We start from the raw sequence: 72,089 nt of genomic DNA, 5'->3' as shown, positions 1-72,089 counted from the left end.
GTTTTGTCAATAAATCGTGACAAACATACAAAACCAAATACTCATTTTATGAAAATTTTGTATTAAATCATGTAGTTTAAAAAGGTAGCAACCAATGAACATGTCTCTATCACATGGATCTCACATTCATCACCACAACTCCCCACATGCTACCCATTGTGTTCTTGTTTTGTGCTTAACTTGCCCAATATTTACTTTTTACTTAAGCTCGACTTATTGGATGTTGCCACACGGCACCGTTTTGTTGTCTCAAAATGGTGCATCGCCATTATTAGCTAACATTATATCCAGTGGTGGTTAGGTTATATGATTGAATGTCATCTCCCACAATGTTATACTTTAAAAATGAATGCATGTGCAAGTTGTCTTTACCTTCAATATAAAATTTTGTGTACCTACATATAAATTTATTTTGTAAAAGGGCAATCAAACATTCAAACACAATCCGATTAGGAATATATACGTGTTATTCACCACTAAATTTGAAATCAAAACCTTATAATTAACGCGAACATCTCAATACCACTAAATCAATGACCATTTGATTACATATAGATCTTGTCAATGTTTTTAAAAGAATATCAATTGGCAACTGACTTATAAGAGCTTATAAGAGTTTAAACATATTAAAATTCTATTAGAGTTTATGAGAGCTTTGATTTTGTAATTTTAATAAGTTTAAAGTCAAATTAAACTTTGTTTGACGGTAGATAAAAGCAAAACATATGAAAATTTAACGTTTAAATAATAAGTTTTCGCAACCAACTTACTAAAAAAGTGGAGCTTATGAAATAAAACAATAGCCCTTCATTACTTCTACTTAGACTTTTAATAAGAATTGGCATTTAGATATCCTATTCGTTTCTATTAGAAAAAATTCTTTTGAAAATAAAAAGTCGAAATGAAAAGAAAAGAAAATGGTGATATAACGTTAATGTAACAATGTATTAACTTAAAGAATGACATCGTGATTAGAAATGCTCTTATAACGTGTAATGAAATAAATAAAGTAGTAAAGTGAAGACTCGACCCCTTCCACCCCTAAAAGCCACAATTTTAATAATAATACAATTTTCATAATAACTTAACAATATATATATATATATATATATATATATATATATATATATATATATATATATATATATATATATATATATATATATATATATATATATATATACACACACACATATATATATATATATATATATATATATATATATATATATATATATATATATATATACATATATATATTGAACGGCAAGCTTGTATCAACGTATCATTTATTTCAACGACACTCATCATTTGCACACACACGCGCGTTCGGGAGGAAACCCGAATCGCATTACAGGAACCCGATCCTTTAACCATCCCGAGGGGCAAGCGGACCGAGTTTGAATCCTGAATGGATCCGGGAGAAAACCCCCTGAGGTCAATCTGAATATCCATATTTCAGGCAGATTAATTAATAGGATGGGCAGAGCGAGGCTCGAACCCATGACCTAATCCCCAGCCCCAATATATGTATATATATATATATATATATATATATATATATATATATATATATATATATATATATATATATACATATTGAACGGATCCATGGATGAGCAACTTTACGGGTACAAACGGAACAAGCAAAATCATTTTTTTAGATTCATAAAAACTGAAACATTCAATACTCAAACATTTAATACTCTCGACAATGTGTTGTTCGATTTGGAACTGAAATTTGACAACTTTCAGTTTCAATTGCCCTCGAATTAACATCACGACACGACATATTAAATTACAAGTTAATAAATGATCAAGATAGATGAGCAAAGTATGTGAGAATATAGAGATCAGATGTGGTCTATTTATAATGTGTCAAGAACTAGAGTTACAAAAATTAGGGTTTATACAAACCGGCCTCAAGAAAGAAGGTGTTTATTGTGTCAGAAACTTAATTAAACCGGCGTTGTCAAGACCGGTTTAATACAATGTTAGATGTTCAGCTTTAACTCAGTACAAGTAGCATACATGTAGGATAAACCGATGCTGCGGACACCGGTTTGAAGTGACATGGTACAAACCGGTCAACACTGGTTATATCTGTTCTCTTTTACAATAAAGTTGATACCTTTTAATAGCATTCAATCAAAAAATTCTACAATGTACCTTTAGATTGATATAAAACTTGATGGTTCTTAAATTATTATTAGTAGTACTACTGAGTATAAAGATAGTTTGTCTAGAATGTAAAAGAAATTGGCACATGCATGTTGCCTACAAATTCAAACTCACAAATCTATAAAAAGATCCATTGATGCCATTGTTATTATTAAACATATTATTGTAATCTGCAAACTGGACACATGGAAACCGGACAAAAGGCTGTCATGCCCAATAAGGCTATTACCTACGGTGGTCCATAATCATGTTGCTCCTTTCTCGCATTTTTAACTTATAAATCAAGTAATCTATATCTACATATTATAAGATATATAAGAAATTGGATAAATTAATCTTTGTACATGACAAACAATATCCTTTTATTTTACACGATAAATGATAATGCACGATACAATAATAAAAATTATGAAAATACTCAACAATTGTCTAAGTGCACTAGCTCTAGTGTGAATATCTCTGCGGAGAAGACACTTCAATCAGCGTAGCATTTTTATTATTAGCAAGTGTTTACTACTACACAAAACAATGATGATTACATATTTGCATAGACTCAACTATACAGACCAAATTAAACAAAAGATCGACACAAACCCTATATTGTTTATATATGAACATTAAGTATACAAGAATTTGATTTGGAGAGAGAGATGAGAGAGAGAGAGAGTAGAGAGAGAAACGAGAGAAAAAGTGTGGAGAGAGAAGGCTGGCACCGGTAGACAACGGAAGGGGTACAATGGCGACTACGAGCATCGTAACTACAGGAGTTCAAACGGCAATCAACTTTCATCATTCATGTTCTTCAATTTCCCGATCGACTGGAATGTGGTAGATTTCTGGAGGTTATTCAAACCTTACGGGTCTGTAAGGGACGTGTACATCGCGACAAAAAGATTACAAAACGGACAACGCTTTGCTTTTGTTCGCTTTACTGATGTTAAGGATGACAACTAACTCTTAAAAGATCTAGAATCAGTCAAAATCAAGGGTGAGTTCATAAGGATCTTCAAGACGACCTCTCGTAACCCTAAGTCAGACCCTCGACCCAGGCCTGCTCCGGAGATCCGAAAGGGTGTTCCGGTGAACGAGTGTTTCCATGATGGACGAAGTTTTAATGACGTGGTTAACGGTAGGAAGGAGGGACCTGCTCACAATGGGTTTAGGGGTGATGTGGAATCTGAAAAGACGTATCTGAGGGACAAGCTGAAGAAGAAAAGGTCGATCAATGGTGATGACTTAAGAAACGTTATCAATAGGAAGAAACCTATTGTCGATCCAGGGCCTATTAAAGAGAAGATTGTCAAGATTAATGATGAAGATTGCAACAAGGAGATCCTCAACTCTGCTATTTTATGTGAGGCTAAAACAATTAAAATCCTCAAAAATCTACAAAACATCACGAAAGAAGAAGGGTTTGATAATCTTGAGTTCAAGTTATTGGGTAATCTTAGCCTAATTATCATCTTCAGTTCAATGGAAGAAGTCGAATTGATCATAAAGGAAGTCTCACATCCACTGAGGGAATGGGTCCATAAGATTCAAAATTGGATGAAGATGCTTGGCCCGAAGGGCGTATGGCTTGGTTAAGGATTAAAGGTGTGCCGGTGCACTGTTGGAAGGACACCACGTTTATGGCACTTGCCGAATGGTGGGGAGTAGTTTACGAGATGGAAAACTGCAATCTCATTGGTAATCAAAAGTTACAATGGGGAAGAGTTTATGTAAAGCTTTTCAAGCCGGATAACGTCAAGGACTCGATGGTTTTAATTCATAAATCACGAGAATATTTTGTTAGCATTGTTGAAGAGAAAAGGAAATGGACTAGTATTGGTGACGACTCATGTGCTTCCATGTCTGACAAAGATTCGAAAAAAGGAACCGATAGTGAAGAAGAAGAAAATGATGAGTCTGATGATTTCATGGGTAGTGATGATGACATCTCCTATTATCCAACTGAGGAAGAAGATCGTTTTGATCTAGAGGAGTTTTTTGATTTCTGTGATGATGAAGATCTCAAATCAGGTAATTTGTCAAATTCCTTTGCGGCTAATGGTGATGCGAGGAACAATGATGATGTGTGCAATCCTCCGGTCACCGGAAAAGTTGGTAAAGATCCGGTTGGGATGGCGGAAGACGAACAGTCCGGCTGTAATGGAGTTGATAATAGTTTTGCGGATACCAATGAGGTTGTCCAAGAAACCATGATTAACCACGCGCCTGTTTCTTCTCCCAAACCTAGGGTTTCGGCGTGTATGAGTTCCAAGGTAATTAATGAGTTTGTGAATGGGTCCCACAAGGATGTTAGGGTTAACGTGTGTGAAAAAATCAACATTGAAAAATCAACCGGCGATATGGGGTGTGGTGAGGAGAATATAGAATATGATGATGGATTTATTCCTGATGGATCCAATAATGATGGGCTTAGTAACGGGCCCATAAATAATCTGGGCTCTCATAATGAACCCGTTTGTGGGGATGAAGTAAATGGGAATTCAAGTCCATTTAATAACAGGCCTGGTAACAGCCCAAATCATGCTCACCTTGATAAGAACGACTCCTCAAAGCCTACTGATGACTTTAGATCAAATCATATTCCTTGTGAGGTCCCTACTGCTCATCCGAATCTGAGCAGATCTTCGAAATCTTCTTCTATATCATTCTGTGGCATATGCTACTAGAAAGCAATTAGCAATTGTAAAGCATCCTCCCGAATTAAACGAATGAAGGACATGGCGAGGAAGGGCATCACTCTCGATGTAACGCACAAGTGTAGGGCATGTGGTGAAATGTCCCGTTCATATTGATTATAAATGTTCCATATTAATTGATTTCGTTGCGAGGTTTTGACCTCTATATGAGACATTTTTCAAAGACTGCATTCATTTTTAAAACAACCATAACCTTTATTTTATCTATAAAGGTTTAAAAAGCATTACGTAGATTATCAAATAATGATAATCTAAAATATACCGTTTACACACGACCATTACATAATGGTTTACAATAAGAATATATTACATCAAAAATAAGTTTCTTGAATGCAGTTTTTACATAATATCATACAAGCATGGACTCCAAATCTTGTCCTTATTTTAGTATGCAACAGCGGAAGCTCTTAATAATCACCTGAGAATAAACATGCTTAAAACGTCAAGAAAAAATGTTGGTGGGTTATAGGTTTAACCTATATATTATCAAATCATAATAATAGACCACAAGATTTCATATTTCAATATACATCACATACATAGAGATAAAAATCATTTATATGGTGAACACCTGGTAACCGACATTAACAAGATGCATATAAGAATATCCCCTATCATTCCGGGAAATCCTTCGGACATGATAAAAACGAATTCGAAGTACTAAAGCATCCGGTACTTTGGATGGGGTTCGTTAGGCCCAATAGATCTATCTTTAGGATTCGCGTCAATTAGTAGATCGGTTTACTAATTCTTAGGCTACCAAGCAAAAGGGGCATATTCGGCTACGATCATTCACCCATATAATGTAGTTTCATTTACTTGTGTCTATTTCGTAAAACATTTATAAAACTGCATGTATTCTCATCCCAAAATATTAGATTTTAAAAGTGGGACTATAACTCACTTTCACAGATTTTTACTTCGTCGGGAGTAAGACTTGGCCACTGGTCGATTCACGAACCTATAACAAATATATACATATATATCAAAGTATGTTCAAAATATATTTACAACATTTTTAATACATTTTGATGTTTTAAGTTTATTAAGTCAGTTGTCCTTGTTAGTAACCTACAACTAGTTGTCCATAGTTAGATGTACCGAAATAAATTGATATATATTATCTTGAATCAATCCACGACCCAGTGTATACACGTCTCAGGCTAGATCACAACTCAAAGTATATATATTTTTGGAATCAACCTCAACCCTGTATAGCTAACTCAAACATTACTGCAGACACGGTCGAAGTCCAGACTCACTAATGCATCCTAACGACTATCAGTTAGACACACTAATGCAGACCTGGTTCGCTAAGACCACTGCTCTGATACCAACTGAAAGGACCCGTTCATATACATTATAAACGATTCACAATAGTTGATTACATCGCAAGGTATTTGACCTCTATATGATACATTTTACAAACATTGCATTCGTTTTTAAAAGACAAACTTTCTTTACAACGAAAGTTGACGGCATGCACACCATTTCATAATACATCCAACTATAATTGGCTTAATAATAATCTTGATGAACTCAATGACTCGAATGCAACGTCTTTCAAAATATGCCATGAATGACTCCAAGTAATATCCTTAAAATGAGCTAATGCACAGCGGAAGATTTCTTTAATACCTGAGAATAAACATGCTTTAAAGTGTCAACCAAAAGGTTGGTGAGTTCATAGGTTTATCATAACAATCATTTCAATATATTAATAGACCACAAGATTTCCGTTTATAAATATATGTACACTCGCAAGTGTATAAAAGTATTCTATAAGTTGTAGGCACCCGGTAACAAGCCTTAACGTTCATGTTTTACCCTCTGAAGTACACCAGATCAGGTGTGTTTAAAATAACCTCGAAGTACTAAAGCATCTCATAGTCAGGATGGGGTTTGTCAGGCCCAATAGATCTATCTTTAGGATTCGCGCCTACCGTACATAGACAAGTAGTTTAATGTTACCAAGCTAAGGGTATATTTCTGGTTTAAACCCACATAGAATTAGTTTTAGTACTTGTGCATATTTCGTAAAACATTTATAAAACAGCGCATGTATTCTCAGCCCAAAAATATATATAAAAAGGGAGTAATGAAACTCACAATACTGTATTTCGTAGTAAAAATACATATAACGTCATTTAACAAGTGCAAGGTTGGACTCGGATTCACGAACGTATCAATATTGAGATTCAATATTGCAGGAAAGTACGTAGACGCAACAGAGATGATAAACACTAGATTGACCTCACGAGCATACCCATGAACCATACCCATCACCTCCATAGCTATAACCCATAATTTCCTTAGCTTCGACTCATTCAAAAAAACTATTTTGAAATCACTCGGACAGCACTCCGTCGTAATATTTTATGTATACTAATAATATCTTGAAATAATACAAAGAAAATATATATATGTAATTCGATTGAGAGAGTTTAGAGAAATATATTTTCAAGTTTCTATGAAATAATGAAACCTATTGAATTCTATTTATAACAGATTTTTGAATTATTAAAGTGAATTATTAAAGTATAAATTATTAAAGTATGAATTATTAAAGTGAATTATTAAAGTAAATTATTAAAGTGAATTATTAAAGTATGAATTATTAAAGTGAATTATTAAAGTATGAATTATTAAAGTGAATTATTAAAGTGAATTATTAAAGTATGAATTATTAAAGTGAATTATTAAAGTATGAATTATTAAATTGAATTATTAAAGTATGAATTATTAAAGTTAAAGTAAAATAAAAGTAAAGTAAAGGTAAAGTTAAAGTATAGTAAAAGTATAAAACTGTATACGTATAATACGCGTATAAGTATATATAATATTAATTTAAATCGTTATATATATTTAATAAAATAAAATATAAATATCGTTATCTTTATCATACTGGTTAAGTAATGAGTTGTCAAAAGTGGTTCTAGATATTTATAAAAGATATATACGTTTTAATAATAAAGTTCTTTTTAAACTGAAAACGTTTTTTGTACTTTTGAAACTAAATTAATAGAATATTATGGAAACCAATTCTCCACTAACTTTTGTCTAACTTTCGTAAATGACACTTTTTGTTTTTATTTATAAATAGCTTTACAAATTATTCTGAATATCGTTAAGAGGAAAAGATTTTCTCAAATCATAGTGGACCTCTCAACAGAGACTTGTAATCATAATTCAATGTTTCTGATAATTCAATCATTTAATATATTTTTTTAATTTCATCGAAAATCATATTGAAACAAATACGTTCGTGTAAGGTATTATACGTTTAATACTTTATTAATATTCTCAAGTTATAATATATATATATATATATATACATATACATATCTATTTATATATAACGGTTCGTGAATCGTCGGAATTTGGTCGAGGTTATAATGAATGTATGAACACAGTTTAAAATTCTTGAGATTTAACTTAACAAACTTTGCTTATCGTGTCGGAATAATATAAAGATTAAAGTTTAAATTTGGCCGGAAATTTCTGGGTCGTCACAGTACCTACCCGTTAAAGAAATTTCGTCCCCGAAATTTGATAGAGGTCGTCATGACTAACAATGAGAATGTTATTATAACGATTATAGAGTTTTATCATGTTCAAGAAGAATGGATAAAATAATTCGATTACTCGAAGCGTGTGAGTGAAGTTATCGTAAATGAATGAAATAAGATAATAGTGATTCGTCGTATCTTTTGACGTCATCACGATTGATCTCCGAAAAGAAAATCTTTGTAATCTATATTGGATTTGATTATTCGGCGATTAAGGAAATTATGATCCTCTTCGAATTAATGCGATAATCCATTTTGATTTATCTGTCGGATATTTCACTATAAATCCACCTCATTTGTTTTCTTACAACTCACACCTTCTCAACTCATATTTTAAAGTATTTGTCAATATGCTTCATCCAGTGCTGATTCTTGATATACTCCTCACTTTCATATCTGTCGCTCTTCTTTTTCATCTGCCTCCGGAAGAATCTATTTACTTCTACTATACTCTTGGTTTTACAGTGTTTTTAGTTCTCCCGTGTCTTTATATTGCTATATGCATTGATATATACGGTTTGTGATTTTTGGGTTGTTGTTGGGTTTTATATCTTCCCTTATATTTCAAAGTCCTTGCTTCTTCTATAATCATTGTCATCCCCAATTAATGCTCTCTTTTATTTGCAGCGATTTATGTAGTGACCCGAACTTTTCCATGTTTATATATATTAATTGAGATTGATATTTACATGATTAAATGTTTCCAACATGTTAAGCAATCAAACTTGTTAAGACTTGATTAATTGAAATATGTTTCATATAGACAATTGACCACCCAAGTTGACCGGTGATTCACGAACGTTAAAACTTGTAAAAACTATATGATGACATATATATGGATATATATATATATATATATATATATAGTTAACATGATACTATGATAAGTAAACATATCATTAAGTATATTAACAATGAACTACATATGTAAAAACAAGACTACTAACTTAATGATTTTTAAACGAGACATATATGTAACGATTATCGTTGTAAAGACATTTAATGTATATATATCATATTAAGAGATATTCATACATGATAATATCATGATAATATAATAATTTAAAATCTCATTTGATATTATAAACATTGGGTTAACAACATTTAACAAGATCGTTAACCTAAAGGTTTCAAAACAACACTTACATGTAACGACTAACGATGACTTAACGACTCAGTTAAAATGTATATACATGTAGTGTTTTAATATGTATTTATACACTTTTGAAAGACTTAAATACACTTATCAAAATACTTCTACTTAACAAAAATGCTTACAATTACATCCTCGTTCAGTTTCATCAACAATTCTACTCGTATGCACCCGTATTCGTACTCGTACAATACACAGCTTTTAGATGTATGTACTATTGGTATATACACTCCAATGATCAGCTCTTAGCAGCCCATGTGAGTCACCTAACACATGTGGGAACCATCATTTGGCAACTAGCATGAAATATCTCATAAAATTACAAAAATATGAGTAATCATTCATGACTTATTTACATGAAAACAAAATTACATATCCTTTATATCTAATCCATACACCAACGACCAAAAACACCTACAAACACTTTCATTCTTCAATTTTTTTCATCTAATTGATCTCTCTCAAGTTTTATCTTCAAGTTCTAAGTGTTCTTCATATATTCTACAAGTTCTAGTTACATAAAATCAAGAATACTTTCAAGTTTGCTAGCTCACTTCCAATCTTGTAAGGTGATCATCCAACCTCAAGAAATCTTTGTTTCTTAGAGTAGGTTATCATTCTAATACAAGGTAATAATCATATTCAAACTTTGGTTCAATTTCTATAACTATAACAATCTTATTTCAAGTGATGATCTTACTTGAACTTGTTTTCGTGTCATGATTCTGCTTCAAGAACTTCGAGCCATCCAAGGATCCGTTGAAGCTAGATCCATTTTTTTCTTTTCCAGTAGGTTTATCCAAGGAACTTAAGGTAGTAATGATGTTCATAACATCATTCGATTCATACATATAAAGCTATCTTATTCGAAGGTTTAAACTTGTAATCACTAGAACATAGTTTAGTTAATTCTAAACTTGTTCGCAAACAAAAGTTAATCCTTCTAACTTGACTTTTAAAATCAACTAAACACATGTTCTATATCTATATGATATGCTAACTTAATGATTTAAAACCTGGAAACACGAAAAACACCGTAAAACCGGATTTACGCCGTCGTTGTAACACCGCGGGCTGTTTTGGGTTAGTTAATTAAAAACTATGATAAACTTTGATTTAAAAGTTATTATTCTGAGAAAATGATTTTTATTATGAACATGAAACTATATCCAAAAATTATGGTTAAACTCAAAGTGGAAGTATGTTTTCTAAAATGGTCATCTAGACGTCGTTCTTTCGACTGAAATGACTACCTTTACAAAAACGACTTGTAACTTATTTTTTTCGACAATAAACCTATACTTTTTCTGTTTAGATTCATAAAATAGAGTTCAATATGAAACCATAGCAATTTGATTCACTCAAAACGGATTTAAAATGAAGAAGTTATGGGTAAAACAAGATTGGATAATTTTTCTCATTTTAGCTACGTGAAAATTGGTAACAAATCTATTCTAACCATAACTTAATCAACTTGTATTGTATATTATGTAATCTTGAGATACCATAGACACGTATACAATGTTTCGACCTATCATGTCGACATATCTATATATATTTCGGAACAACCATAGACACTCTATATGTGAATGTTGGAGTTAGCTATACAGGGTTGAGGTTGATTCCAAAATATATATAGTTTGAGTTGTGATCAATACTGAGATACGTATACACTGGGTCGTGGATTGATTCAAGATAATATTTATCGATTTATTTCTGTACATCTAACTGTGGACAACTAGTTGTAGGTTACTAACGAGGACAGCTGACTTAATAAACTTAAAACATCAAAATATATTAAAAGTGTTGTAAATATATTTTGAACATACTTTGATATATATGTATATATTGTTATAGGTTCGTGAATCAACCAGTGGCCAAGTCTTACTTCCCGACGAAGTAAAAATCTGTGAAAGTGAGTTATAGTCCCACTTTTAAAATCTAATATTTTTGGGATGAGAATACATGCAGGTTTTATAAATGATTTACAAAATAGACACAAGTACGTGAAACTACATTCTATGGTTGAATTATCGAAATCGAATATGCCCCTTTTTATTAAGTCTGGTAATCTAAGAGTTAGGGAACAGACACCCTAATTGACGCGAATCCTAAAGATAGATCTATCGGGCCCAACAAGCCCCATCCAAAGTACCGGATGCTTTAGTACTTCGAAATTTATATCATATCCGAAGGGTGTCCCGGAATGATGGGGATATTCTTATATATGCATCTTGTTAATGTCGGTTACCAGGTGTTCACCATATGAATGATTTTTATCTCTATGTATGGGATGTGTATTGAAATATGAAATCTTGTGGTCTATTATTATGATTTGATATATATAGGTTAAACCTATAACTCACCAACATTTTTGTTGACGTTTTAAGCATGTTTATTCTCAGGTGATTATTAAGAGCTTCCGATGTCGCATACTTAAATAAGGACTAGATTTGGAGTCCATGCTTGTATGATAGTGTGTAAAAACTGCATTCAAGAAACTTATTTTGTTGTAACATATTTGTATTGTAAACCATTATGTAATGGTCATGTGTAAACATGATATTTTAGATTATCATTATTTGATAATCTACGTAAAGCTTTTTAAACCTTTATTGATGAAATAAAGGTTATGGTTTGTTTTAAAATGAATGCAGTCTTTGAAAAACGTCTCATATAGAGGTCAAAACCTCGCAACGAAATCAATTAATATGGAACGTTTTTAATCAATAAGAACGGGACATTTCAGTTGGTATCCGAGCGTTGGTCTTAGAGAACCAGAATTTTGCATTAGTGTGTCTTATCGAGTTTGTTAGGATACATTAGTGAGTCTGGACTTCGACCGTGTTTACTTGAAAAATGATTGCTTAACAAATTTTGTTGGAAACTATATATTTTTAACATGTGAATATTATGTGATATATTAATCTCTTAACGCGTTTGATATTATGTGATAGATGTCTACCTCTAGAACAAGTCCCATTGACTCACCTAATAATAATGAAGAGTCAAATGTAAATTGGAATGATTCGTGGACTGATTCACAAGTTCCCGAAGAGGAACCGGAAGAAGAGTCGGAACCGGAAGAAGAATCGGAACCGGAAGAAGAATCGGAACCGGATGAAGAAATAGAACCGGTGGGGGAAATAATAAAACGGTTAAGTAAAAGAAAATCCTTAACCAACCGACCAAGGTTAATTATGGTCAATGGTGTTTCCGCCAAGGAAGCAAAATATTGGGAGGATTACCAATTCTCCGATGAATCGGATTCCGACGAGAATTCCGATGATGTTATAGAAATTACCCCAACTGAATTTAAAAAAGGCAAAAGAAAATAATAAGGGAAAGGGCATAAAAATAGAGAAATCTAATTCCAACCCCGATGAACTTTATATGTATCGTCAACCCCCGAAGTCCTTAGGTTGTAACAATGACCCGGGAACCTCTAAACCACCAGGTTTTTCTAAACCAATGTGGAAAACGACGGCTCGTATTAGGGGAACATCATATATCCCTAGAAACTTGGAAAAACGAACCAAAACCGAAGAAGAAGAAACAAGCGAGTCGGAATAAGATAGTTGTATTCGTGTGGTGTAATATATGTAATATAGTATGCTTATGCTTTATGATATATGTAAAAATTGCTTGTATTAATAAGTATTTTTTTTTATGAATCTAACTCTTGTCTATTTTACAGTATAAAAACACAAAATGGATAGACAACCCAATATTTTAAGAGACCTACCCGGAGACATGATTGATGAAATCTTGTCTAGAGTCGGTCAGAATTCTTCGGCACAACTATTTAAGGCGAGATCAGTTTGTAAGACATTCGAAGAACGTTCCAAGAATGTCTTGGTTTATAAGAGACTTTCGTTTGAAAGATGGGGGATATCACATTGGGAAACCAATAAGTTACGATGTGTTTACTTTGACGCATATATTGCGGGGAACCCAAATGCTATTTTACGCAATGGGTTAAGAAATTATTTTGACTCAATATATCCGAATATTGGACTTCGTGATTTAGAAAAAGCGGCTAACATGCAACATAAAGAAGCATGTTATGCTTACGGATTAGTAATGTTCGCTTCTCACCAAAGTGAGAACAAGAACATCGGGCTACAACTATTAAACAAAACGTTCCCACAAGTGACGGAGTCGGTAATTGGGGTAAGAAATGAGGTTTTTAGATTGTTACGGGATTGTTGGACATTACGTAACCCTCGTCCCTTTGACGATGTTACAACACGCTGTCTTATCAACGGCCATAACGGTTATGTTCCACAAGACCAAGGATGGGAAGTAATCCTAGTAAAACCAGAATGCATGACTTGTTTCTGGACGTATGAATTACGTGTCTTTATTGCCTTTGCTGAACGACTTGTGTACTAGCTAGAATTATCTTCACAACCATCTTGTATCAAATTTATTATGTGCTATATTTCATGCTATATGTAAAATAAGCGGTATTGTAAGTTTGTAAAATATTGTGTAAAAGTTTGAAGGCGAAATATTATTATAATCAGTTTTTCATATAGAATTGTAGTAGTTGAATTGTATATTAGCTACTAAGTATGAACTTAACGGGTAGGTACTACCCGAATTTAAACTTATAAAACGCTAATATGAAGAAAAAGCTTTTATAAATGAGTTCATATTATGCTACGAAATACTATTAACTACTCTTAATATTCTGTATGATTAACTTGTTCCATTTGACTATTTTAAAGGAAATGGCACCGACTACTCGACACACCGTGAATATGAATGAAGAGGAATTCCGTACTTTTCTAGCTTCAAACATAGCCGCAGTACAGGCTGCGCTACATACCAATAATAACCTTGGATCTAGCAGTACAGGAAATCGTGTAGGATGCACCTACAAAGAATTCACTGCCTGCAAACCTTTGGAATTTGATGGAACCGAAGGACCGATCGGATTGAAACGGTGGACCGAGAAGGTCGAATCGGTGTTTGCCATAAGTAAGTGTACTGAAGAGGACAAAGTGAAGTATGCTACGCATACCTTCATAGGTTCTGCGTTAACATGGTGGAATACCTATCTAGAGCAAGTGGGACAAGATGATGCTTACGCACTACCGTGGTCAGCATTCAAGCACTTGATGAACGAGAAGTACCGTCCCAGAACCGAGGTCAATAAGCTCAAGACAGAACTTAGAGGGTTACGAACCCAAGGATTTGATATTACCACGTACGAAAGACGATTCACAGAATTGTGCCTATTGTGTCCGGGAGCATTCGAAGATGAGGAAGAGAAGATCGACGCATTTGTGAAAGGATTACCGGAAAGAATCCAAGAAGATATAAGTTCACACGAGCCCGCCTCCATACAACAGGCATGTAGAATGGCTCACAAACTAGTGAACCAGATTGAAGAAAGAATTAAAGAACAGACTGCTGAAGAGGCCAATGTGAAGCAAGTCAAAAGAAAGTGGGAAGAAAACGGTGATAAGAATCACCAATACAACAACAACAGCAATTACAACAATAATCGCAACAATTATCCCAACAATCGCAACATCAATCGCAACTACAACAAATGGCCCAACAACAACAACAACAACAACAATAACAGCAACTACAACAATCATCCTAACAACAATAATAACCGCAACAACAACAACAATCAGAAGCAGCTATGCCAAAGGTGTGAAAAGTATCACTCGGGGTTCTGCACCAAATTTTGCAACAAGTGTAAAAGAAATGGTCATAGCGCGGCGAAGTGTGAGGTCTACGGACCAGGGTTTAATAGAACGAAAGGAACAAATGGTGTCGGAACGAGTAATGGCGGAGGAAGTAGTGTCGGAGCAAGTTATGCCAATGTAGTTTGTTATAAATGTGGAAAACCGGGCCACATTATTAGAAATTGCCCGAACCAGGAGAACACGAATGGACAAGGCCGCGGAAGAGTTTTCAATATTAATACGGCAGAGGCACAGGAAGACCCGGAGCTTGTTACGGGTACGTTTCTTATTGACAATAAATCTGCTTACATTTTATTTGATTCGGGTGCGGATAGAAGCTATATGAGTAGAGATTTTTGTGCTAAATTAAGTTGTCCATTGACGCCTTTGGATAGTAAATTTTTACTCGAATTAGCAAATGGTAAATTAATTTCAGCAGATAATATATGTCGAAATCGATAAATTAAACTGGTTAGCGAAACATTTAAGATTGATTTGATACCAGTAGAGTTAGGGAGTTTTGATGTGATAATCGGTATGGACTGGTTGAAAGAAGTGAAAGCAGAGATCGTTTGTTACAAAAATGCAATTCGCATTATACGAGAAAAAGGAAAACCCTTAATGGTGTACGGAGAAAAGGGCAACACGAAGCTACATCTTATTAGTAATTTGAAGGCACAAAAACTAATAAGAAAAGGTTGCTATGCTGTTCTAGCACACGTCGAGAAAGTACAAACTGAAGAAAAGAGCATCAATGATGTTCCCATTGCAAAAGAATTTTCCGATGTATTTCCGAAAGAATTACCGGGATTACCCCCACATCGATCCGTTGAATTTTAAATAGATCTTGTATCAGGAGCTGCACCAATAGCTCGTGCTCCTTACAGACTCGCACCCAGCGAGATGAAAGAACTGCAAAGCCAACTACAAGAACTTTTAGAGCGTGGTTTCATTCGACCAAGCACATCACCGTGGGGAGCTCCTGTTTTGTTTGTCAAGAAGAAAGATGGTACATTCAGGTTGTGTATCGACTACCGAGAGTTGAACAAACTTACCATCAAGAACCGCTACCCACTACCGAGAATCGACTACTTATTTGATCAACTATAAGGCTCGTCTGTTTATTCAAAGATTGACTTACGTTCCGGGTATCATCAAATGCGGGTGAAAGGAGATGATATTCCAAAGACTGATTTCAGAACACGTTACGGTCATTACGAGTTTATGGTCATGCCGTTTGGTTTAACTAATGCACCAGCTGTGTTCATGGACCTTATGAACCGAGTGTGTGGACCATACCTTGACAAGTTTGTCATTGTTTTCATTGATGACATACTTATTTACTCAAAGAATGACCAAGAACACGGTGAACATTTGAGAAAGGTGTTTGAAGTATTGAGGAAGGAAGAATTGTACGCTAAGTTTTCAAAGTGTGCATTTTGGTTGGAAGAAGTTCAATTCTTCGGTCACATAGTGAACAAAGAAGGTATTAAGGTGGATCCGGCAAAGATAGAAACTGTTGAAAAGTGGGAAACCCCGAAAACTCCGAAACACATACGCCAGTTTTTAGGACTAGCTGGTTACTACAGAAGGTTCATCCAAGACTTTTCCAGAATAGCAAAACCCTTGACTGCATTAACGCATAAAGGGAAGAAATTTGAATGGAATGATGAACAAGAGAAAGCGTTTCAGTTATTGAAGAAAAAGCTAACTACGGCACCTATATTGTCATTGCCTGAAGGGAATGATGATTTTGTGATTTATTGTGACGCATCAAAGCAAGGTCTCGGTTATGTATTAATGCAACGAACGAAGGTGATTGCTTATGCGTCTAGACAATTGAAGATTCACGAACAAAATTATACGACGCATGATTTGGAATTAGGCGCGGTTGTTTTTGCATTAAAGACTTGGAGGCACTACTTATATGGGGTCAAAAGTATTATATATACCGACCACAAAAGTCTTCAACACATATTTAATCAGAAACAACTGAATATGAGGCAGCGTAGGTGGATTGAATTATTGAATGATTACGACTTTGAGATTCGTTACCACCCGGGGAAGGCAAATGTGGTAGCCGATGCCTTGAGCAGGAAGGACAGAGAACCCATTCGAGTAAAATCTATGAATATAATGATTCATAATAACCTTACTACTCAAATAAAGGAGGCGCAACAAGGAGTTTTAAAAAAGGGAAATTTAAAGGATGAAATACCCAAAGGATCGGAGAAGCATCTTAATATTCGGGAAGACGGAACCCGGTATAGGGCTGAAAGGATTTGGGTACCAAATTTTGGAGATATGAGAGAAATGGTACTTAGAGAAGCTCATAAAACCAGATACTCAATACATCCTGGAACGGAGAAGATGTACAAGGATCTCAAGAAACATTTTTGGTGGCCGGGTATGAAAGCCGATGTTGCTAAATACGTAGGAGAATGTTTGACGTGTTCTAAGGTCAAAGCTGAGCATCAGAAACCATCAGGTCTACTTCAACAACCCGAAATCCCGGAATGGAAATGGGAAAACATTACCATGGATTTCATCACTAAATTGCCAAGGACTGCAAGTGGTTTTGATACTATTTGGGTAATAGTTGATCGTCTCACCAAATCCGCACACTTCCTACCAATAAGAGAAGATGACAAGATGGAGAAGTTAGCACGACTGTATTTGAAGGAAGTCGTCTCCAGACATGGAATACCAATCTCTATTATCTCTGATAGGGATGGCAGATTTATTTCAAGATTCTGGCAGACATTACAGCAAGCATTAGGAACTCGTCTAGAAATGAGTACTGCCTATCATCCACAAACTGATGGGCAGAGCGAAGGACGATACAAACGCTTGAAGACATGCTACGAGCATGTGTTATTGATTTCGGAAACAGTTGGGATCGACATCTACCGTTAGCAGAATTTTCCTACAACAACAGCTACCATTCAAGCATTGAGATGGCGCCGTTTGAAGCACTTTATGGTAGAAAGTGCATGTCTCAGATTTGTTGGAGTGAAGTGGGGGATAGACAGATTACGGGTCCGGAGATTATACAAGAAACTACCGAGAAGATCATCCAAATTCAACAACGGTTGAAAACCGCCCAAAGTCGACAAAAGAGCTACGCTGACATTAAAAGAAAAGATATAGAATTTGAAATTGGAGAGATGGTCATGCTTAAAGTTGCACCTTGGAAAGGCGTTGTTCGATTTGGTAAACGAGGGAAATTAAATCCAAGGTATATTGGACCATTCAAGATTATTGATCGTGTCGGACCAGTAGCTTACCGATTTGAGTTACCTCAACAACTCGCGGCTGTACATAACACTTTCCACGTCTCGAATTTGAAGAAATGTTTTGCTAAAGAAGATCTCACTATTCCGTTAGATGAAATCCAAATCAACGAAAAACTTCAATTCATCGAAGAACCCGTCGAAATAATGGATCGTGAGGTTAAAAGACTTAAGCAAAACAAGATACCAATTGTTAAGGTTCGATGGAATGCTCGTAGAGGACCCGAGTTCACCTGGGAGCGTGAAGATCAGATGAAGAAGAAATACCCGCATCTATTTCCAGAAGATTCGTCAACACCTTCAACGGCTTAAAATTTCGGGACGAAATTTATTTAACGGGTAGGTACTGTAGTGACCCGAACTTTTCCATGTTTATATATATTAATTGAGATTGATATTTACATGATTAAATGTTTCCAACATGTTAAGCAATCAAACTTGTTAAGACTTGATTAATTGAAATATGTTTCATATAGACAATTGACCACCCAAGTTGACCGGTGATTTACGAACGTTGAAACTTGTAAAAACTATATGATGACATATATATGGATATATATATATATATATATAGTTAACATGATACTATGATAAGTAAACATATCATTAAGTATATTAACAATGAACTACATATGTAAAAACAAGACTACTAACTTAATGATTTTTAAACGAGACATATATGTAACGATTATCGTTGTAAAGACATTTAATGTATATATATATCATATTAAGAGATATTCATACATGATAATATCATGATAATATAATAATTTAAAATCTAATTTGATATTATAAACATTGGGTTAACAACATTTAACAAGATCGTTAACCTAAAGGTTTCAAAACAACACTTACATGTAACGACTAACGATGACTTAACGACTCAGTTAAAATGTATATACATGTAGTGTTTTAATATGTATTTATACACTTTTGAAAGACTTAAATACACTTATCAAAATACTTCTACTTAACAAAAATGCTTACAATTACATCCTCGTTCAGTTTCATCAACAATTCTACTCGTATGCACCCGTATTCGTACTCGTACAATACACAGCTTTTAGATGTATGTACTATTGGTATATACACTCCAATGATCAGCTCTTAGCAGCCCATGTGAGTCACCTAACACATGTGGGAACCATCATTTAGCAACTAGCATGAAATATCTCATAAAATTACAAAAATATGAGTAATCATTCATGACTTATTTACATGAAAACAAAATTACATATCCTTTATATCTAATCCATACACCAACGACTAAAAACACCTACAAACACTTTCATTCTTCAATTTTCTTCATCTAATTGATCTCTCTCAAGTTTTATCTTCAAGTTCTAAGTGTTCTTCATATATTCTACAAGTTCTAGTTACATAAAATCAAGAATACTTTCAAGTTTGCTAGCTCACTTCCAATCTTGTAAGGTGATCATCCAACCTCAAGAAATCTTTGTTTCTTACAGTAGGTTATCATTCTAATACAAGGTAATAATCATATTCAAATTTGGTTCAATTTCTATAACTATAACAATCTTATTTCAAGTGATGATCTTACTTGAACTTGTTTTCGTGTCATGATTCTGCTTCAAGAACTTCGAGCCATCCAAGGATCCGTTGAAGATAGATCCATTTTTCTCTTTTCCAGTAGGTTTATTCAAGGAACTTAAGGTAGTAATGATTTTCATAACATCATTCGATTCATACATATAAAGCTATCTTATTCGAAGGTTTAAACTTGTAATCACTAGAACATAGTTTAGTTAATTCTAAACTTGTTCGCAAACAAAAGTTAATCCTTCTAACTTGACTTTTAAAATCAACTAAACACATGTTCTATATCTATATGATATGCTAACTTAATGATTTAAAACCTGGAAACACGAAAAACACCGTAAAACCGGATTTACGCCGTCGTTGTAACACCGCGGGCTGTTTTGGGTTAGTTAATTAAAAACTATGATAAACTTTGATTTAAAAGTTGTTATTCTGAGAAAATGATTTTTATTATGAACATGAAACTATATCCAAAAATTATGGTTAAACTCGAAGTGGAAGTATGTTTTCTAAAATGGTCATCTAGACGTCGTTCTTTCGACTGAAATGACTACCTTTACAAAAACGACTTGTAACTTATTTTTTCCGACTATAAACCTATACTTTTTCTGTTTAGATTCATAAAATAGAGTTCAATATGAAACCATAGCAATTTGATTCACTCAAAACGGATTTAAAATGAAGAAGTTATGGGTAAAACAAGATTGGATAATTTTTCTCATTTTAGCTACGTGAAAATTGGTAACAAATCTATTCCAACCATAACTTAATCAACTTGTATTGTATATTATGTAATCTTGAGATACCATAGACACGTATACAATATTTCGACCTATCATGTCGACACATCTATATATATTTCGGAACAACCATAGACACTCTATATGTGAATGTTGGAGTTAGCTATACAGGGTTGAGGTTGATTCCAAAATATATATAGTTTGAGTTGTGATCAATACTGAGATACGTATACACTGGGTCGTGGATTGATTCAAGATAATATCTATCGATTTATTTCTGTACATCTAACTGTGGACAACTAGTTGTAGGTTACTAACGAGGACAGCTGACTTAATAAACTTAAAACATCAAAATATATTAAAAGTGTTGTAAATATATTTTGAACATACTTTGATATATATGTATATATTGTTATAGGTTCGTGAATCAACCAGTGGCCAAGTCTTACTTCCCGACGAAGTAAAAAATCTGTGAAAGTGAGTTATAGTCCCACTTTTAAAATCTAATATTTTTGAGATGAGAATACATGCAGGTTTTATAAATGATTTACAAAATAGACACAAGTACGTGAAACTACATTCTATGGTTGAATTATCGAAATCGAATATGCCCCTTTTTATTAAGTCTGGTAATCTAAGAATTAGGGAACAGACACCCTAATTGACGCGAATCCTAAAGATAGATCTATCGGGCCCAACAAGCCCCATCCAAAGTACCGGATGCTTTAGTACTTCGAAATTTATATCATATCCGAAGGGTGTCCCGGAATGATGGGGATATTCTTATATATGCATCTTGTTAATGTCGGTTACCAGGTGTTCACCATATGAATGATTTTTATCTCTATGTATGGGATGTGTATTGAAATATGAAATCTTGTGGTCTATTATTATGATTTGATATATATAGGTTAAACCTATAACTCACCAACATTTTTGTTGACGTTTTAAGCATGTTTATTCTCAGGTGATTATTAAGAGCTTCCGCTGTCGCATACTTAAATAAGGACTAGATTTGGAGTCCATGCTTGTATGATAGTGTGTAAAAACTGCATTCAAGAAACTTATTTTGTTGTAACATATTTGTATTGTAAACCATTATGTAATGGTCGTGTGTAAACAGGATATTTTAGATTATCATTATTTGATAATCTACGTAAAGCTTTTTAAACCTTTATTGATGAAATAAAGGTTATGGTTTGTTTTAAAATGAATGCAGTCTTTGAAAAACGTCTCATATAGAGGTCAAAACCTCGCAATGAAATCAATTAATATGGAACGTTTTTAATCAATAAGAACGGGACATTTCAATTTATACCCCAATTTTTATTTCGGAGTTTTGTCCTTTCGTTTCTTCTTCTTGCGATTAAGCACCGCTTGTAATGGTCCAGAATTCGCATATATGAATTTCGGAATGAACATTGTTAATGTTCTAAGAAGGAAATTGTAATGGCACGATCTTGACTTGTCAAATTACTAGAATACCTCGAAAAAGGCCGAATCATCAAGAAATATTTTCTTGATATTTTAGAGGTTAAACAGAATACAAGAGTCGTGTAACATAGCACATGATGACGTTATGATCTGTGAATCATCACGTTCCATTTAGAAACTCAACATGACTTACTGTAATATAATCACGTTGATCAAGTGTCATTATATTATACTGGTTCATGCTTCAGTTCACAACACTACTTCAAAAATATTCCTATTTTAAATTCGAAAGTTTCAGAATTTAGAAACTAAAATAGTTTCTTTTATGATGTAATACAGACAGCACGAAGAGGTAAATGATTTCAGATAAGAATAATTATGGAAATATCTTCAGAAATATGGAGGATATTTATAATGAAAGATACGATGATATCTTAAAATTTCTAATATCAGAGGATGATTAAGAATATTGTCCGTAAGGGTTTAGAGTCAGGAGCAAGGTATTCGATAATGACTTCAGCAGACACGGAATTATTTGGATTCTTTGAAGGTAGATTTCATCCTTGTGATTTATCCACAGCCTTCTTCATGGTTTGCTCAATCCGTATTTTTCAGTACCAAATATTCTCTTTTTCTGAGCTTTGCCAACACACTACTCTTTATCATCAAACTTTTTACAGTTAAGGTCGTTTATAGTTTTTGCTGCTTCATCAGTATTTCGAGAACTAGTTCGCAGTTTAGGGTGTTTTTCAGAAACTTCACATTCAAAGTATATAAGTCCAGAAGATAGACACATATAATTGTTGGCGTAGACATGCTGCGAGATTTCAAAATACTGATTGCTAATTTTCGATGATTCGTATGGCAATTCTCATTACAAGATGCAGATGAGTAAATGATGGGGTTTTGATAAATATAAAGATTTTTCGGAAAGTCAAAGATCAATGAAGTTATTAATAAGTTTACTGCTAATGTGGTGAGATATGAAAGGTTCCCCGGTAATATTGATGAAGAGGTAATCATTATAATAAGGCTTATTCGATTGAACAATTGAAGTTGGTTTGCTGGAGCTGTGACAAAACCGTCTATTTTTAGAAGGGATTGAAAATTTATTTTAGCTAGTAAATGCCAAAAGGTCTGACATGGATACATGTTAAATTATGACTTTGGTTTCAAGAGTTTTTCAGGTACGTAACTGTGGATAACATGTGGTTGGATTATCATCTCAATTGTTCATTATTTGAAGTGTCTTCAGGTATTTCGAAGGGCTTGAACACAGATTATAATTGTTAATATACATACGATGTTCTAACACAGTTTTGAAGTTAAAGTATAGCTTTGAAAGATGTAAGAATCTAAGAGTGATGATACCGGTTATAACTTGAATTGAATTCGGCGATTTCAAAATCAGAATATGTAATTAGATTTTTGAATGAGTATGGTTGTTTTGATTTCTATAAAAGAATGTATATTGTTGTGAAAGTAGGGAGTATAATGGATGATTTGCTGAATCAGATTCGAAGAATGTAACATATTAATTGTGAATTTATATATCTCTCGGGTATTACCTACCCGTTAAAAAAATTGTCACAATTAATATTTTGTACAAAAGAATTTTATTACAGTCTTTATGGAAATATATGTGTATATTTCTTCAGATGTAATATTGATTTAATGAGTTAATATTAAATTAAACTCACTTAATTTATGGTTAAGGCTAGGATAGATAATTTCTAAACTTTAGAAATTACATAATCGTCATAGAATGTTTTCCCAATGAAGTTATGAATCAATACTTCATCGTTGTGGTATTCCTTAGTATCTACAGGGCGTATGACGTCGATGCTCATGGGACAGATTGTGAAGTTGAGGTTTGCGATGCGGTTGTTGTTGGTGGTGGTAATGGTACTGTTGATGTTGTTGATGGTGGTACTGGTTATGTTGTTGGTGCTGCTGCTGGTGTTTGTAACCTTTGCACCATATTCTCCAAAGCCACTACCCGAGCGCGAAGCTCGTTGACTTCTTCTATTACACCGGGGTGATTGTCGGTTCGGACGAGCGGATAAATAAGATCTAGAATTTGGTGTAGTATATAATCATGATGAGATACTCTGGAAATGAGAGAGAAAATGGTGTTTCGAATAGGTTCGTCGGTAAGTGCTTCAGGTTCTTCGCCAAGAGGGCAATGTGGTGGATGGAAGGGATTACCTTCTTCTTGTCTCCAATGATTAAGGAGGCTACGAACCCATCCCCAATTCATCCAGAATAGATGATGACTAATTGGTTGATCCATTCCGGTCACACTGCTTTCGGAACTTGAGTGGGATTCCATTTCGGAATCCGAGGGACTTGAACTAATGACTCGGATTCACGAACGTATCAATATTGAGATTCAATATTGCAGAAAAGTACGTAGACGCAACGGAGATGATAAACACTAGATTGACCTCACGAGCATACCCATGAACCATACCCATCACCTCCATAGCTATAACCCATAATTTCCTTAGCTTCGACTCATTCAAAAAAACTATTTTGAAATCACTCGGACAGCACTCCGTCGTAATATTTTATGTATACTAATAATATCTTGAAATAATACAAAGAAAATATATATATGTAATTCGATTGAGAGAGTTTAGAGAAATATATTTTCAAGTTTCTATGAAATAATGAAACCTATTGAATTCTATTTATAACATATTTTTGAATTATTAAAGTGAATTATTAAAGTATGAATTATTAAAATGAATTATTAAAGTATGAATTATTAAAGTGAATTATTAAAGTGAATTATTAAAGTAAATTATTAAAGTATGAATTATTAAAGTGAATTATTAAAGTATGAATTATTAAAGTGAATTATTAAAGTGAATTATTAAAGTATGAATTATTAAAGTGAATTATTAAAGTATGAATTATTAAATTGAATTATTAAAGTATGAATTATTAAAGTTAAAGTAAAATAAAAGTAAAGTAAATGTAAAGTTAAAGTATAGTAAAAGTATAAAACTATATACGTATAATACGCGTATAAGTATATATAATATTAATTTAAATCGTTATATATATTTAATAAAATAAAATAAAATATAAATATCGTTATCTTTATTATACTGGTTAAGTAATGAGTTGTCAAAAGTGGTTCTAGATATTTATAAAAGATATATACGTTTTAATAATAAAGTTCTTTTTAAACTAAAAACGTTTTTTGTACTTTTGAAACTAAATTAATAGAATATTATGGAAACCAATTCTCCACTAACTTTTGTCTAACTTTCGTAAATGACACTTTTTGTTTTTATTTATAAATAGCTTTACAAATTATTCTGAATATCGTTAAGAGGAATAGATTTTCTCAAATCATAGTGGACCTCTCAACAGAGACTTGTAATCATAATTCAATGTTTCTGATAATTCAATCATTTAATATATTTTTTTAATTTCATCGAAAATCATATTGAAACAAATACGTTCATGTAAGGTATTATACGTTTAATACTTTATTAATATTCTCAAGTTATAATATATATATACATATACATATCTATTTATATATAACGGTTCATGAATCGTCGGAATTTGGTCGAGGTTATAATGAATGTATGAACACAGTTTAAAATTCTTGAGATTTAACTTAACAAACTTTGCTTATCGTGTCGGAATAATATAAAGATTAAAGTTTAAATTTGGTCGGAAATTTCCGGGTCGTCACACAAACCCAAAACAGCCCGCGGTGTTACTACGACGGCGTATGTCCGATTTTACGGTGTTTTTCGTGTTTCTAGGTTTTAAATCATTAAGTTAGCATATCATATAGATATATAACATGTGTTTAGTTGATTTTAAAAGTCAAGTTAGAAGGATTAACTTTTGTTTGCGAACAAGTTTAGAATTAACTAAATTATGTTCTAGTGATTTCAAGTTTAAACCTTCGAATAAGGTAGTTTTATATATATGAATCGAATGATGTTATGAATATCATTACTACCTCAGGTTTTGTGGATAAACCTACTGGAAATGAGAAAAATAGATCTAGCTTCAAAAGATCCTTGGATGGCTTGAAAGTTCTTGAAGCAGAATCATGACACGAAAACAAGTTCAAGTAAGATTTCCTAAGATTGTTATAGTTATAGAAATTGAATCAAAGTTTGAATATGAGTATTACCTTGTATTAGAAAGATATCTTACTGTAAATAAGAAAGATTTCTTGAAGTTGGATGATCACTTTACAAGATTGGAAGTAAGCTAGCAAACTTGGAAGTATTCTTGATTTTATGAAACTAGAACTTATAGAATTTATGAAGAACACTTAGAACTTGAAGATAGAACTTGAGAGAGATCAATTAGATGAAGAAAATTTAAGAATGAGAGTGTTTGTAAGTGTTTTTGGTCGTTGGTATATGGATTAGATATAAAGGATGTGTAATATTGTTTACATGTAAATAAGTCATGAATGATTACTAATATTTTTGTAATTTTATGAGATATTTCATGCTAGTTGCCAAATGATGGTTCTCACATGTGTTAGGTGACTCACATGGGCTACTAAGAGCTGATCATTGGAGTGTATATACCAATAGTACATACATCTAAAAGCTGTGTATTGTACGAGTACGAATACGGGTGCATACGAGTAGAATTGTTGATGAAACTGAACGAGGATGTAATTGTAAGCATTTTTGTTAAGTAGAAGTATTTTGATAAGTGTCTTGAAGTCTTTCAAAAGTGTATGAATACATATTAAAACACTACATGTATATACATTTTAACTTAGTCGTTAAGTCATCGTTAGTCGTTACATGTAAATGTTGTTTTGAAACCTTTAGGTTAACGATCTTGTTAAATGTTGTTAACCCATTGTTTATTATATCTAAAGAGATGTTAAATAATTACATTATCATGATATTATGATATATTAATATATCTTAGTATGATATATATATACAGTTAAATGTTGTTACAACGATAATCGTTACATATATGTCTCGTTTCGAAATCATTAAGTTAGTAGTCTTGTTTTTACATATGTAGTTCATTGTTAATACACTTAATGACATGTTTACTTATCATTTATCATGATTAAACATAGTGTATCAATATCTTAATATGATTCATATGTATTTAGTAAGACGTTGTTATAACGATAATCGTTATATATATCGTTTCGAGTTTCTTAATTCAATAAACTCAATTTTATGTATATAACTCATTGTTAAAATACCTAATGAGATACTTACTTATCATAATATCATGTTAACTATATATATAATCATATATATGTCATCATATAGTTTTTACAAGTTTTAACGTTCGTGAATTACCGGTCAACTTTGGTGGTCAATTGTCTATATGAAACCTATTTAAATTAATCAAGTCTTAACAAGTTTGATTGCTTAACATGTTGGAAACACTTAATCATATAAATAAAAATTTCATTTAATATATATAAACATGGAAAAGTTCGGGTCACTACATGTGGATCGAAACCTAGTGACAGGAAAAGAAGCTCCAAGCCCAGTTTTTCAAATTCGAGTATTAGTTTCTGTCCGATAAGTAGCAATGAGGTAAGGGAATTTAGAACCGACCTTGGGTTGAGGTGGAACCCTCTCAACCCCCTGTAAGTCTCTTGTTCCTTCCCCATTCGTTTCGTTTCACTTGTTTTTTATTATGAAGATTTTATCACTAAATGTTCGCAGTGTTGGGGTTAAGGGGAAATTCGGGTGGGTTAAAAGCAATTGTTTTAGTGAGAAACCGGATTTAATCTGTAGTGACCCGTCCTAATCCATCTGGACGAAGTCTTCAACAGTTGATCCCATTGCAAGGTTCTGACCTCTATATGCCATGAACGACTCCATGTAATATGAGCAAATGCACAGCGGAAGATTTCTTTCACACCTGAGAATAAACATGCTTTAAAGTGTCAACCAAAAGGTTGGTGAGTTCATAAGTTTATCATAAAACAATAAAATTCATCATTTTGATAGACCACGAGATTTAAACCCTGCATGGTACAAATGAGCCCGAATCCTATACCCACCTGTAATGTACATGCGATATCTTTTAAATACAGTACACCTTTCTCGTGTACGAAATCATCTTTCATAAATCTTAGTAACCGTACACATATCTCGTGCACAAAAACTCGTTGTATAGTCTTCTTTTATTCTTTCACTTACATGGGCTTAAAAGTAAACCGGATCCCATCTTAAAGGAGGATCCAAAACCGGGTTAGGCCAACATAGTTAAGTCAATTGAGTTATTAACCAATTATAACGAAACTTGTTATAATTTATTGATATTTGTGTTTGACTATGCTATCTGATAACCTAATAATCGGTTTTTGGTGTTCAGTAAACTTAATTATTTGATAATCTAACATGTAATTAAGGGAAAATTAGACGGGAAATGAAAGATGATTATTACATTTTGATGTAGGGGTGACTTACATTTTTAATTTTACATTTTAATTCATTAAGGTGCAATTATCTAATTTTAATATTTAATTTGCAAAACACTATTAATTAATTATTTATAACGTCAATAAATAATAAGTAAATAATCATCTTATAATACCGACGGAGGCAAATGCAATTTAGTGGTGGTATGTGACCCTACTTAGATACACAGGGATGACACCTGCGGGTCGTGGGTGCGGATCCACTAGATCCATCACCCACACACGCGGATCTTTTGTAAACCCGTGCCCGCATATCTTCATTGAGGGGTTTATCTTTAAACTCATGTCCGTACCCATGGATATCCGCGAGTGACGGGTTTACCCGCGAATCTTCTATACTTCAATAAGTTTCTACAAATGACACAAGATTTAATCATAAAAAAAATTCAAATATATGTATATTTTATAATTAAACAAAATATTAAAGAAATCTTTACAAGTATCATTCAAGATATTGAGTTTTTAAACTTTTAAGTTACAAACAAATAACAAATTTACTACCTATAGTTGTACAATTATCTATATAAATTGATATTAATATTGAATTTTTTTTTACTTATAAGTATTAAATTATTACTTGTATCTTATTACAAATAATAACAAATATAAACTTAATAGCTGTATCTATATATCACGTGAAAGTTAAAAAAGTCTACTGAATTTGCGGATCGAATTTTACCCATGACGGATAGTGAGTATCCGTCACCTGCCTGTGACCCGTCGGCGGATACACTTTTTTACCCATCATCCGCCCACGGGTAATATTTCTTTGTTTTACCCGCCCATCATGAATGCAGAAATCTGCGGATTACGTATTTTATCTCGCCCATTGTCATCTCTAATCTGCAGCCCATTAATTAGTAGTCCAACAGCTACATGATGTTTAGTGTAAAAGGTTTGTACTTATATTAGTGACATCATTTGGCCCATTAATCCACCTAAACACTTTTATTGGCAAGTAGCCCGGTCTATACTCACTTCCTTAGTTCCTTTAATTATTTATAAGAGATTATCTAATTTGTGCTCTAAGGACATAAGTTAAGAATCATTTATTACACAAAAGTTGTCATGAATATTATGAATTTAAATAAAAATATATGTAAAAATGGAAATTGATGAGTTTATTAAATGAGTTTAATATTAATTTTGGAAAGTTTTAGTGTATTAAATACAGCTTAGCTTATGCCCTAATAACATGAGTTAGTCAAATCCGATTTATAAACGACAGCGACTTTTAATTTGATTTGGAGTTGATAGAAGCCAACATATAGTCTTATTTAATTCGATAGAATATTTTTTAATTTCAATTCTTAGGAATTTTTTTCCCCCGAATGACAATAATATAATAAGTAAAAATAAGAGTACCAAGAAGCTAGCAATTACAACAATATAAAATGATAACTCCGACAAACACTACTTCACAATCATCGCTTAAATTCCTAAAAACCCAACAACTTGATACAAAATACCATTTTCTTAAGTTTGCATTATTTGTTTAGAGAAACTAACTAATTTAATTTTAATTTTAAATTAAATGGATAAGAGAAATGATAATTGGCATTTGAAAGATCCCAATTTGTTGAATATCAAGATTGATGATTTTAAGTGTAAAGATTAGAGTAAAGTGTCACAACCCAACAAGTTTGTGACCCACTAAGATTATGACCCAATTAAGAGTTTTAATCCAAGAACCTCATGGAAGGCCCAAGAACATCATGGAAGCTCCCTAGAACTTTCCCATGAGTTCTTCCATGGAATGGTATGGAATGTTCATGGAAATATCTATCTCCATGTATATACTTGAAGTTTCTAGTACTTAGATCCTAACCATTGATTTAGATTAATCTTAGCCATCCATTTTGTGTTAGAAGTAGTATAAATAAGGGTGGTCTCATTTGGCACACCGCACCTCAAATCTCAAACATTCTCTCTTGTAAAGCATTCTCAAGCAATATAAGTATTTTCTTCAATTCCACTTGTTCTATAATATTTTCTCTTTTGGTTACTTGAATCATTATAAGGTCCGAGTAAAGCTGACTTAGTAGAGACTAAGTGCCGCACGTGAGCTTATTGAGATAAGTCCGTGACATTTGGTATCAAGAGCAAGGTCGATTCAAGGAGATGGCAACCGAGACAGAGGAGAATGTAAGCGCAACAAGTGGTGTGATGGGTGATGAGACTCGTGGTCGGGTAGAGACTCGCCAAGGAGCCAAGAAGAACCGAGGTACGTCCAAAGACTTTGTTGCAAACTTGGACAAGAGGATCATGGATGTAGAGACATCCATGGACGACGTGAAAGCAAAGGTCGAAGACGTCCACCAACGTTTGGATGGTTTGGACGGGGACTTTGACGAATTGAAAGATGATTGCAAGAGTGCAATCAACGTGCTAGACGTTGACATGCGACGTGAGATCCATGACTTAAGGGGTATGCTCATGGGTGAGATTACGAAGTTGCGAGGCGAAATGGAGGGGGAGGTCTCCACTATTCACCAACGCCTCGTGGATTTACAAACCAACATGAACTCTTGTTTGAGATTCATGGCTAGTGGGGGTGGCAACACTGGATGCAATGCTCTGAAGTTGGACGTTCCCAAGCCGTCACCGTTCGTGGGGAAGCGGGAAGCCCGAGCGATTGATGATTTTATATGGGAGATGGAACAATACTTGGAGGGAGTCAACATAGTGGATGATGCAATGAAGATTAAGACGGCAACCCGTTACCTCAAGGATACTGCAGCGTTATGGTGGCGTCGTCGATATGGAGATATCGAGAAAGGTACGGTTACTATTGATACTTGGGATGATTTCCTTACTGAACTTAAGAATCAATTCTACCCCAAGAATGCTCAAAAGGATGCGATGAGTCGTCTACGTAAATTACATTATTCCGGGACGATTCGGGAGTATATTAAAGAATTCACGAACCTTAGCCTGGAGGTCCCAGATATTCCCGATGATATTCTTCTCTTCTATTTTCTCGATGGTTTGCAACCTTGGGCTAAGACGGAGTTGGAGAGACGAGGAGTCCAAGACCTTGCCACCGCAATTGCTCAAGCGGAGGCATTAGTCGACAATGCTAATATGAAAGATTCGTTCAAGTCAAAAGATAAAAGGGTGAGCCATGAGAAAGGTGGGGGAGATAAGCCCGCCCAATCAAGGAATGATAATACACGTAAGCCACCAACCGGGAATAATAAGAGCATAAAAACTTCTTACAAGAATGATGGATGTTTCATATGTGATGGACCTCATAGAGCCCGAGATTGTCCGAAGAAAGCTAGCCTTCATGCTATGGAAGTTCAAAAGGCGGGTTGTCAGGATGAGGAGCGGTGCATAGGATCAATGCATATCCTCAACGCAATCAAGGCCAAGACGGAGATACCCAAGGTAGTGGCTAAAGGACTCCAATTCGTAGATATTAACATTTGTGGAGATCGGGTACGAGCTTTGGTGGATACGGGAGCAACTCATAACTTTATCTCCACCGATGAAGCCAAAAGGCTAGGACTTAAGGAAACAAAAGAGAGTGGCATGATGAAGACGGTGAACACGAGTGCCAGACCGATTAGTGGGGTGGCTAAAGACGTATATGTGAAGATTGGAGAATGGGAAGGAATGATTGATCTCTCAGTCGTGCCTATGGACGACTTCAAGTTGGTACTTGGGATGGAGTTCCTAGATAAGGTACGCGGTTTCCCTATACCGTTCGCTAACTCACTGTGTATCTTGGATGGTGAGAAGACTTGTATGGTGTCAACCGAACGTGGAAACAAGAGTGCATCCAAGTCACTTTCGGCCATGCAATTCAAGAAGGGGTACAACAAGAATGAGACATGCTATTTAGCGGTAGCAAAGCAAGAGACGGTCGAAGATAAGGGAAAACTAGAGGTACCCAAGGAAATTGAGAAGGTCCTTGATGAGTTCAAGGATGTCATGCCCAAGGAGTTACCAAAGAAGTTACCACCTAGGAGGGAGGTTGACCATGTGATCGAGTTGGAGCCGGGATCAAAACCACCTTCCAAAGCCCCATACCGAATGCCACCACCCGAGTTGGAGGAGTTGCGAAGACAACTCAAGGAGTTGCTGGATGCGGGATACATCCGACCTTCAAAATCCCCGTATGGTGCTCCGGTACTATTTTAAAGAAAGAAGGATGGGTCCTTGCGGATGTGTATAGATTACCGGGCACTTAACAAGGTAACTATTAAGAACAAATACCCAATCCCACTTATTGCTGATTTGTTCGATCAACTTGGGAAGGCGAGATACTTCTCCAAGTTAGACTTGAGATCGGGATATTATCAAGTCCGAATTGCCGAAGGAGATGAGGCTAAGACCACATGCGTGACGAGGTATGGCGCTTATGAATTCCTAGTCATGCCCTTTGGTTTAACCAATGCCCCTGCCACATTTTGTACTTTGATGAACAAATTATTCCACCCGTTCCTCGACAAGTTTGTCGTGGTGTACTTAGATGACATAGTCGTATATAGCGACACCATGGAAGATCATGTGAGGCACTTGAAACAAGTTTTCCAAGTACTAAGGGATAATGAGTTGTATGTGAAACTAGAGAAATGCTCATTTGGATTAAAAGAGGTGGAATTTCTTGGACATCGAATAAAAGATGGGAAGTTGCTGATGGACGGGGCTAAGATCAAGGCAATCCAAGAGTGGGAGGCACCAACCAAGGTTACTGATTTACGATCTTTCCTTGGTTTAGTAAACTACTATCGTCGTTTTATCAAGGGATACTTGGCGAAAGCGGCTCCATTGACAGAATTGTTAAAGAAGAACAAAGCTTGGTTGTGGGATGAGAAATGTCAAGCAGCATTCGAAGAGTTGAAAGGAGCGGTCATGGAAGAACCGGTGTTGAGACTTCCGGATGTGACCATTCCGTTCGAGTTACACACAGACGCATCGGACTTTGCTATTGGAGGAGTTCTAATGCAAGAGGGTCACCCAATCGCGTTCGAAAGCCGAAAACTTAACGAGGCGGAAAGGAAGTACACTGTGCAGGAGAAGGAGATGACGGCAGTGGTTCATTGTTTGAGGACATGGAGGCATTATCTTTTGGGATCAAGGTTCGTGATTAAGACGGATAATGTGGCAACGAGTTATTTTCAAACCCAAAAGAAGTTGAGTCCCAAACAAGCTCGTTGGCAAGACTTCCTAGCCGAATTTGACTATGTGTTGGAGTACAAGCCTGGGAAAGCCAATGTGGTAGCTGATGCCCTAAGTCGTAAGGCGGAGTTTGCAGCGATCACAAAACCACAATTCTTCCTTCAAGATCGTATAAAGGAGGGATTAGAGCATGATTCTATAGCCAAAAACCTTGTTGGATTGGCTCGAGATGGGAAAACGCGAAGGTTTTGGCTCAAGGGTGATCTATTATTCACCAAAGGAGACCGGTTATATGTGCCTAAGTGGGGTGATCTTAGACGGACAATCTTGAAGGAGTGTCATGATTCAAAGTGGGCTGGTCATCCAGGTATCAAGAGGACACTGGCATTAGTAGAAGGCACTTATTATTGGCCAAGGATGGAAGACGACGTAGAGACGTACGTGCGAACATGCCTAATATGCCAACAAGATAAGATAGAGCAACGCCAACCAGGAGGACTATTACAGCCGCTACCTACACCGAAAGGACCATGGGAGAGTGTTTCCATGGACTTCATTACTTGCTTACCTAAGTCGGAAGGGTGTGGGAGTATTATAGTCGTGGTAGACCGGTTTTCTAAGTATGGTACCTTCATAGCCGCATCATCCGAAGTTACCGCGGATGAAACCGCAAAACTATTTTTCAAGAATGTGGTGAAGTATTGGGGGATACCGCATGTGATAGTAAGTGATCGAGATCCGAGGTTCACAGGGCGTTTTTGGACGGAGTTGTTCAAGATCATGGGGACGGACTTGAATTTCTCCACGAGTTTTCATCCCCAAACAGACGGACAGACGGAAAGGGTGAATGCACTATTGGAGCTCTATCTTCGACACTATGTAAGTGCAAATCAACATGATTGGGCTAAGCTTCTTGATATTGCTCAGTTCTCTTATAACATGCAAAGGAGTGAGTCCACGGGGAAGAGTCCTTTTGAGTTGGTGACAGGACGCCAACCTTTGAACCCGAATGCTTTGGCCGCTTCATATGATGGAAGCAGCTCAGCCGCTTATAGAACGATGAAGGAGTGGCATGAACAAGCCGACTTGGCGCGAGCATCACTAGATAAGGCGGCCAAGAAAATGAAGAAATGGGCGGATGAGAAAAGACGACATGTTGAGTTCAAAGTTGGGGACCAGGTGATGGTGAAGCTTTTACCTCAACAATTCAAAACATTTAGGAAGGTGCACAAAGGATTGATTCGGAGATATGAAGGCCCATTCCCGGTAATTGGACTTGTTGGGAACGTATCTTATCGAGTTCAACTACCGCCCAAGTTAAAGATTCATCCAGTCTTCCACGTAAGTTTTCTAAAACCTTATCATGGGGACGAGGAAGACCCAGAACGAGGAGTTTCCAAACGAGCACCAATGGCAGTTGCGACTTCGTTCGATCGTGAAGTGGAAGATATCTTGTTGCATCGAACGGTACGGAGACGAGGTGTGCCGAGCTATAGAGAATACCTGGTTAAGTGGCGTAACTTGCCCGATAGTGAAGCAAGCTGGGAAGCCGAAGACTTATTGTGGCAGTTCACAGACAAAATCAAGAAATATCACGAGGATCACACGACGAGGACGTCGCGAGCTTAGGTGGGGGAGAATGTCACAACCCAACAAGTTTGTGACCCACTAAGATTATGACCCAATTAAGAGTTTTAACCCAAGAACCTCATGGAAGGCCCAAGAACATCATGGAAGCTCCCTAGAACTTTCCCATGAGTTCTTCCATGGAATGGTATGGAATGTTCATGGAAATATCTATCTCCATGTATATACTTGAAGTTTCTAGTACTTAGATCCTAACCATTGATTTAGATTAATCTTAGCCATCCATTTTGTGTTAGAAGTAGTATAAATAGGGGTGGTCTCATTTGGCACACCACACCTCAAATCTCAAACATTCTCTCTTGTAAAGCATTCTCAAGCAATATAAGTATTTTCTTCAATTCCACTTGTTCTATAATATTTTCTCTTTTGGTTACTTGAATCATTATAAGGTCCGAGTAAGGCTGACTTAGTAGAGACTAAGTGCCGCACGTGAGCTTATTGAGATAAGTCCGTGACAAAAGGGTGTTCACCCGGTAAAACATGTGTAACAATTAGGGTATTAGAGTGTCAAATGAATTAATTCATATATTGATATATTCAATAATATTCAATCATTTGGGTATAGCCTAAATGGCCACCGAATTCTCAATAAAGCATGAGATCCAGGTTCAATTTTTGGTAAAGTTCAACATTGAATTTTTTGGACTTTTGACTAGAGGAAGCGTTGATGTGCGCAATTTATTCGGTTATGGATCTCTTTACTCGAAGGCTCGTCATCCAGGAATTTTACTCGCTAGTAGAAACCCAATATGATTGTCGCTATGGGAGTTTCCTTTACGAACAAAAAAAATTATATTCAATCAAACTCTCTCAACCAAGCCTCTCAGAATCCAAAACTATCAAATATGAAGTTTAATTTACTAATCTACCAATCTACGATCTTACTTAAAAAAATGGTAATATACATTCGGAATGTGAAAACTTTTTATTTGTCTGGGATATTTAATGTTTTTACCATAAAATAAAACAAATCGGTACAAACCTATTGAAAAACCTCAATTATTATCTAGTGCCCACTAGTATTGAAAATTTTTAACTTCGCCCCTACCATATAAATGCAAATCTAAACAACCCTCAATTGAAAAATATATAAATATAAAGTAAAAGACATAAATGTCACAAAAGTATGTATTTAACATCTTCTTAAAATTCATATTCATATTCATATTCATATTCATATTCATATTCATATTCATATATATTCTACGCAATTCATATTCATATTCATATTCATATTCATATTCATATTCATATTCATATATATTCTACGCAGCAAGACAATAACACTATGAACAGTATCACTTTTATATTATTATTTTTTTATTAGTCACTTTATAATATACTTAATATACTAAAAGGTGAACATATATCATGGACGTGATCAGCTCCATGGCTAAGCAAATTTTGGAGTACAAGCTGGATAAGCAAATATGGACCACAAATGATCATTCATCATATAGTGATGAATGATAATTTAATCATTCATCCTCGTACGATGAATGATACGTTATTATTCATCACTATATGATAAATGATCATTTGTGGTCAACATTTGCTTATCAAGTTTGTACTCTTTTTAAGCTTAGCCATGGATCAGTCCACTATAATGAATACAAGAGCCAAGCATGACAATCTACTTATCTTTTAACATAACTTACTTCAATTTTCATTACTTACAATTACAACTACCTACGATTCTTCACGTCTAAAAAGCAATCTAAATCACAATCCAAATCCAAATCCCTGTGTCAATCATCACCATATAGTGATATGTTCATGAACTTTCTTGGTACTCTCCCGGTACAAGTTTTACTCCATTGGTACATCTCGTAAATCCATTATCGATATCACCAATGACCCACAAGCCCAAACACATATGAATATGTATAAAACATGGGCCGTTTGGGAAAGCAGAATATAACCAAACATTGGGTAGACGTTAATGAAAACGGAGCAAAAGAGAACATCAAACAAGCAATTTTTTTTGAGCCACCATATGGAAATCTACAAACTCACAAGCGTTGTGAAAGTATATTTATTTTTCAAAAAATAGCTATATAAATTAAATAATATAGTAAACTCCAGTTATTCTAAGAAGTCTACTATAAATATAAGTGTTGAGGTAACGCTGCTATAAATTGTAAGAAGTGTTGAGGCAACATTGTTAATGTAACAGTTCAATCTTTCTATAATAAGTACTCTATATAATAATGGTCGAAAGTGATCCTAGTAGCACCTATCATGTTCCATATGGGAAAACCATATGGGGAAAACCTTTATCAAGTTAAGTGTATAACTCCACTCAAATAGCACACTGTTGGACCATATTCAAATATTTTGGGTCAAGCCCATCTGTGCAAAGTAACCATTTTATTCACATGTATAGTAAACTATACCATACCAGAAATACTTTTTCAAGTCGCGAATACTTCATAAAAAATATTCATCTACTAACTAAAAAAAGGTAAGAAGAAGTGGCGGTAGCACAGGTTATATGAACCACATGCTTATTTCACTTTTATTCACAACTCAGGTCATCTCAAACGCACACAAAAAAAGTCATAAAAACACTAGGAGATCATAGCAACATAGAAATGTTAAATTTTTCCTATTTCATAAACAGATCAGACCTTGGATGTTGCTTCGGGCTCGCTTGTTACCTTTTGAGATTCAAATTTATCAATAGCTACTTGAAGCTCATCTGAACCTCCAACAGCTCTCATGGTGTAGAAATAGACCCCAAATACAAACCCGGTTAAACCACCAGCAACCACTAGATTCTTAGTCTTTGGTGCTAGGCTCCCAAATCCAGCCATTTCAATCGGTTAAACTGTCACTTTTGTAGTAATCTTAACCTACATTGAAGACCACAGGACCAGTATTATCAAACAATTATCAAATAATTTATTTTATTAAAATATCAAGTGGATTGCTATGGTACTAATATAGTGTTTTAATCGTATTTAATACGAGTACAATACAATATGTTATGTTTTATCCAGAATAGAAGCAGACCGGAGCCAACATTTGATAGATCTTAATCCAGAATTATCGCTTCATTTGATCAAGAACTAAAATGGTGAGAAACAGAGAAACCAATTAACGTGTTAAGCCCACTCCTCTAAACGTCTATTAAAGACTACTATTCAAAGTATCTACTGTTCATGGACTCATACTTTCCTTATAAACACGAGCACGTGGTCTGGCCCACCCATCCCCGGAGCAAAAGAATTACCCATCTTGTCCCAGATCTATATTGAGTGATTACCCAACATGTACATTTTGTCGCTACTCTATTAAATCATTTTCAATATGCAAAATAGGGGGAAAAATGATAAATTGTTACAGCATGCGCCGAGTTATACGGCATGACGAATAATGATGACGCGATTGTTGGTCCTTTCTAGGGTTGCTTAAAACCGAATTAATCGAAAATTCAGATACTAGATTTCAATATCCGAAACTTTAAGATATCCGATTTTATCTGAATTATAAAAAAAAAAAAAAAAAATGAAGACAAGAAAACTGACTATTTAAATTTAAATAAGATTTGACTTTTAGGCAATTGAGTAGTTATATCTGCAATTTGAAATCGAACAAAATTTAGAGATAAAATTAATAGAAAATCTTCACTCGTAGAATAGAAGAATCAAGCAAACATCACCAAAATCAGCAATACGAAATCAAACAAAAAACCAAAAACAGGGCTTAAGCTAAAAGACTTCAACCTCAGCGGTTGCTTTAAATCAACTAAACGAGGTTTGTATTTCAGATATCGTATATACAAACTATTATAAATACAAACAATTAATATCCTAATCCAAAAAAGCACTATCTGAATTTCGGAAAATCTATTTTTTCTTAAAGATTTAGATTATTGAAGATCTCTAACCCAATCAAAGAGAGATGAATATGCAACCACAAATTGAGGATGATGAAATGAAAATAAACGGGATCAAGGAGTTAGGGATCGATCCACAAAAACAGTTGCAAGAGAAAATGCATCAGATAAGGAAGAGAAAATTCTTCCTAAGCATTTTAGAGAAGATCAAAATTGTACTCAAAAGTCGAAAATTACATATGTTTATACACTCACTTGCAAGGTAAATTGCATTTAAAAAGTTTGATGGACTTGTGAGACAAATTCAAACACACTGTCTAACAAGCCATGCCTCATGACTCACAAACTCGGTTTAAGCAGGCTACCGAAAACCTATTAATTTCCCTAGCATAAGCAGATAATCAAGTTTCATCCTTTTTCTTTAACAGCAATACGGGATCAACCCAGGGGGACTTAACCACCCACGCGTTCATCTCCCCAGTTGCATAACCCGCCCCCCAACTGCTGCTCAGGAGGAAACCCGGCCCAATCCGAGGGCATGGGCTGTAAAACTCCCCCTCCCCCACTGCAACGCGATGTGCGGAAGGCACCCTTGGGTGGAATTCAAGGGTAAAGGGCAACCTTGTGTGCAATGGTGCACCCACGGGAGTCGAACTCCTGACCTCACTACCACATGAGCTACAACACATACAACACAAGGTATAATCAAGATTCATCCTACACACAGTAACAGATTATATGCGATTTACAATCAATTTCAAAAAGCGAACAAAACACAGACGCAAGCAGAAACTTAACCAATTCCTTAGTAATAAAATTAAATCATCTTATTCGTAAAGCTATTAAGGAAGGAAGACCATTATGACGTCATGTCGTCATACAACCGAGATAGGCTTTGATATCTTACCTGATACTCCGTAATAACGACTCATAAACTAAATCATCAAAAGATAATATAATACTCCTAGTAATATAATATTAATTTTGAAATTCGCAGAGAAGAATATAAAATGAAATAATTAGAGTGGATTTAGCTACCACGTAACATATAAAGTTAACATTTTCAAGTATAAAATAGGTAAGAACCCTAAAGGGAGAAACAAACACCTGACGTGAAGGACGAACAGCAGCGATCTAGCGAAAAATGAAAGATACAGATGTACTGACTTGGAAGGTTAAAAATTTGTGTGCCCTAAATCCCCCTTTTATTCCCCTTTTATTAATTATTATTAATTAATTAATATTAATAATTAATTAATAAATAATTATAACATCATTTAACTTAAAAATATTAAGTTTTTTATTATAAGTTCAACGAAATTAAAAGAAAACATGACTGATAAGTAGTACATTTTTTTAAAGAAAACTTTCCAGTTATAACTGAGCGGAATGAAAAGGAGATTGTTATCTATAAACGAGGTAAAACGATAGCTCGTGTTGCTATGGTAAATTATTCTCATTTTTTCAATAACTTATATTTACAATATACATGAATAAGATTAAGACTGATATAAAACTTAATAGTTGTCATTACTTCCTTTATTTTAATATTTTCGATAAGATTTGTTGATTAAGATATGAGATAATTGAATAAAAAATAACATAACATTTACTTAAATAAAAACTTTTTGTTGTGAAGTTTTATAAATTCTTTAGAAACAAATTCTACAAAGTAAAAAAGAAATATAAATTATTTTAAAAAGAAAAGAAAAATGAGAAGTGAAAAAAATAATAATAATAATAAAAATAATACTCTTTGTTGACGCCATCATTAATCTTCAACGTGTGTAATTCGTTACTCCATCCAGTTCTTACTTTAAATCGTTGATCGTTTATCTTAATTAAAATAATTAAATAATCGATAAATAATATGACACTTGAAAAAGGTAATGTTTATTTTGTGTCTAAAAATTATATTCGTTTCATTATAAGTACTTTGTTTTTAGTTTTGAAAAGGCTTTCTATATTGAATTTTGGCATTAAATATTTTATTTATGTCATATAAAATTTGATTATAGCTGCATAATTAAAAATGAGTTTTAAATGTGTTTTTGTTTATAAAATTTTATCAAGTATTACACAATGAAAAAAACTCAAAGTTGAAAAATCAAAGCGTTCAAAAATTAAAATATGCCATTTTTTTATCTTGAAACAAAAAAATAAATGAAAAAGATAATAATTACAATTAAAATACCAATAATAATATTAATAATTAATAATTAATTATAACAATAATTATTTACATTAACATATTAACTATCAGACAAAAGTTATGAATAGTATCAGGGGTATTTTCGTCTTTTCACCTTTTTTCCCTTCCTTTTTTCCATTCTTTCTTTCAAGGAGCACCACAAAAGCCCCCACACTTTGTTCAAAAATAAAAATCGACCCCAACACAGGGGGTTAAAGAGTCAAATCAAAATTTTCATAAAATATCTTAAATAAACTCAACTCAAATATTCAACAGGTCATATCTTCTCGCTCGCAACGAGTTAAATTTTTCCGACACCATCCTTAAACTCGAAATAATTTTATGAACACAATGTCACTAACTATACGCAAAACGGGCACCTTTAAAAAAACACTAAATATTTAGGGTACTATTCATATATGTTGATTTTTCACTCGCAGGCTCCGTAACTAAACACAATAAAATACATTAAAAATCGAACCCCTGGCGCGAAGTGAGGGTTCGAAAACTAGTATTAACTAATAGACAAATCTTATGAATAGTTCCCGGGGCATTTTCGACTTTCCACCTTTTTTTATTTTTTATTTTAACTAAATTTCATTTTACCAACAAAGGCCCCCACACTTTTTTGAAAAATTCAAATCGATTCCTCAAACAGGGGGGTAGAGTGTCAAATAACCATTTTCATAAAAAAATCTTAAATAAACTCCACCCAAATATTCAACGGGTCATATCTTCTCGCTCGCAACGAGTAAATTTTTCCGACACCATCGTTAAACTCGAAATAATTTTAGGAACACAATGTCACTAGTTATACGCAAAACGGACGCTTTTTAAAAAAAGCTAAATATTTGGGGTACTTTTCATACACGTTGATTTTGCGTTAAATTTTTAAAAGTCGATAATTCCATAGCGAAACGCGGAGATGCACATATATTGTTAATTTAAAATAACATTTAAATCTCTCACGAGTTATACCTTTTAGTTCGACTCGAGTTGCGCGTCAACGACATCATCGTTAGCCACAAAATAATTTTACCAAACGCAATAAAATACATTAAAAATCGAACACCCGGCGCGAAGCGAGGGTTCAATAACTAGTTTATACTATATTATTATTATTATTATTATTATTATTATTATTATTATTATTATGTATCAAACTACAATTATACCTTAATCTTAAGTAATAATTACTTGATTTATATATATGTTTAGTTAAAGTGTGAAAGTGGGCTCGATGTCTAGGAGTATCTAGGTGATTCTAGTTTATTGATTTGTAGCGCTTTGCGTTGGTGTGTCAGACAGCGTGATTCAATTGTTGTTGGTGTTTATGGATCTCGACAGTTTTGAAAGAAATTTGTTAAATGAAGTTAGGCGTGTGAATGATTTTGTTTTGATTTGTGCAAATATACGGAGTCTCTTTGATTTATTACAAGGTTGCTAGTGAATGAGGTTTGGTTCACTTGCTTGTTGTATTAATGTGTAATATATTAATATTAATGCAATAGTTTGTCGTTTGTTGATTGGATTTGTTTTATTCATGTTTGTGTAATTTGATTGGTATGTATGATGTATGATAATACACTAGTGTTTTGTCAATTAAATTATTGAATTGACTCGAATAAATTCTTGAATCTTCTCAAATAAATCGTTAAAATTCCATCACTCATTAACTTGTATCACCTTATTTAAAGATCATTAGATCTATAATTTTTAATTTATGTCTTTCAAGAAAATGTTAATAATGGAATAAAAAAAATAAAAACAATGTGTGTTAATTAATTTTTTAATTTTCTTTTTTATCTTTCTTATTTTATGTGTATACACACACGATGCTTTCTAATCTAACAAATAAAACATATACACCATCCAACAAACAACTCTTCACCGCCCTTACCGACGGCCGGTTTTCCCGTCACCGCCTTCAACCGCCTTCTTCTCCGGTGAATCGAACTAAAATACGCACGCCGTATAAATTTAAATCGAATTTCTACGATTTACACCTGAAAAGCTTCAATCCAATTCAATTCAATTTCGTTATCTTCATCACCAATTCAATTTCTTACAAATCCAGGCACGCTTCATTTTCATCATCCGATCAGATTTTTAAAGGTACTACATTGTCAATCTACATGTGATATTTAATTCCGTAATTAGCTTATGAATTTAGTTGCGTCGCGTATTTTAATTCGACTTATGTTGCATAAAAACGAATTTGAATCATATGTTTAGGGCACATAAAAGCGAAGTTATGCAATTCACAGATAATACCGGATTCAGTTACTTGTTTTTTAGAAACTAACACGCGCGAAGGTTTTATTATTATTATTATCATATATGATTAAAATCACGATAAGAAAAACTACGGTTCAATTTTTATTTTTATTTTTGCAAAATTAATTGTGGTCTTGTTCATTATCAATAGTAACTTTGGTTAGTATACTCTTTTTTTTTTTTAACGGCGATTTTTTTGATATCAGTAGATCATTTATTTCAACGTCCCTCATCATTTGCACGTATCACACACGTTCAGCTGGAAACCCGAACCCGATCGATGGTTAGCCGGGAACACATCCATTCGGGATTGTTCCTGGGTAGAGGTCCGTGAACGAATCCGCTAAAATCTCCCTATAGGATCAATATATACCACCATTATTGGTGTTCAATTGTTTTAAAGAAAATCATGTCATCCATAAGGATCAAACCCATGACCTCTCCCTATCCCATGACACAAAGTAAAAATCATGTCATCCATAAGGATCGAACCCATGACCTCTCTCTCTATCCCATGACACAGTAAAAATCATGTCATCCGTATTAAGGTAATGAGTATAATTGAGCAAATTTCCATATATCCTTTTTTTAAGATAATCACCAATCGTGATCCAGCATTACTAGTACATTACTATTCTTATTCGAAAATGGGGTACCTAAAATGGAAGCATGAGTGTTCTATATATAGCAGTGTGAATACAAATTTCTAAGTGGATCTATGTAGGTGTGAGTGAAGTTGGTTAATGCAACAGTGTTCATCTTATGGTATGTATATTTCTTCTTTTGATTCTAGATAGTAATAGTAATAGGCTCGGGTTTATATTTTTTGGGGAAAAACAATCAATAGACGGTGCTAGTTTGAATGAAGTATTAAGAAATGGTCAGCCCTGCAGTACGAACATATGGACTCGAGAGTGTACTTTCTTCCTTCATATATTTTCATGTTTAATTCGTATTTAGAATAGGCTCATTTCGGATATATCATTAGAATATATATTATGGCTTCTGTTTATTTTGTTTCTGATAGTGCTATGTACCTTTTGTGAGTACATGTCCTTTTTGACCTTGAAATCCACCCAAGGTCGCCTTTCGCACGTTGCGGGGGCAGCGGGGAGGGGGTTTTATTGTCCATGCCCCGGATTGGTCCGGGTTTTCTCCAGGGCAGCAGTTGGGGGTGGGTTATGCAACTGTAGGAGATGATCCTGTGGGTAATTCCAAATTGCTGTTAAAAAAAAAATTTAATAAAATAAAAATTTACAAAGACTAGAGTCCACTCATGCTCAGGAAATGTGTGTTAATGTCATTTGTGTAGTACGCTTCTATGAGTGATATCTGATAACGTCTGTTTTTACAGTTACTTCTTGTTGCTATCTATTGCAATGTATTCGTTGAAGTCATATTCAAAGACAGTGGGCCAGTTGATCACATGCAAAAATGGTGGCAGACGGCTAATGAGACGTTTACAGAACGTTCCTGAACTTGAAAATTGTGTCCAGAGTCGATATTTTAGGACCATTGGAAACATTGAAACATTGCCGTTATCCAGTATGATGGTTGCTTACCCTCATAAGGAAGCCCGCTTCTCGCAATATATGCCCTCTTATACATATACACAAAGGAGGAGATTTCTTGGTTGTGGTGATGGGGACGAAGGAAGTAATGTTTTGTCCAAAGTTCACGAGGAAAAGCGTATTATGGGGTAATACTTATCTTTCCTTATTCTTATCTCTCTATTTTTTTCTCTTTTTCAAGTATCATTACTATTTACTAGTGTGCTAATATCAAAGTAAATAGGACATGGCTGCATTTAAATTTTCCTGTCGAATTTAAATTTATTTGGTAATCGAACATAGTGGTAATCAGCTTTTTTTCCAAGCATCCAACTTTCTTTTGACTGTATAAAATCGCCTACGTTTCGATTTGATTCAACGTAACCAGATTCTAAGAAATCCAGTTTACATTAATCTGATCCCTTAAGCTGTAAAGTTGATTAGTTGGCGGCAGACGTGTTGATAACTTTTGATCGTGTTGGTTTACGTGGCACTGACAAACGTTTAGTTAAGCTAATAGCCTTTAGAAGAAATGGTTTTTTTTTCAGCCAAAAAGAGATGGTTGTGATCTATATAGAATTGGAGCAAAGTTGTATACCTTTTTTATGCATTCATTCCTATTTCTTATATCAAATATCTCATGTAAACTTTCTTTAGCGTTTAATTTCTTTCTGAACTTAGATGGGGTACTCACTTTGGCTCAGGTATTCCCCAGAGCAGTTATTTGCAGTAGTTGCTGCTGTTGACATGTATCAAGATTTTCTTCCCTGGTGTCAACGATCGGATATTATTCAACGTCATTCAGATTCGGCTTTTGATGCCGAATTGGAGATTGGTTTTAAATTTCTTGTTGAAAGTTATGTATCTCACGTGCAAATGGTAAAACCAAAGCTGATAAAGGTGAGGCTTTCTTATTTTTTCTTAAACTATAAATTTTTTAAAAGTGGAACGTGTGTTTTACTAGTCTGACAAGTAGTCAAGCTTAAATAAATACGAAATTCTAATGTAGATTATAAATCGGAAGTTTATTTTTACACTGTGAAGACATCTTTTTTCTAATAAGAAGATCGATGAATTTGTCTCTGCTTTGTTTAAATTTCAGACAACCTCATCACAAAGCAGCCTTTTTGATCATTTAATAAACATTTGGGAGTTTCATCCGGGACCCGTTCCAGGAACATGTGACCTTCATTTCTTTGTGGATTTCAAGTTCCAGTCACCCTTATACTCACAGGTAATCGTCATTTTGCAAACCTTGGAAAGATGCTACAAAGGTTTAATATTTTGACGAATTCTTTAGCATATAGGTGCCATTTTTGCTCTTTCGTTTTACGTTTATTGGACTCCTTTTTGTTTCTCCTTTTTGAATAACAGCTATGTAGACCATAGAGGTGGCAAAGTTGACCCATTTTACTTGTGAGTGGGTCGATTTGGGATGTTTCATCTCTAACCAGTCAAACGAGAAATTTAATTCAAAAGTAGCTCAAAAGGAAATGGGTCAAATGGGCTTATAGGGTCACAAACCTAATAAGTATCGAAAAATATGGTTTGGGCGTTCACTAGATATGGCAAATTTTGACCTGGAGCAAATGATCATATTCTTGGCCACAAGTCCGCTACCAACCTGCCCATAAGGGCGGAGCTTTCTTAGGGCAGGAGGGGGCCCTCGCCCCTCCAAAAGTTTGAGTAGCTAGCGGAGCTTTGTAGCCCTCTGAGTTACGGACGTTTAGGCTTTTGAATCAACTAAAACGGAGTCCGTATGGAGGAGATATGACCAAAACAGTGAAGGCTCGCAAAATTTGTGCGTTGCCACCGTTTTGGTTACATCTCCTTCAAACAGACTCCAATTTAGTTGATTTAGAAGCTCAAACGCTCGTAACTCAAAGGACTACAAATTTCATTTTGATTGTTACCTGAAATTAAGAGTTATAAGAGTCATTGGTCCTAGAGAGGCCATTTTCTCTCGGAGATATCACCAACATACTCAAAATTAATATTCTTCACTAAAATCGGTTGGTATTTCGATATAATATGTCATGTTCGGCCCCTCCAAAACAACTGCTCAAGCTCCCACTGCTGCCCATTTTCCCATACTTAAATTCACTTGAAATAGGCTAAAATTGTCTTTATTTCACTGATCTAATTATTTAGGATCTTTATTAAGGATGGTAGTGTTGAGTGTTAGCTTATAAGTGGGTTGATTTAGGTTATTTTTTACTTAAAATGGGTCAAATGGTTACATAAAAGAAGGTATGTTACTAAGAACATGTCTAAATGCTAATTGGTTATATGAGTCAAACAGGTTGAAAGCTGTCCAAAAGTGTATTGTTAATGTCTAAAATCTCCTTTGTTATATCATTATCATCCAAAAAATTAGTTTATTACCATCTGACAAGATATTTATATAAAAGGTTGCCCAATTTGACCCAAACCGTGCTGATCTGCTACCCACCCCGCCCGGCTTGCCCATGTTGCCACCTGCTACCTTCAATAATTGTTAACTTCACCTTTAGCCGTTGTCATTCTTGATATTTCTGTCTCACTTCAGATATAAGGAAACAATATGTATATATGGTCTAGAACCAAGTATGGATATGAACGAAGATGTATGGGTATTGTAGTTACCAAGGAGTATTTTCAAGTCTTTACTTAATGTTCTTATATGTGCACATCATATATTTAAAAATACGATAACTTAGCTTATGGTTGTGATGTACAGATGGCATCCATGTTCTTTAAGGAAGTGGTCTCTCGGCTAGTTGGTTCGTTCAATGATCGTTGCCGTTTGATATATGGGCCAGGGGTCCCAGTTCACGAATTAAATATTGAACGAAGGGCGTGAAACTGTAACTGGTAATCATATTGCATTACCTACTACATGTTACACTAATTAGCGAGCACTTATAACTAGTTTCTGGATATGCCAAGACATTCACAGTCGAGCAATTCTTTTATTCTCTAAAAAATCCTAAAAGTAGCAAAATGGGTGGGTCATTAATTGTTTAAAAGCGGTACTTCTTTAGTACAGGCTCGGTTATCAGTGTGTCAAGTATTATGGAAATTACTATTTTATCTTATACGTACTCTCTAAAGATTTTAATTTAAATTTTCTGATAAAGGATTTAGGAGGTTAACACCCTGGGTTGACTTTTGAGCCGTCAGACTTGTCAAATTTGACTTTGTTGACATTGCAGGCCAAAATGTTTGGAGTATGGATCCCGAATCTAGATCTTGTATACTAGATATTTTGTGCTATTGGTGAACGACTATCTGATTCTTTTGGTATTTTACAAAGCCATTGATTGATTCAAGATCCGAGGTTCGAGGGGATTTTTAGGGTTAAAACATTTTCCAATTTCTGTTTCACGTTTGACTTTTTCCTGAAAAGTCATAGCTGTAGTTTGTAAAACACTGAAATGAATTAGGTCTTCTGACCTTTTAGAAATTGTTCACACTTTGCTTACTATGCACATCTTTACACCTTGTATTTGGTTTTTCAGAACTTGCAAGACACAAACTTAGTAGCTGTTTTTTTGCTGTGAAAAAAACGAAGAATTTTATAAACAGACCCGATAAGCGTTGAAATTTGAAAACAAAACCTAACTAAAACAACTCATGCTATCTACATGCAAGCGGAGCCTACAAACACAACAATGAACGAAACAAAGCAAACAACAAAAGCAGCCGAGGAACCTAATAACTGAACCAAAACAATACCACGTTGAATCAAAATCCAACCTATCAAACGACATCCAATTTAGAAACAGAGGAACCTAAAATCACAAACTTAGTAATTGGTAATGGACCTGGACTTCCGTATTTGGGTCATTTTGCACATTTTATCACAACTTCATGAGTCAGATTTGACACGTAAATTATCAACGATGACAACGAAGCTTAGACAAAATATATGTAAAATTTGACATGTAAATTATAAACGATCACTTGTAGATAACAACAATCATCTAAGTACTACTTGGCATACAAACACAAGAGGGCTGTACAATACTTAATCTATAAATTTGGTTAATCTATTACAACCTGGCATACCTAAAACTATCATGTAAAATGTATCACTGAATCTAATTAGTAAAAACCAAAACTTACTCTCTTTAAACCGCCAAAGAAGTAACAACCCTTATGTTGAAAATGCAAACAAATCATGTACATGATACAACAAACGGTAACACTTATGAACTTTCCTTTTTGTGGAAAATCGAAATTGATTTCAACTTCCCTGTCCCTTTCCATTTTGTTGTTCCTGTCCCTTTCCATGTCCCCATCCCCGTCCATTTCTCTTTTCCTGTCCCTTTCTCCGTCCCTTTCCCTATCTCTGTCTCTGTCCCTTTCCCTGTCTCTGTCCCTTTCTCTGTCCCTTTTCCCGTCCCTATCCCTTTCCATGTCCCCATCCCTATCCCCGTCCATTTCTCTTTTCCCGTCCCTTTCCCTGTCTCTGTCCCTTTCTCCGTCCCTTTCCCTATCTCTGTCTCTTTCCCTGTCTCTGTCTCTATCCCTTTTCCCGTCTCTGTACCTTTCTCTGTCTCTTTTCCCGTCCCTGTCCCTTTCTCTGTCCCTTTCCCCGTCCCTTTCCCTACCGTCATTAACGAAAACTTTGGCAAATTTATCCTCCTTCTAAAGAAACCTTTACCATCTTGTGACGAATCACCTTCGGGCTCACTACTTTTCGTACTAGACTCATTATTAACCGATGGGCCCGCGTTATGTGACGGTGAATCACGGTTCACCTTTTCACTCGCTTTTCGGCTCAATGCATGAAACAACCCTCCACGGCTCTCACTTTTTTGGTTCGGGTCATTTTCACCTTTTCGTTTCTTAAGCTCTTCTTCAATATTCAACGTACATTCTTTAGCCATTTCTGCTTTTTCTAACGCAACATTCAAAGCTTCTTTTCTCGAAGCTAATTCCGAATTAAGTTGCGTTAATTTATTCAAATTTTGCATTTCCGAATCTTTAGCTTCATCGATTTTAGCCATTGCGTCAGCCACTCGTTTATCAGCCACTTCTTGAGCTTCGTGGGCCTGTTTACTTAACTCATAATACTCCTCTAACGATATCGTGACCCCACCTTTCGGGTCTCCTTTTTTCGACCCACGTGCTGACTCACTCTCATGAAGTGCGTTAATCGCTCCTAGTGCCAACTTTTCTTTAGCCCGTGCAGCGTCTATCTCCTTTTGAATTTCAGCGAGTCGACTTGACACCGAACCGGCCCCACTTTTCGCTTGTTCAGCTGCTTCTTTCGCTTTCGATAGCACTAAACCAGCTCCTTCAGCTAACGATTTAGCGTTTTCGGTTTCTTCAGTTACTTTCTGTAATCGTTTCGGGAGTTCAACGAGCTTTTCTCGAGCTTCCTTTTCTTTCTTTTTTATATTTTCGAGATCTAATCTTGACCGTTTGAGATCGGATTCAAGATTCACAACGGCCCCTGCTCCTAACCCTTTCTGTTTCCTGATATTCGTTAAAACTTGTTTTTCGCTCTCGAGCTTTGCTGTTAGCGATTTTTCAGCCGTTTTCAAACACATGATCTCTTCGTTTGTTCGTTTGATGTTATTATTCACTTCTTCGAGATTCTTTTTCGCAATAGCAATACCCGATTGAATATCTTTTCGCGTAAATTTATCATCGTCTTCTTCGGGCATTTTCCCTTGCATATAAATCGCTAATTCGTCTTTTAGCTTTTGAAGTTCGGTCGAAGCGGTTTCAAGTTTCGACTTCATATCTTTTGCTTTGACAATTTGTTCTTTAAGTTTTTCGAATTCCTCTTCAGTTCGTTTTAGTTCTTGATCCCAATACAACTCTTCTTGATCGGTTTCACTACCTTCTTGAAATCGATGTTCTTCGGCTTCTAAATGCAAAGCATGAGTTGACTCGATTGACTCTTTCGTTGTTATGAGTTGAATAGTCAAATTTTCGACTTCGCTTTCGATTTCTTTAGCTGTTGATACAGCTTCTAGAGCTTTTTGTTGGGCCGAATCTCGTTCGGCTGCTAGAATAGCGTAATCTTTACGTGTTTCTTCGAGTTCGTTTTTTGCGGATACGAGTTCTTCAGCTGCTGCCAGGTGTCGAGCTTTGGCTACTTCAAGTTGTGTTTTGGCGGCTACACTTGATTCGTCCGTGATTCCTTGTTCCATTTCTTGAATTCGTAATTGAGCGAGTTCGGAATCTTGTTTTGCTTGACGTTCTTCGGTTTGTGCTCTCTCGAGGTTTATTTTTAGTTCTCGGATGAGTCTTTTCGTGGTGTCGAGATCCCGTAAAACTTGGTCTTTTTCTTGTTCGGCTGCTTCGGATTTTTGTTTGTAAATCGGGATTTCGTCTTGTGCTCTTTCGAGCTCTTGATCGATGAACCTGCGCCGCTACACGAACCAACCAGACAAACATGTAAACAACAAACATCACAAATGGGTCGAACCTTGAAACGGGTCAAAAGTCACCCAAATATATTCAACTCAAGCTCATATTATAGTTTATATCATCATATTTAATTACTTAGTTATGTTGAAACTTAACAAAATGAATAAAAAAGTGTTAACAAGGAGACTTCGACCCAACCCATTTTGACCCCTATTGTGTTGCCAAACAATTACCCAACCAATCCACCTTACCACGTTTAACATATACTAGTGTAATTTTTTTGATTCCTTCTCATTGGATTTGTACAATTACTCGTTTCTTTCATTGCTACAGATTTTTTTGGGCACCCTAATTTATGAAAAAAGTAGATAACAACAGTCTTAAAAGCTGTCGTAAGAAGATTCTATTGTATAAAAAGGTTGTACTTCATGGTTAAAGTAAAATTATGTCGGAAACATACCTCATTTGTCTGAGCTTTATGAGCTTTCCAATCAACAATCGCTCCGAACTTAGAAACGGCTTCTTTAACCGATTCAAACGGTGCAGCTGTATCAATGTGAACATTCGACTCGTCCTGTTTATTTGAACCATCTTTATTATTTACATTTGGAGAAACGTCAACACTTTTTTGGCGTCCTGAAGACGCTTCTGGACTTAAGAATATTGTATCCTCACTACCAACATCAGGAGAAGATTGATAACCGTGGTTTATTTCGGGCGTTGAAATACTATTTGTATTCTTCCCCTGAAATTTATCTTCATCCATTCCAGAAAGATCATACAAATATATTTATAGTCAGCTGAGTATCTGAAATAATAGTCATTGATCAGATAAACATTTCATTTCATTGAGTACTACAAAAGATCTTATTAAATATAAGACATATTTTGGATCAAGTAAACATGGTGAAAATACTTTGATATGGCCTAATTATCGAATAATGTTTGATTTCTTCGGGCTACTCGAGTATTCAAATGTATGCAGCCTAACCGAGTAATATGATCACCGTTTCTAACCTTTTTCTTGGTCACCCCAAGATATGCTGCTAATGGGGGTTAACATGAAACCTAATGCTAGGATATTAAGACCACAAATCCACAATTACTGGACTATCTTGGATGATTTTTATATGAATAAATAAATTAATACAATAAAACCCACATCCTACCATATAACAACAAACTTAAATTCTACCACACATAATATGTATAATAATCAAACAACTTGTTGGCTAATGTTTTAACAAAGATAATTCCCTAAAAATTAACAATTTGAAGATTAAACATAAAAATCATACCAGCAGATTTCCGCAGTCAAATCCAGAAAGGTTATTACAAAATCCTTCTGGATTTTGGCCCAAAAACTCAAATAAATCAACCAAAGCAACAATTTTACATCCAAATCCTCTGAAAACAAAATAAGATTCTAATCAAAAATCAAATACGCAATAATTTATTGAAAGAGCAAAAAAAAAAAACAATTTTATCATATGTACCTTTTTCTTGGATGAACAAAAAAACAAAAAAAACTCAATAGATTCTGAAAATGATTCAAATGATATCACTTCCTAAATTTTGAAGATGAAAAAATAAATTTGTGTGACTTTGTTTACCACAACAGAATGTAATCTGAAAGGCACAGGTGTTTGTTCATTTTCTGTTAATTTTTTTGATCTATATGATATATGATTTATCTGTATCTATATTTTTTGATGATTTGGTGATTTTTATTTTGAGGGTGAGAAGTTTGTAGCTGCCATTGTTTCACATCTTCTGTAACTAAATATAGATCTATTCACCCCCATGCAGTTTTTACACGTGCTCATTTTGTTGTACGGAGTATTATGTTACGTACTCTAATAATAATTTCCTAGCTTTCTCTTATTTAAAATTATATAACCAAAGTTACGCGTAACCACGCGTCTCATATCACTCGTTTCCATTGCTGTACAATGCTTTACAAGTTCCAAAACACCAAGATGGTTTCGAATATTTTATATCACACTACTAGAAAAATGACAATTTGGCACGACTCTTTTTCGGACGACTGGATGTCGTCTGGAATAATACACTAAACGACAAAAATGCCATCTTTTTTGGGCAGCTTTTCTGAAAAGTTTGACCATATTTTCCCGAACAACCATATGTTGTACCGAAAAATGGTTCTCATTTTTTATTTCATAACGTGGAAAAAATTTGGCTCCAACAACTGAAAAAACTGGCGTGAAACTGTCGTCCAGGATGTTTTGGCTCCAAAAGGTAATTATTTAGGCGTGCATTTTACCGGACGACATGTCGTCTGGAAAAGATGACACTGCAGTTTTTTTTTGTTTATTTAAACACAATTATTAACATTTTTTTTTCACCTCAACCTCACTATATCATCTTTACATTGTATTCGAAATGGAGGTATATATACTGTGTGTGTGATGAAGTTGTTCTCCAAACGTCTTGCAGACCGGAATCCTGGACGTCGTAACTAAGGTTGTTCTAACTATCCGGGAAAAAAACAACTTTCGTCCGGAAAAACTTTCTGGAACGAAAGTTTGGGGACGACAAGTCGTCCGGAAAGAGTATACGAGACATCATGTCGTCCCCAATTAATCAAAAATGTCGTCCCTAAATAGTGATTTTCTAGTAGTGCACTACATATAATTGTGTTGTAGAATCCTGTTCATTTATCGTTTTATAGTATGAGGCTATGAGCCATTAAGATTTGTCACTATGTTAGGGTATGAGACCCATTTGAAGTTTGATCATTAACTTGTCACTCACGCTCAAAAATTATCAAATGGCCTGGAAAGAATAACCACTACTAGGGGATATAGATGAAGTCTCGCTTAGTAAAGAAAGTTGTAGATTCGTAAAAAAGGTAGCATACTTGAGAAAGAAGGGATGTACACTTTTCTTTCAACCCAACTATACTATTCATAGTTGTGGGTCATTGTATAGAATAACATTATAATCGAAGTTACTCGTTAACCGCACGTCCATATGGCTGCTGACTCGTTTCCATTAATGTACAATGCCTTACGAGTTCCAAAAACCGAGATGGTTTCGAATGTTTTATACCATTGCACGAGGTTTCAAAATACGTGAGACGGGGGCGAGACGGTCGGGTCCTAAAAAGGTCGAGACGTTCGAGACGGGGTCGAGACGGACGTTGACCAAAGTTGACTTTTAAATATATAAGTATATAAATGTATATGTGCGTACATATTTTAAAGCCAAAAACTTTAATTGGCTAATTTGTACCCATAATCGTTATCACCGTTAATATATACAGAAAATTCAAACTAAAATACAACAAATTTTACCGATTTTACCGACTTTCTGACTTTTTCGAATTTTGGGAGACTTTGATCTGATTTTTTCAACTTTTACCCGAATTTTGACGGTTGACTGTCATAGACGGTTTTCTTCGAGACGGAACGGGCTAGTCACCAAACCGTCGCAACGAGCGTCGCAACGGCTCGAGACGGGGTGTTTTGCTATAGTGCCACTGCATATAATTGTAGGATGCTATATATTTTTATGATTTATCGTTTTTTAGTACGAGCCATTGAGATTATTCACTATTTTATGGTATGAGACCGATTTGAATTTTGATCATAAATTTGTCAGCTTGTGCTCAGAAACTATGCATGCTGTTAAGTACTGGTTATGGTCATGTAGATTCTTAAATAGTTTGTTAAAACCCTTATTTGTTCCATTTTTGCTATAATTTGTTTTGATTAAGATGCCAAAGGAGCAAAATTAATAAGTGTTTGATATTGCTACGAGAGAAAAGTGCTTTAGGACTGAAATTCAATGTAAGAAGAAGGCGTAATGAAAATTTTTACCTTACATTACAAATAACAGATTACAATTCAAATAAACGAATTTGGATACTGATGAATGTAAAGGTGTTTAGTATACTTGTTTTCTTGAGTACCGAATACATTCTTCCGGTCTCAGGTTAATTCTATGCAACACATTCCGGCAGGACAGCGATAGATACATTGAGACATCTCTACATCTCTTAGCGTACGTATGCAACACATTCTCATCACTCCCCATCCTGCCTCAGGTGGAAGTTTCCAGAAGTTTCGCTATTTACAACCCTCCTGGAAATGTACACCCAGATGGAATGATAGAGTTAGTTGTTTGATATGCTTGAATGTTAGAGGTGGCAAAACTAACCAATTGGGCAAGTTGGGTAACAGGTCTTAATGGGTTGTTATCAAAATGGGTTGGTTTTAAGTGTGGGTCAAAAAGTGTCAACCCACCAAGAATAGACTCGTGTTTTATACAAATATATGATATGATGATGGTTTAGTCAGAAATATTTAGAAATTTTCAAAAAAATAAGAACCTTAATGCTTCTCAACCTCCTCGTGTACTGATTTGGGTGTCTTATCGACCTCCTCGTGCATGAAGCTTGGTGGCTTATGGACCTCACCGTCCACGGACTTGGGTTTGGGTGGCTTATCGTGCACGGATTTGGGTGGCTTATCAACCTCCTCGTGCACAGATTTGGGTGACTTGTCGACTTCGCGCACAGAGTTGGGTGGCTTATCGACCTCGTCATGCACGGACTTGGGTGGCTCGGACTTGGGTGGCTTATCAACGTCCTCGTGCACGGATTTGGGTGGCTCATCGACTTGCTCGTGCACGTAGTTGGGTGGCTTATCGACCTCGTTATGCTCAGATTCTGATGGCTTCTTAACCGCCTCGTTCAGGGATTTGGGTGGGAATATTCCATCGACAGTAGCATGAAGGGAACTATATGATTTTGTGTCATTACAACGATTTACAACCACCTCACCCTATCAAAAATCAAAAGGAAAATTAGGATTACTCGTTCATGACAACCAAAAAAAAAAAAATAATTATCTTCTAAAAAGTAAATATTTATAGAGTACCTTAGGGTTGATGATGAATATTTTGTCCTTTGATATGCCAACCTTGAGGTAGCTGAATTCATCTGTGTCTCTATTTCCAAAACCCGCATAAAATGGGTTCCACTCGGGCGGGAAACATGCCCTGATTTCCTGGAAAGCGTAAAACCGCGTGAGAAATACATCTTACAAGTTTCGCTTATGGTGTAAACTATAGACGAATGACCGGGACCCAGCATTGTGCAATTAAGTTGTAAAGTGTAAAAAGTAATTTATTAGAAACCAACCGCCAAACAAGCAATCTTGAATTCGTGAGGAGCTCTTCTGATAACTGCATAAGAATACGAGCGAGACTAAACTATAAATAGATACAGAAGAATAAAAACAATTATGATCCGACTTTTTGAAGTCAAACAGAAGTCAAAGAGCAACTTGTTTGACCCTCAATAGTGATTTTTTTTTAGATGAGTTAACGTTTTCGTGTAAAGATAATACTAAAGACTTTACCTTCCCGAAAAAGTGATGGAAATAGTCCATCAGGCGAAATAACAACAGGTCCTTCGGGTAAAGTCTTCCCATCCTACAACACGATTTAGTAAAAGTCAAACAGAGAGGTAATTTGACTTAAAAGGGATACGATTAGCAAAATATCTGGCTTTAAGGGATGATATCAGAGATTTAATCTCTTCAAACTACCTGCGTAAGGTTGATTAAGAACTGGCGAGTGATATCGGCTTGAGAAATTGATCGAGCACTAAGAAACAGAATTTCATATCCGTTGTCCTGTGACACAAAAGAAGACAACGAAACCATGATTCTATGTAAGTTATGAGTCCTCGTATCAAATAAAGATCATATAATTTAACTAAACGAATAGTTTACTCAAGTATTTGAATGTCAATCAAATGTTGAAAATATTCTGATCAATTTTAAACCAAGGTAATCAAAAGGATCATCAAAGCACTACAGATATATAGCGATGATTAATATGGCCATTTAGGTAATATTAAGTTGAAATAGTTCAAAAGAACAATAATGCAAGACATCCAAAGAATCTATATTTGCTAGATCGCGATTTCAACCCGTTTCATAAACAACGGGTTGATTCAGGTTATATATTTAATCTCTAGCAGGTCAAACTGGTCAAACAGGTAGCCCTATTTCAGTCGCTACATATTTAAATTTTTAGAGCTTTGTACATAACGTGTTTCGGGCCAATCTGCCTCATCACAAAAGCTTACCTGGCTTGATTCCCACGGCCTTAACGCCCCCCGTCCATTTTGACACTTATCGAGAAATGGTTATATATTTTAAAAAGGACATGTTTGTGTAACAAACCTTGATAGCCGAAAAAAGATGTGTTACGCCAATATGGGTCCAGTCTTTTCCAACCAAAGGCATGAATTGTCCTAGAACATCAGACCTGTAGAACACAATCACGATAAAAGATATGAACCTAATATTTGCACCAAATCTACATATTTAGGTTAAGTGCACCAACACGTATCTGACTGTAGTTGGTTTTTTGTTGTGTGTATCTAACTGTAACGACTTATATTGTGTATCAACCTTTTAACTATTTATATTATATGTATTTGACTTCTAATTTATCGTAAACTGGTGATGTGGTGCCAGTTTGATGACGTGTCGTATGATGTGGCAACTTAATTGGTTACTAGTCAGCAAAATTACCGCTTACCTGATGGAATTTGGATACATACAATAGCAAAAACTGAAGATTTGATACATACCATAAATGTCAAAAAATCTCACACAATACAAATCAGACTATAGTTGAACAAATCTCGGTGCGCTTAACCTTTACAATTTCTCAATAAAGTACCAAAAAAAACTCTTCTCATCCTAAATACAATAAAAAACAAGTAAATGTATATGTTGCTTTAGTCAAATAGAATAAAATCTTACTTGGTAATCGTTCCATCAACATCCGAGATCACGATGTGCGTATCCCATCTCCACAAGAAAATTCTCGCATTAACCTGAATAGCACCTGCATAATGTTAGCAACATAAAATGCACAAGTGTGGCTAATGGTCTAAATCGTTTGATATTTGTACAGGTCACAAGAAGTAGGATTGCGTTGACCCATAACTCAAACAAAATTATATATTAAAAACTATATTATTTCTTAAACTACTAAATTTTTTTAGAATAATATGACTTACAAGGTTTTATGCAATAAAAATACCCTTTAGGCAACATTAGACTGTTTGACACTAACCTGAACGGACCCATTAACAAGTAAATGGTTCAAAATTACCATCTTTAAACTCAAATATAAACAAAAGAAAACTACAAACCTGTTGATTTCCAAGAACTGCTGTTGAAAACTTAAAAGTTACTGTGTTTTTTCCCTCTGTAAGATTCAAAGACACTAGTTGTTCGTGCGTTGGAGTAAGTTCTTTAATCGACTTAATTGACTTCGTTATAGGATCCTTCTCTGCATCCACTTCTGACCCGATATTCATATCAGACTCCTTTTTACACACCTGTTCTTTATGAGACGCTTTTTTACTTTTCGATTTTGTAAATGGCCACCAGCCTCTACCACTGTGTTCACCAACGTTTGATACGTCACCTGAAATATATGTTCCAAGACACATCAGCAGTTTCATTAGAAATGGCAGGACAAATGGGTTGGGTAATGGGTCAAACTCGTCAACGAAACGGGTCGGGTCGGGCCAACACTATTTGGTCCATTGCAGTTGCATTTTAGAAGTAATTTCTTTTTTTAAAAAGAAGAACACTCCATTTGACACGTTATAAATAAAAAAAAAAACCTAAATTGACACTTATTTTAAAAAGAGTGTTGATTACAGGGAATGATTAATTACCATTCTTTGATGTCATATTTGCTAATTTATCACCTTCTCTTATGATTCTTGAAGTATCTTTTCTGAGCATATCCCATCTCGAAAATGTTCGTTTCGGATCAACGGTGTAATATGAAGAATCATCCAAATGAGACCAAATATTCGGTAAAGACTTGGACCGAGGTACCTCTTCTTCTTCATCTTCATCTTCAATAAGCTTATAACTCTTAACGATATCGGCATCACTTGGAAACTTCTTGATATTTCCCTTAACCCCTTCCATATAATCTTTAACAATCTCATGATCAAATGTACATGGATCCAAACCCGACCCGTAGTTTGGACTAGTTGACCCATGGTTGACTTTGACTTGTGGGTTTTTATCATCAAGCTCACTAAACATGACACGTTCTTCCACAACAACTTTTGGTTCTTCCTTGGTCAAAATAGAATCATCATCTTCAAGTTGACCATTTGACTTTAAACCCAATTTTGCTTCATTTGAACCTGTTGAACTCGCGTTTTCTTGTGGAATACATGAAACTTCTGTCACACGTTCTTCGACTACTTTAACAGGTTCTTCACTTTTTTCTGATCCAATTTTTAAACCCTCTTCATTTAAATTATTATTATTTTCCATCATACCACCATATGTTTCGTAAATTGCTACATTACCATCACTATCGACATTTGCAACAGTCACTGTATCAACATCTTTCAAGTTATGTACAAAGTGTTCTTCATGCAAAACCAAACTCGCCTCCATTTTTTCACTCTTTTTACATTCCTTAAGATGTTTATTATTATTATTATTATTATTATTATTATTATTATTATTATTATTATTATTATTATTATTATTATTATTATTATTATTATTATTATTATTATTATTATTATTATTATTATTATTATCATCATTTGAATTTTCATTATCATTATTATTTGTTTTATTATCAAGATTAGTAGACCAATTCTTTTCCAAAAGATCGGCTGCAATCTCAGCCGACTTTCGATCTACATTCGAATTACCATCTTCATTCAATGAGGTATTACTACCATCAATAGTATCAACGTTCAATGTTTTTCTATCAAGAACAAACCCTAAAGTCCTAGAAAAAGAATTACCATTGTTGGTATCCATGAGCGAACTACATTTTCCAAAATTATACTCCGAACTTTTCGACTCTGAATCATCGACATCGTCCCTAACAAAATAAGCTTCCCCTTTCGGATTCAAATACATATGAAAATCGGCTTCAACACCATTAACGTTTATGTCAACAACTTTCTCTTTCGCTTTCAAAAAGCCTTGAAACTTGCCAAATCTAACATACCAAGGGGATGACTTTAAACTACCATCTTGTTGTTGAACCACAACAATATCTATGGCCCCACCAAACGGATGAAACGGGCCGGAAACCGTAGAAACCCCCCTAGTTATATAACTACTTAACCTACCTACAGCATACATCTTTGCCTAAATTATCAAGTCTTGAGGTTCACAACACTTAAACACTTCACACCAGTTGCATATAATAAGCCCTAATCAATGGTTGCGAATCAAATACATCAAAATTCCAATACCCAATTACAGATACAAGCAGATAACCTGTTCGAAGAAGGAACTTAAAGGTGCTAATGAATTACATCAAAATTCAACACACCCAGTTGATTGCCTATTTGCATTACATAAATATGACGCCAATTCTAAGAAAAAAAATCAAAAAATCAAAAAAGTTTGCAAATTTAGATGCATGCATGTAACCCGTTCGACGAAAAACCTCAATGGGAACAAAAATTAACGAATTGAATTCGTATATACCTTTTGGAGATATGATAATTACGGATTCTATATATATATTGATTGAGATGTATAATCATAAAAATATGAACTTGTGATCGATTAAAGAAACAATTTCAAGAAATTGACATACCCCCAAATCCCCTGTTTTTTTTTTTTTTTTTTTTTCGGAGAGAATGAAAATAGGCGCAGAAGGGGATGAATGGGCTAAAATTCTGACCTGGAAAGAAAACAGAGAATTGAAGGATTCACGGTTGTTATTTTGGTTGGAAAATTAATAATTGTTATAACAATGTTGATTATTATTATATTGAAATTGTGATCGTACGATGGAGAGTGTATGTAGTTTCCATGGAGGTTCTAGTTATTGTGTGCAGAAAGAAACTAGAAAGATGGTGAGGGAGTTTGGGGGACACAATTGTCTTTTTATCATTTTTTTCTTTTTTCTTAACCGACTTAACACTTTCCGTCTATTAATAACCGCCTCAGCATACTTTTTATATCACTAACTAGTCAGCATCCGGCCCGCGCGATGCGGCGGGGCCTTTCGGCCTGCGTATTCATATTTAACGTAGCTTTACGTATTTACATAAGGGAAAACGACCTATGTGTTAAGCGTTGTTGTAGACGTCGTTATCTTTAGCGTTTATGGGAAGGTGTCCGTTTTGAACGTAGTTATTTTCGTTTTGTTCATAAAATTATTTCGAGTCTAACGGTGCTGTCGAAAAAATTGAACTCGCGGCGATCAGGAAGAGACGGGTTGTCGTTCTGTTTAGCGTTTTTTAAAAAGTGTCCGTTTCGAACGTAGTTAGTTTCGTTTTGTTCATAAAATTATTTCGACTCTAACGGTGCTGTCGAAAAAACTTAACTTGCGGCGAGCAGGAAGTTACGGGCTGTCGTTGTGTTTAGCATTTTTTAAAAAATGTCCATTTCGAACGCAGTTAGTTTCGTTATGTTCATAAAAATATTTCGAGTTTAACGGTGTGTCCGGTTAAATTTAGCTCGTTGCGAGCAGGAAGGAACGGGCCGTCGAAGTGTTCGGATGGAGTTTGTATTTTAAGTTACAGAAGTTACGATTTAGACCCCTGAAGTTTGGTGTATTTTTTGTAGGTTGGTTGTAGTTGATGGGGGTAAACTAAAAATTCGCAGTGTGAAAAGGGGTGTGAAACGGCAAAAAAAAAAAAAAAAAAAAAAAAATTAGCGGAACGACCAAGTTCCCATGTCTATTAGTATATGTATAATTTACCCGTAAATTCAACGGTTTAGTAAAAAAATAAAAAATAAAAAAAATTGGGACATCAGTTTGAGAACACGCAGAGCGGCTTAATCACTCACGCGTTCATCTTTCGTAGTTGCATAATTCGCTCCCAACTAAAAAAAAATAAAAACAGTTCGGAATTAACTAGGGGAACTAAACCACTCACACATTCATCTTTCGCAGTTGCATAACTCGCCCTCAACTGTCACCTAAGAGGAAACCCGACCCAATCCGAGGGCATGAGCGGTAAAACCCCCTCCACCACTGCCCCCGTAACGCGATATGTGGAAGGCACTCTTGGGTGGAATTCAAGTGTTAATGGGCAACCTTGTGTGCAATGTTCCACCCCACCAGAGACGAAATACTGACCTCTCACTAAGAGATGCATGCCACTACCACATGAGCTATAACACAAGTTTAACGGTTTAGTAAAATAATAAAGTTTTGAAATTAATGCTAAACCGACTGACATGCTTGAATTAATACTCCATTCGTCCCATATTTATTGTCCAGTGTTCTTTACTGAATGTCTCAAATTGATTATTCATTTCCATAAATTGATAAGAATCCATATGTAAAGTTTATTTATACTCCTAATGTTCGGGTATAAGACAAAAAGAATTGTAAAGAAAAAAAAATAAGGATTAAAACTATAAAGTAAATGAAAAATACAATTTAGTGATGATATTTTCGAAACTATGTGTTTTTGATCTTGTCAATATGAGACGGAGGGAATAGTACATAGCGATTAGTCATTAATTTGTGGCATCATTTACTTGATTGTACAATTATTTTATGCGTGTTATTAACAGTACATAGCTACGGAGCTTCACTTTGTACGATTCCGGACAGCTTGCAAAGCAGATTGTCACCTCAAGATTAGTCTGCTCGCAAAGTGAGTCGCTAACTCGAGCCCAAGTGGATAAAAAAAACCATGTAAAGGACTCGGTAGCTAAATTTGGCAAAAGGTATAGATCGACAAGAATAATCAAATCATGTATTTCCTTTAAAAATCCACCAAACGCACCCCGTAATAGTCGAATACCTACCGAATACCCACATGTGAGAGAATCGAGTATCATTCCACTTTGTCAAGGATTTTAAATCATTAATTGCCAAGTGTGAAGTGTGGGACATGAACCGGCGCTGATTTTAACAAAAGCTTTTTCATGGTGGGCCTTTGCTTCTAAAACAACGAGTATGACGGACTCATTCGTTCACTAGCTGAAGTTATTCATAGAAGTTTTGTGATAAAAAAACACAACTGTTTTGTGAAATAGAATATAAGTCTCACAAACTAGACTTGAAATGACGAAAACTTAGTTATTTTATGTTATCATCTAATATTAGAGGTTTATACAAAACTTATCATTTGAAGCCTACATGCATACAATCAATTTTACAAAATAATACTAGGAGGTAAATGATTTAATTGACCAGCAAATTCTCCATATGCAAAATTCATACAGATGCATATTTTACACGGTTATTATTCCAGATCAGAAGACAAAAAACAAATATCTTAGATTGAGATCAAATATACAGCACATGTTTTCACGGTTATACACGTTCGAATCAAATAACGTCACATGTATGATCCTAACAAAGAATCACGAATGTGAGTTCACGCACGAGTTTACTACATAACACACTGGTGTAAGATCTGTTGAGAGATGTTCTAAAACTAGTATACAAATGAATGATTTCGAAAACTGCTGATAATGTTCTATAAACTTCTGAGGTTCTTTCTTTATATTAACATGGAGTTAGTGACTTATGGGAAGATTTTAACTACATAATAATACAATTTTAGTCCGATTTTATAAGGACTGATAGGTAAGATCTTCTAAGGTCATAAAAATTGAACTTAACTAGATATGAACCTTTTGATCTTTTCATAAAACTTTGCTCCAAAGCAATTGTGCAAGTGCTTGCAGATTTTAATTATTCACTTCCACTGCTGTATCGCCCGTCTGTCAATTTTAGAAGATGAATCAGTTATATTTAGATTGTTTTGCAATTACTGATTATATTTGATACATATTTATTGAAGAAAAGATCGTACTTCGCGGATGATTTATGCCTTCCATGGCTTCTCTCTTCAGTTGGCAACTTGCACAAAGAAAAGGACCATCCCAAGGCCTTGAATTCCGTCTATTACATGATGATCCCACATTTACGGAAATACCCTCCCCGGGCTTCATTTCAACTTGACACACAGCACATGAGAATAACTTGAACATGTTACAAAGAGGATACTTTGTATGTAACCTGAAACCGGATAGAAACTATTAGAGGTAACCATTTTAACCTATGAATGGGTTGATTCAAATCATGTTTTGACTCAAATTATGATTTTCATCTCTTAGTCAAACTAGTAAAATAATAACAAATAATGTTAGATTAAAAGGAAACAAGTTCAAGTCAAAAGTAACACAAAATGTGTTCTAACAAATAATGTTAGATTAAAAGGAAACAAGTTCAAGTCAAAAGTAACACAAAATGTGTTCTTTAAGTGAACCCAGTCCGATCTAATTCCGCCCATACAAACGGATACCCTTTTGACCCATTACCAACCCCGCCTATTTTGCCACATATAGAACAAACCTTTCGGAAAGCTTAGCGGATCCTTCTTCTACCAGCTCCTCCACTACATCTGGCTCGATATATTCTTCACCGATACGAGATGTTGTCTCTGAACTCTTTTTTTTAAACATGGCTTTGACTTTGAATACTCCCTTAGCCATCTTCTTTTGTTGTGGGACCGGAGGATTTATCTTTTCTGCAGGTAAAATATCAACCACCATGCATGTTGTATCATCCTTTAATCCTTTTGGTTGTACAGCCTCCTGCAAGATAAATTAAATTATTTAATTATAAGTTCAAATTAAAATGTTAATGAATAATAAAAGGCTGAACATTAAAGAATATGGAGACCCATACTTTAACAACTTGTCCAGCTGCTGCATCTGGTGGCAATCCACGGCAGCAATCTAGAGCCTCTTCTGCAGATATAGCATCCCAGACACCGTCGCTTGCAATGACCAGCCTTCCTCCAGTGGAGGAAACCTGAAAGTTAGAAATCAAAGCAAATTAGGCGATTTTCGCCCATATACTGCTATATGGGTCAACTTGGGCTAGTTTTTATCTCAGATCGGTCAAAAGTTGTCCAAAAAGTAGTTTTGAATTTTAAAGAATATAACTTTATAAATTGTTCAAGGTTGTACAAGTCGCTAATCGGGGATTAATCGGCCGGAAACTTGTAGGGATTCATTGGCCAAATCCTTAATCGGATAGGCCTTTCTATACATTTAAACGATAAATTTCAAAAGTATATATCTATATGTATAAAGATAGAAGAAAACCATAAAAATAAACACTAACATAATTTCTTCTCAGTAGAAAATATAAACATAATCATTCAGTTCAAATATTCCAAAATTCCAAATTATGTTCATATTAAATTGCTGACCAATTTTGACTGATTATGACCGACTAGATCCGATTTTGACCAGATATATACAAATTTGACCAACTAAATCCCATTTTGACCAATTGACTGGCGTTGACCGGTTAATTAGAGGGATTTTGGAATATCTAATCAATCTACTTCAAAAAAGACCGAGAATTAATCGGGATTTTTACAACAATGCTGTATTCACAAACTTAGATTATTTCATAGTAACATAGTTTTACTGATCATATTTAACAAATTAAGTTACTACTAAAAAGTGGGCATGAAAAGGTTTCAGATCAACCCTATCCGGATGCTGCACTAAAATTAACCATTCCAACCTGAACCTGCTATCTGACCCGCATAATAGTGCCCACCCTCTATAGAAATCATGATTTTACATGCTATTACGAAAAAGGGGGATAGTAGAAATAAAAAATCTTGCGAAGTTCATGACTCCATTTGTTCTATAGGACGTCAAATGATTATATAGAAGATGACTAGATACATTGAATGTTAGATAACTGGCCTTAACTTGCTTAACAAAAGGAACGGGAACTATGAACTCCCCAACGTCTAGATCTCCAATAGATCGTGAAAGACACAAGCCACCAGGCCAACATCTCAAAGGACCAATCTGTCACAAGAGTAAAACACTCAGTTCTATATATACATCAATCATATAGAAGATTCTGTTAGCACCGAAATGGAAATAAATAAACAAATGAAGACGCAACTTCAAAGATTGTACAAAATGTTTAAGATACTTTTAATTGTGTTTTTTCTTATAGCAAACCACTGTTTAGATATGAATATGACGGGTTTATCAAACTATTTTGGACAAGATACAATGCAAATATGGAAGTGATGGTAAAACAATTAAGTGTTAAAACTCACTTTTTTCTAGGTAAGGCGGGATGTTGCCAAATCCATCAGGTATGTTCCACATACAATTTCATACTTCAATGGATATGCTTTTATCTTATATTTGTGGTAAGTTAATCAATGATCAACAATACATAAAGGTACAGATATATGTTGTCTGGCTCCTAGACTTTTTCTTCTTTTATTTATATTATCATTAAATATAAAAGTGGTTCCGAGTCATCTAGAAGTGTATATAAAGAACAATAAACGTAGTTGACATCATAAAATTATACGATGCAAGAAAAAACATAATCAACATATAGAGTGTCTGTATGAAGCACGACGGGTAGTAAAAAGTCAAAACATACCTGTTGACCACCCCCAGCGTTCATCCGACCAACCTCACCACCACTCGAGGTGACACGCTCTGTCCTGACAAATTAGCAAGATAATGACAATCATAATGTGCTCAAGATACGCACAAGGAGGAGAGGGGTTTAATGCATATCCAAATTTCAAAATAAATGAGTTAAGGCACACGTTATCAGGTCAACATGGTGATGTGGCAAATGACCTTTTAGTAACTTTGAAAGTTTAAAATTTTTCCAGTCACACTGAAATGAGTAGTGTTGACAAAAAAAAATGACATCTTTTGAAACTTTGAGGGTTTTTATGGGTGAAAAAAGAAAGGATTACTGAAGTTGATCACCTTTTTAAGCAATTAACCCATACAAAAATATATCTTAATACAGCGAAGGTTATTGTTTGTGTCCAATATCAACTCGAAGGCGATGAATAATTTGGAATCTGTTAACTTACTCTTCTACATTGTCTTCAAATCTGTGATCTGCTGATAAGTAATATAGACTCCCATCTGCAGATTCAAGTATACAACGCGAATCACCAACTGATGCTACAGTAACAATGAATCCTTCAATAATTACCAAAGTAACAGTTGTCCCTGACAGTTGACCTGCAATCATACAACATACAGGTAATAAATATGCATATTAGAAGACACGTGCAAACATAACATGAGGAAAACTATTGAAGGAAATAAATCATGACAAAGTTACTAGCTGAAACATGATGATGCATATTCTGTACCTTTTTCTTGAAAATCTTTATCTGTTTTCACAAAACCGGCAACCAAAGCCCTAGGCAATGCTGCGATCCATTCATCTCTGTTAAGCTCTGGAGGAATAGCACCTAAAACATTGTTTAAAAGGTTCTCTTTGGTATATATAGCTGCTGCAGACCCGTTATGCCCATCAAGTACCTGCACATAGCAGTTTGGCTGTATCAGCTACTGGTCAATTCAAGTAAAATCACAAACACAAATAGCCAAAAAAACACCATACACCAATGCATTCAACAACCATGTCTTTATATAACATACCCCAAATACAGAATACGTAGTAACACCATCACCTAACACGCGTTGGCATTCACTTTTAATCAAAGTAAAATCTTCCCCTTTCTTCGATTGATTTGCTTGACCGCTAACTATATCTGGTCTCTCAATCTTCTCATTGGCTAATTCACGCTTCAACAACACTGATAACGGGACCGTTTGACGATGGCCTTTATGAGAGGACATTTCCTCGGTCCCTTCCAATATCCAGATTTATTTAATTAATTATACAATATAAAAATAAAAATATATCCCCTTCCACCTCTAACCTATATCAATTATATTTCAAGCTTTCAGTCTGCTCCTTCATTAGATTCGCAAAAATATCCTACAAAATACACTAGAATCATAAAAAATCTAACATTAGGTTCAAAATCAACAAACTGTAAGGATATAATTCAAATGAAATCAACAATATGCAGACGATATAATTCACACATTTCAACAAACTAAATACGGATACGGATTAAGCATCAAATTATAAATTAACATTGTGAACGTAGTAATTTTTAATTAAACACGGATTAAGTTTTGTTCTATAAATTCGATAATTTAAACATGATAAAAAAAGCTGAAGCATGAAAACCTAATTAACGAACAATGTAGCTAATTAAACAAATCATACGAAATGCATAACGAAAAAATTAATAAAATCACAAACGAATGAATGAATTACATTCAAAAATTGCTTGCAGATAATGAAACTGCAATGGCGGGTGTTCGATTAATTGTTGCTGACAAAAAAACTCGAAAAAAATGTTTACAAGGCGATTAGATTCGCAGCAAAAATTCCGCGAGAGAGAGAGAGAAAAAAAAATTGCAATAGGATTTGGGTTTATTTATTGATTTTAGCATTATTTTTTTCCTTTGAAGTTTCCTTTGATTAAACTTAAATAAAATAAACTCAATATATTTACAAAATTACGAGATTTTTAATATTCTCAATCATGTGCGAGGCCCCACCGTTTTCGGTTTTAAAAAGCCGGCTCGGAGCTGAGCTGTCACTGCTATGGGAGTTACAGTAATTCCTTTCACGATAATATATTCTTTTCGAATTTATATTTTTATGTATATGTTTTTTTTAAAAAAAAAAAAAAAAAACGATAATATTAATACGGATTCGAAGATCATAGCAAAACAAGCGATTACAAAGGTCATCCAAACAACCGACATAAGCGGCAAAAACAAAAGAAACCTAACCAAATGGTCCACTAACTGGGTGAAAAACACGTTTACAAGGAATCTAAACAATCGAGATTTTTTTTTATGTATATGTACATGCAATGTAAATGTAAATTTAATAAAATGATATACTTAAAACTAATTTGGTAAATTTAAAAAGGGGTATACAGCCACCAAAATGTAATAGTAATGATGCTTGAGTAGGGTGGAAAGGATCCCTTCTTGCTTTGGTTTTCCTTTTCGCCGAGTTCAATGGAATGATAATAAGGCGAAAAGGTCAACACAATTCTAATCAATTCGAGCGATCCGACTAAAGGTCATGTAAAGTAAAAAAAAAAAAAAAAAAAAAAAACGGGTGGCGGTGCAACGAAATAATGTACTGAACAATAAATTAAAGATGGAGTGAGTAATTTTCTAAACTAGTGGTGTCATGTAACCCTGTTTGGTCCTTTTTTTTCGAACGGCTGAAAAATTTCATTAACAAATAAAATCTTGCCAGAAGCGAGAAAGAAAAGAATACAAAAGTTTATAAGGAATACAAATGAGACATCAACCATTGTGACCAATTACATCTTTTCACATAAAACCTAGCATATAACCAATTGAAACCGGTCATTGTAATGAACTGTGTTGACTTAAAAAGTTGATTGGTGTACTAAACATTGTAACGTGACTTGTTAAATTGTTTGGTGAATCTATGATTTCCTTGGAACGACGAACTGAATAAATGTTGCTTTGAATGAATAAGTTTGATGAATATGTTATTATTTGATAATAATATCACTAGGCATGTAGTTAACTACAAAGTACAAACATATTCTCCTATAGTTTTATCGCGAATCATTTAATTTCACATTGGAACCTCAAATAAATATTGTACTAGCAAACTACTAAACTCATGTCCTTTTTGAAAGGAACAAATGTGATAGCACTTTAAAATGATCACAGGTTTTGGAACCATGCATAAATTTTCTCAATGAAGTTATAAAAATGCATTTGTTTACGAAAAAGAATTACGAAGATGCATCTTATTAAATATCGGACGATTACAAATCCCGTTTATTAAATTACAAGAAAAATAAACCTAACTTTTTGATTAAATTATACCCATCGAAAACACCTACTTAGATGTAATACATGTAGGGTATTGAAGTTTAACACACTATTAAAAATAAAAGATAACATAAGGTAACTAAAATTTTAATAAAGATAATGTCACTTTTACAATTACTAAAAGATATGCTAGTCTTTAGATTGGTTCAAAAAGTACTTTGTTTTTAAAACATTGAAATTGAAAGGAAAATGAATTATTTTGCCATATCATAACTCAGTTAGCTCAATTTATGTTTTAAGCTTGTGGTTTATATAATTCTGACCTTAGTTTCAGCTTCAACATCATGCATAGTCGAACTTCTTTTTCTTCTTCACATCATCGCTCTCGTCGAAATCTACAAAGAATACGAATTAACTGAAAACTGTACACCGTCCAATGTGTACAATAAACCCATTGTAATAGTGTAATACTATACTATGTGTTTAAATATATATAGGAAGTTTAGTGCAGATTTCTTTAATTATAGTAGCAGACCAGCTATTTTCCATTAATGAATGACCATTTGTTCCATAGAAATTGTCCTTCGGTTATTTTTATTTTAACTATATTAATTAATTAATAGATGTCAATATTCAAAGATTTTTTTTTCTGAAAACATTGAATAAGGATGAATTAAAGTATTTTTATGTTTTTAATAGCTATAGCTATATTGTGCAAGTAAATGACTAATTTATATAGAAAAAACCATTGGTATCCTCACACTACCTTGTGTGTGGGGCTTGAGTTATGTCATGGGTTTATGTCTCGTTCTACCCATCCTATTAATCAATCTGATTGAAAGATAGAGCTCCAGATTGACCCTAATGGGGTTTTCTCCTGAATCCATTCAGGATTCAAATTCGGTTCCGCCCGACCCTCGAGATGGTTTAAAGATCGAGTTCCTGCAATGTAATTCGGGTTTCCTTCCGAAAGCGTGTACGTGCGTGGCAAATGAGAGTATTCGATGCTAACAACTTGTATTTCACAAAAAAAAAAAAAAAAATTATAAAAAAAAATTAGTAAGATGAACAAGGGTTACGCCGTTATGGACAAGGGTTAATACTTCGTAGTATATAAAGCACGCGTTTCAGAGTGAATAATTCTCCCTGATAACCAGTGTTGCAAAAATCGGAAAACTCAGCCGATTTCTCGGGGAGAAATCGGTTTGACCTCCCTGCCGAGAACTCGTTTTGAAATCGGCCAAAAAATCGGTCAACGACCAAAAATCAGTCAAATCTCAGAAAAATTGGTCAAATATCGAAAAAATTGGTCAAATCTCGGTAAAATCGGTCAAATCTCGGAAAAATTGGTCAAATCTCGATAAAATCGGGTCAAATCTCGGAAAAAACTCGGTAAAATCTCAAAAGTCAACGAAAGTCAACCGCCGATAACTCCTCGAGTTCTCCCCGAGTTCTCCGAGTTCTCGTTTTGGAGACCCTGCCGAAAACTCCCCAAGAACTGATTTCTGCAACCTTGCTGATAACAGGAATATACG

The 72,089-nt window shown here is 34.7% G+C and overlaps 5 protein-coding genes across 7 annotated transcripts; 1 reads left to right on the top strand and 4 right to left on the bottom strand.

Moving 5' to 3' along the window:
* Positions 1-37,933: 37,933 nt before the first annotated feature.
* LOC139893977 (uncharacterized) lies at positions 37,934-40,649 on the bottom strand. 2 transcript variants are annotated; one of them, XM_071877178.1, is made up of 2 exons: positions 40,529-40,649; positions 37,934-38,435 (listed from the first exon to the last, which is right to left on the bottom strand). In XM_071877178.1, exon 2 carries the CDS (start codon positions 38,394-38,396, stop codon positions 38,205-38,207), a length of 192 nt encoding a protein of 63 aa, XP_071733279.1. In that variant the 5' UTR covers positions 38,397-38,435; positions 40,529-40,649; the 3' UTR covers positions 37,934-38,204. The 2 variants fall into 2 exon arrangements, with proteins under 2 accessions (XP_071733279.1, XP_071733280.1); XM_071877179.1 differs by lacking the exon at positions 40,529-40,649 and adding an exon at positions 38,596-38,857.
* A 2,823-nt stretch (positions 40,650-43,472) lies between these two features.
* Positions 43,473-48,913, top strand: LOC139893976 (uncharacterized). Of its 2 annotated transcripts, none has more exons than XM_071877176.1 (6): positions 43,473-43,727; positions 45,244-45,588; positions 46,144-46,339; positions 46,542-46,673; positions 48,159-48,292; positions 48,634-48,913. In XM_071877176.1, exons 2-5 carry the CDS (start codon positions 45,269-45,271, stop codon positions 48,279-48,281), a joined length of 771 nt encoding a protein of 256 aa, XP_071733277.1. In that variant the 5' UTR covers positions 43,473-43,727; positions 45,244-45,268; the 3' UTR covers positions 48,282-48,292; positions 48,634-48,913. The 2 variants fall into 2 exon arrangements, with proteins under 2 accessions (XP_071733277.1, XP_071733278.1); XM_071877177.1 differs by lacking the exon at positions 43,473-43,727 and adding an exon at positions 44,635-44,654.
* A 716-nt stretch (positions 48,914-49,629) lies between these two features.
* LOC139890292 (protein WEAK CHLOROPLAST MOVEMENT UNDER BLUE LIGHT 1-like) lies at positions 49,630-52,574 on the bottom strand. Its single transcript, XM_071873184.1, has 2 exons — positions 52,269-52,574; positions 49,630-51,810 (listed from the first exon to the last, which is right to left on the bottom strand). The coding sequence occupies exons 1-2, from the start codon at positions 52,572-52,574 to the stop codon at positions 49,630-49,632; spliced, it is 2,487 nt and encodes an 828-aa protein (XP_071729285.1).
* Positions 52,575-56,163: 3,589 nt separating this feature from the next.
* On the bottom strand, positions 56,164-60,996 carry LOC139890291 (phosphatidate phosphatase PAH2-like). The gene is made up of 10 exons (XM_071873183.1): positions 60,456-60,996; positions 59,544-60,224; positions 59,010-59,287; positions 58,615-58,688; positions 58,027-58,111; positions 57,385-57,471; positions 57,196-57,268; positions 56,976-57,019; positions 56,713-56,841; positions 56,164-56,616 (listed from the first exon to the last, which is right to left on the bottom strand). Exons 1-10 carry the CDS (start codon positions 60,994-60,996, stop codon positions 56,164-56,166), a joined length of 2,445 nt encoding a protein of 814 aa, XP_071729284.1.
* Positions 60,997-64,125: 3,129 nt separating this feature from the next.
* On the bottom strand, positions 64,126-68,582 carry LOC139893975 (probable protein phosphatase 2C 12). The gene is made up of 9 exons (XM_071877175.1): positions 68,305-68,582; positions 68,013-68,184; positions 67,725-67,878; positions 67,274-67,337; positions 66,568-66,675; positions 65,528-65,653; positions 65,192-65,433; positions 64,650-64,855; positions 64,126-64,557 (listed from the first exon to the last, which is right to left on the bottom strand). Exons 1-9 carry the CDS (start codon positions 68,503-68,505, stop codon positions 64,529-64,531), a joined length of 1,302 nt encoding a protein of 433 aa, XP_071733276.1. The 5' UTR covers positions 68,506-68,582; the 3' UTR covers positions 64,126-64,528.
* Between the last annotated feature and the right edge of the window lie 3,507 nt (positions 68,583-72,089).

This window comes from Rutidosis leptorrhynchoides, chromosome 2 (assembly GCF_046630445.1).
Source record: "Rutidosis leptorrhynchoides isolate AG116_Rl617_1_P2 chromosome 2, CSIRO_AGI_Rlap_v1, whole genome shotgun sequence".
Lineage (NCBI taxonomy): Eukaryota > Viridiplantae > Streptophyta > Magnoliopsida > Asterales > Asteraceae > Rutidosis > Rutidosis leptorrhynchoides.
The sequence above is the reverse complement of the archived record's forward strand: the minus strand, read 5'-3'. Positions and strand labels throughout refer to the sequence as shown.

What these genes read in the sequence shown, in the direction of transcription:
- LOC139893977 (XM_071877178.1), bottom strand. Translation starts at nt 38,396, where the DNA reads ATGGCTGGATTTGGGAGCCTAGCACCAAAGACTAAGAATCTAGTGGTT.
- LOC139893976 (XM_071877176.1), top strand. Translation starts at nt 45,269, where the DNA reads ATGTATTCGTTGAAGTCATATTCAAAGACAGTGGGCCAGTTGATCACA. An exon ending in GAGGAAAAGCGTATTATGGG is followed by an intron (nt 45,589 to 46,143) that starts GTAATACTTATC and finishes ACTTTGGCTCAG; the next exon opens with GTATTCCCCAGAGCAGTTAT. An exon ending in AGTCACCCTTATACTCACAG is followed by an intron (nt 46,674 to 48,158) that starts GTAATCGTCATT and finishes TGTGATGTACAG; the next exon opens with ATGGCATCCATGTTCTTTAA.
- LOC139890292 (XM_071873184.1), bottom strand. Translation starts at nt 52,574, where the DNA reads ATGGATGAAGATAAATTTCAGGGGAAGAATACAAATAGTATTTCAACG. An exon ending in ATAAAGCTCAGACAAATGAG is followed by an intron (nt 51,811 to 52,268) that starts GTATGTTTCCGA and finishes TGGTTCGTGTAG; the next exon opens with CGGCGCAGGTTCATCGATCA.
- LOC139890291 (XM_071873183.1), bottom strand. Translation starts at nt 60,996, where the DNA reads ATGTATGCTGTAGGTAGGTTAAGTAGTTATATAACTAGGGGGGTTTCT. An exon ending in AAATATGACATCAAAGAATG is followed by an intron (nt 59,288 to 59,543) that starts GTAATTAATCAT and finishes CATATATTTCAG; the next exon opens with GTGACGTATCAAACGTTGGT. An exon ending in TCCATCACTTTTTCGGGAAG is followed by an intron (nt 57,020 to 57,195) that starts GTAAAGTCTTTA and finishes ATTCTTATGCAG; the next exon opens with TTATCAGAAGAGCTCCTCAC.
- LOC139893975 (XM_071877175.1), bottom strand. Translation starts at nt 68,505, where the DNA reads ATGTCCTCTCATAAAGGCCATCGTCAAACGGTCCCGTTATCAGTGTTG. An exon ending in TAAAGATTTTCAAGAAAAAG is followed by an intron (nt 67,879 to 68,012) that starts GTACAGAATATG and finishes GTATGATTGCAG; the next exon opens with GTCAACTGTCAGGGACAACT. An exon ending in TTTGAAGACAATGTAGAAGA is followed by an intron (nt 67,338 to 67,724) that starts GTAAGTTAACAG and finishes CTAATTTGTCAG; the next exon opens with GACAGAGCGTGTCACCTCGA.